The sequence below is a fragment of the Cornus florida genome, unplaced genomic scaffold (genome assembly GCF_030987335.1).
Source record: "Cornus florida cultivar Cherokee Brave unplaced genomic scaffold, ASM3098733v1 CherokeeBrave_3.0.0_Hap2_Chr02, whole genome shotgun sequence".
NCBI classification, from domain to species: Eukaryota; Viridiplantae; Streptophyta; class Magnoliopsida; order Cornales; family Cornaceae; genus Cornus; species Cornus florida.
The window spans coordinates 35,214,992-35,287,080 of NW_026775572.1; the positions used below are offsets into that span (position 1 = coordinate 35,214,992).

Consider the following 72,089-nt stretch of genomic DNA (forward strand, 5'->3'; position numbering starts at 1 on the left):
GAGATTGTGGGGCTGAATTTTCCATATCATTCCACAAAAAGTTTTGATGATCTCCCCAACCCGAGTCATAACCATTTAAGCATGGATCATTACCCGGTTCAAAGAAATTTACATTTGCTTGTTCTTGATAAAAATTAGAAAATTGTCCCGTTGTAGGACAATCCTTGTATCATGTGTATGACTAGAACAAAATGCACATAACTCGTGTGGTATGTAAAAATGAGTTGAATGATAATTACCCTCCATTTAATACTAATTCAACCATTAGTTTAGATACATAAAAATAATAATAATAATAATAATAATAAAATAATTCACATAAAATATATACAAATAAAGCATAAAGTGCAAATAAATTCAACTTTGAAAACTCACAAAGGGTCCAAAATTTCTAGAATTTTTTAGAATTTTCCTTTCAAGCAAAATAACCCCTTATACTTACACAAATGCACTCAAATACTCCAAAACAAGTTAAAAACAGAATATATATGTACAAAATCCTAAACTAAAAATCAAACCAAATTTAATCTTTAAATCTTAGTCACAAAGCCGTTTGCATTCCCCAACAACAGCGCCAAAACTATGATGCGACCAAGCGTGTACACAAAATAATGTACAACACTTTAGGTTTAGAAATAATGTCAAGTAGACATCATATTTTATAATTTATAAAACCACTAAACACTTATACTATGAAGTATGAAGCGAGTGAGGATTGTCCCCAGAGATCTAAACAATTATAGGTTTTTGGAATTAAATTTTACTTTAGTGCTTATGTGATTGCTAAAAAGGTTAGAACTAATTTTAAGCTGAATGATTGCAATAAAATAATAGAATTTAAAATATTGGAAAGAGACTTAGGGTATAGGATTCACCACTAAGCACATTCCCTAACTCACTAACTTTTAACTAATTGAGGAAATAAAATGTGTAATCTAAATGTGGCTAACAATTGCAATGAAAAGTATGAAGTATCAATTTAAAGCTTGAATCGTTTACCTAATAACAATTAACTAAGTGTAAATCAATTCACCAATTCAAAGCATGGTCCATCAATTCAATTAGCAATTTCAACTCACATTAATCCAGAGGATAATGTAAATTATGGCAACAAGCATGGAAATCAAACACAAATATGGATTGTCTACTTACCTAAGAACGAAAGTGCAATTAAACTAATTAAGCCTGAAATTCACTAAATTCAACAAGAACTTAACCTAATTAAACTAACTGTGTAGTGCAATCCATCTAGTAGAAGCAAATTCCATCAAATCAAAACACAAATACAACTAATTAACACCATGCATAGCCATCACTATAATCAATTAACAAAGAATTCAAGTGTAGAACCTGATTACCAATCAAACACACATAAGACAACATGATATTGACATAGATAATCAAATGAAATAATTATATTATATTATTCAAGACTATACATCAATTATACAATTAAATTCCCAAAAAGTAAAAAGAGTGAGAAATTAGGTTACATGCTTAGCGTTTATCCAACCCTAAGTAAAAGAATCAGCCACTTATGGTTGATGGATTTGAAGACAGAACAATCTCCACCATCTACTTCATCATCTCTGAGCTTCTTCTTCCAAACCCTAGCCCATTCTTCTATTTCTTCTCTTTTGCGTGTTTTTCAGAGAGTGTAATATTACGATACAGAATATAAAACTTTTCCTTATAAAATAATAAAAACTAACTATTAAAATAATGAAAAACTAACCCTAAAAATAATGGTTCACTGGGTGTTAAGTAACAAGCCTATTAGAGTCAAATATGTTACAAAATAAGCCCAAAAGAATTAATCCCGTAACCCTTAAAATAACTCAATCCCATAACTGGTCTGCTGCTAGGAACTTGGCATCCGGACGCAGTGTGTAATATCCCTAATTTTACAAAGGATAGTCCTGGAATTTCATTAATTATTTAATTGAAATTTTTAATGGTTAATTGTTTAATTGCTTAATTTGTTTGAATTACTTGTTGTTATTTGAAGGATGTGTCAGTTTACTTGATTACTTGTTGTTATTTGAAGGATGTGTCAATTTACTTGATTATTTGTGTGATTGTTTTTATTTGCATTGCATTGTTTAAGTTAATTAATTAATTAATTGTTCTGTTTTAATTAGTTGTCTCAATTTTTTTTAATTTAATTATTTTAATTGAATTAATTTTGTGGGATTTAATGCTTTAATTGTTTTAAATTAATTGTGTTAAATGACTGGATTTAGTTACATGGATTTAGTTTTTAATGTGACTGTTATATAGCTTTTCATAGGCAGCCGTTATTGTTTATCACCTAGGTTTACCTATGGGCCGAGTTATATATGGATTAGGGTTTAATATCTAAACCTATATATATGTATATTACATTGGTTTAGGATTAGAAACAAAACCCTTTTCACCCTATTCACTTATACCGTGAAACAGAGAGAAACATAGAGGTATTATAGAAAGTGAGAGAACGAGGAGTGAAACTTGAGAGCGTACTGAGATAGGAGGAGGAAGGAGAGGTTGTTCGTAGGAGAAATCAAGGGCAACAGAGGTGGAACTGTAGTAACATTAACGGAGCATTCAGAAACTGTGGTTTAGAGTTTCAAATCTGAAACTCAAAGGCAAGTTCTATCTTTCTCTTTCCCTTTAATCTATGTTCTGTGCATGCCTAGCTAGACTCCAGGAGTTTAATTAATACTAAAATGAAATAATTGTGCATGCAAAGTCGGAATTAAACAGAGAGTTTCATGTCTGTATATGTTTATACGTGATTTATTTATTTTAGATCTTTATGCATGAACTATGGTATAAGCTTAAATCTTTGCATGGAAAAAACATCTAAAATAACTTAGAATGGACGTATGGGGCTTAGGTTGAAGCTTAGAGGCCTTAACAATGGAGTTTTAGGGTTTACAGAGGCTGAATATACGAAAAACAGATGAAGAAGACGAGTCAGCACGAACTTAGCCGACTGAGTTAGCAATCCAGCCGGCTTAGTTGGACAGCAACGTGGATTTTAGTTTTTAATGCCCAGATTTGTTTTAAAAGCTATTTTAATTAAATCTAATGGGTTAAATGGACTATGGAAGGTTCTAGAGTGTATAATACACCTCTTAGGCCTAAGGAATTGGACAATATGGATTTGAGAATAATTTTTATAAATTATTGAGGGGTTGTTTAAATGGATCTAGTGGCTAAGGATGAGGAATTTGCTTGTTATAGACTTATGAATACTATTGGAAAGTATGTTGATGCTAATAGGTTAAAGCATGTATTAATACAAGGTTAAATGATTAACCTGTAAGTGGAAAATTGGATAATGAATTAAAGTTCTTTACTGTGGTTCTAAAACGGTTTGGATGCTTTGCATAATTTAAAATTGTTAATCATGTCTCCCTATGTTATAAGCATATAATTATTTATCTGCAAAGAAATAAGTATGCTTAGATGGAAGTTATTTAATGTTTTAAATTTACTTTACATTGCATCAGTTATGGTACTGTTTGGAGGAGTTATATGCGTAGTCCTACTTTATAAATTTGAAGGACTGGAATAAGATTTCTAAGTCTTATATTGGATGTATAATTTGATAATACACATGTTTGACTATATGTATGCTTATTCTGGAATATGATTGATGAGTATTTATTCTTATTTTATCAATTATACGGACTTGTGTTATCTAGAGGATTGTATACACCGGTATGGGACAGTGGCATACTAGGTATGGACTAGTTCAAACACTGTGTTCTACCTAACATGGATTGAGTCATGTATTAACCCTAAATGTTAAGTCCATCTCATATTTGTATCATGTCAATAAAATAATTGAATGACCTACTTGGTTTCAGGATGGATTGACTATACATATATTAAACCACTACACAGATGGTTGATATTTTGTGTTAGGAGTACGGATTTTATATATTTATGATATGGTGCCATGGTATGAGCTTGAGTCTCAAGACCATGGTTAGGGCGCGTATATCGCCTAGGATGGATAACTGGATAGTAATTGCTGTTCCCTGGTAGGTCTAGGTACACATGACTATATTATGTGCGATTTGCATGGTATCTCTACTCAGGCTGAGACAAACTTACTGGACTAGCGAGCGTCCTATAGTGTATACTATATATACATATATGGACTACTCTAGATATTTTTGAGTCTATTTAGGATGTATCTGCGTATCGGATTACTGTATGGATCGTAGTAAAATAGGACTTGCATGTGGGCCTGACCCACTCTCTTATTTTTCAGGTGTTCGTCAGTTCCAGAGTTAGAGCTTGGACGTGCGGCTCAGATACAAATATTCATTCCTCCAACTACGTAGGAATCTTTTCTATGTTTAACTTTAGATTCTTTCTCAGGATTTTATTTACTTTCAGTTTGGGATTTTTATTAGGGGTTCACTAGAGATGGATTCCCGAGTTGTTAAATTATTGGAGGGTTCTATTTTAAAGAAGTTTTGGATTGTTGGATCTTAAGTATTCAAATTTTTAAGGATTATGTTTTAGTATTCTTTTCAGCTTTTTAACTTTTATTTCTTAAATTCCTTTTGTATTCTGTGTTCGTTATTATATATTAATTGTTTGATATCCCTCGGGTTTGGCCTGGGCCTGATCAACCCGTGTCTCGGATCTGAGGGGTATCACACAGTGCATAAAAGACTCGCGTCTAGATACGAGGAATGGCGTCTAGAAGCGGCATTTGGCTGCATCCTTGCTTTCTTTTAGAATTTATCCCGATGCTCTGGCTTGACTCAAAAAATGTGGTACTGGACCGATTTAAACCCCGTTTGAACTTTATTGCCCTAAAATACACATAAACATAAATTAGGACAAAACATAAAATTAAGATAAATGCAAAGATTAAAATACTCTAACTTAGGTGCTGAAATATGCAACATTTAAGCAATTATCAGTATTATTGTTCATGATTTGTGTAAAATACTTAATTGATTTACCACTTGGCATTGACTTGAGTGGTATTTACTTCAGCTGGATGGTCTATTTATTTTTTTGCTTTTCTATTTCTTTCTTTTCAGAATTATCAAAGTTGAAAAAGTGGTTCAAATTTTTTTATTTTTATACTTTACCATCCTTTTAGTGCAAGGTGAAAATTGAGAGAGGGGAAAATGGGAAGAGCAAAAGGCAAAAGAGTTATTCTAAATTTAACCCTATATAATTGAATATATAAACTAAATATGTTAGAGTGCAAAAGGGTCAAAGATTGGGCTGCAGAGGATGGAAGTTGGGAGCAGTTCAATGAATGAAACACATGGCAATCGGGTATAAATACTATACAGCACAAAATTTTACCTCTAAATAATTGAATATAAACTAAAAAAGTTATCACTGCTTTGTAGGTCATAAACTAAAAAGTTTACCACTACTTTGTAGGTCTATAAACTAAAAAGGGACTTAAGGGCTGTGCAATGATTTTTTTTTTGCTTTTGTGTTGCTGTGAAGATGCTTCTTGTGGTGTAGTGAAGATGGGACTTAAGGGCTATCCAGTGGTTTTTTTGGCTAATGTTAAACCTTTGAAGATGTATTTTGTGTTCCTATGTAGATGGGACTTAAGGGGCTGTGTAGTGGTTTTATTATGCTAATGTTTAAACTGTGAAAATGTATTTGTGTTTCCTGTGGACATGGGACTTAAGGGGCTGTGCAGTGGTTTTATTTTAGTAATGCTTAAACTGTGAAGATGTATTTTTGTGTTCTTGTAAAGATGGGATTTAAAGGGCTGTGCAGTGGTTTTTATTTTGTAATGTTAAACCTCTGAAGATGGTTTGATTATGAATTTTGTATGCCATGAACAACTTTAGCATTTGTATTTAATGGCTAGATATGCTCAGGTTTGGCATTTGTATGAATTTTTGTTAATGCATGTGAGTTGGTTTCCATTATACAGGTTTGGTTAATGTATATGAGTTGGTTTCCATTATGCAGATTTGGTCAATGGATGGTTTGATTCTTCTTTGAATGAATGATTTATAAGTTTCATTTGTGTCTAAGTAAGTAACCGAAAAAAAAAAACTGATAGAATACAAAACAGGTTTTGTCTAAGGTAGATACACATGATTTCATTTGTGTCTAAGCAAGCAACACATGCTGCCTTTTTTTCCCATTCATTCAACAACTTTAACAAAAGTCCTAAAGCATCTAACAAGCATTTCACAGGGAACAAGACTCATACAATAACTTTTAAAATGATAACAACATCAAAAAGACAAACAACAAAATACATAACAGCAGCCAAAAGGTTGTAATTGCATTTGTTTATTTTCTTCTCCATTTCTTTTTGCATTAAATTGATTTCCTTTATTTTTTGGTCTAGTTGCTTCTGCATTGCTAATACCATGTTCAGCAACTCCCCACCTCTGTCATCAACTATGTCGTTAACACCGAAACTAGGATTTTTAATTGCAGATCTAACTTTTCTATGTTGCCTAACTTCTGATATAAGATCATAAATGAAATGCTTGTAGTAATCAAAAACTTCATCATCCTCCTACATATGAAAATTACATATTGGTGATGGATAATTTAGGCAACCATAAAACCTTCTGCCAGGGTTCCTATTAGTATACGAGGTCTTAATGGGTGTTTTAAAACCACAATAATAATACATCCTTTTTCTTATTATACCCACTTGAGTTTCGATTTGCAAAATTTGAAGCGGATGCCATTGGAAACCTGCAATAGAGAGTGGAAAAGAAGAAGATATGGTGTAGTTCAGGTGAGGGTGAGAATAGGGAGAGAGAGATAAAGAAAGAGAGATAAAATATGGGTATTTATAGTGAGTAATACATGGAACGCCACACAACTCCGTAGGAGGAAGAAGGAAGGGAGGCGATAGAGAGAGAAAGGTTAGGGTTTAAATAAATATATGCACGTGTGTGTGGTGAGGGAGTAAAGGAATACAAGAAGGGCAATTTCGGAATAAAGACTAACCGGCGTCAAATTTCGATTAAAATTCTCCGGAGAGGTGGTTCAATTGCATATCTAAGTATAGATTTACATAAACAAATCTAACAAAAATAGTGTAATTCGCACGAATTTAAAACCACTTGATGTGTTCAGAATTCCCCTTTCTAAAATATTGCAAATACTTTGCGTAAAAAGTTTCATCACTCCTTTTGTTTCCAACTTTGGGGCGGGAGACAAGAAATCGCTTCACATCAGTTTTAATGTGAACTCTGATTCATTGATCTCTCTCACTTTGTTCGATCTCTGCAATTCAACAGGGTAAAGTTTCCATTCATATTTTCCCCTTTGTTTTAATCAATTAGTCCAATACACATCTTTTTCTTTGCTTTCCTAGATCTGTTCAGTTTTTCAGTTCTTTTTTTTTTTTTCTTCTCTTTTGATACTTTTTATGTTCACCCAATACGTATCATATCGTAAGTTGTTCATTTTTGCTGTTCTGGTTGTTCAATACACGCATAAATATACAGAAAAGTGTTCATATGTGTGTGTACATTATGCATATTGTTTTGGTGGGTTATTCTTGTTCTATTTAAATGTTCATAGATGTGTGTGCATGATGCATATTTTTTGATGGGTTGTTCTTGTTCTGTTTTTAGCACCATTTTTGAATCGATTTTGATGGCTCGGTCTTGTGAATGATATGAACAGGGTATACAGAGTGATATTATTTATATGCAATGGATATATTGGGGTTCATGGTGTTCTGCACTGCATAGATACAAGTACTGTGGAGTAGATAATTCTTAGTTATTCACTGGAGGTCACTAACAGGTTCTTTGTTTTGTGTCTACATATACTGGATGCTTTCCCAGACCCAATATGGTAAAATATTCTTTGATGACCATTTTTATCTTGTCATGATATATACGTTTCATTTTAGGATTTTTTTCCTTGCTTGTTTACTAATAGGCGATGCTATTTATTTTTCAGATTACACTTACGGATTCATGTTCTTGGTCCTATCTGCATTGCTTGGCTATGTGAGTCAGAGTTTCTTTATGTTTTGTTCTTTAGTTCATTTTGAATTAGGTTAATCTTACTGTACTATTCTATTTGATTATGACATCTTTCCCTATGTTTGTTGCTTGTTTTAAATTTTTTATTTATTTTACTTTCTGGTTTTTGTTGTCTTGTTTCGTCTTTCACTTGATTTAGCCAAAGCATTATATGTTGAAATTTGATTATACACCTAATGTACTGAAATTTTTAGATATCAAGAATCTCATGGAAGTTGTCTTTGCTATTGCAAAATTTTGCTACTACGTATACTTAAGATCTATTTAGACCCTATTTTGTTATGTTTTGGGACAATTTTTATTTCAAATTATAGGCAGTCATGTCTTTCCTCACTGCCCCAATCAGCTTCTTTGTTGCCCTTTTCTTTTCTATGCGGAGCCTCTGATTCGAGTTGAAGTGTCAAACCTTTTCTCTTCTAGTTAAGATCCCTACTACCAAATTTTTTAATATAGTTAACAGGATTAGTTCTTGCAAAGTCCCTTATATTGCTTTTAAGGTTCTTATTTTAAATATTTCCTATTTTCAGGTTGCATTATCTCATTGTTATAAGTTCATAGATAACAGTGGTTAGCATTCTTTGAATTGCACTATTTTTTTTGGTTTTATTTCATCTTGGTGAGTTTAAATTGCATCATTTAATTTAGACACAGTACTTGATGACTTGAATCTTATACCTGTTAGGCTGTTGATCTAACTTAGCAGAACCTTCCTGCCTTAATTATACTTTTTTGGTGGGGTTTTTAGTATATTCACTATCGATCACAGTTTTCTATGCAAAGTTAGGAAATTATCCCTGGTTTGAAAATTTTGATACCTATAGAAATTCTGAACAAGCCTTGTAATTGTTCTATAAGGAATCACTTGCATCATCGTTGAAGAAGTGATTATGAAAATCTTCCAGATCTACAGTGAAATTAATTGCAATCTCTTTTAATTGATCTTTTGCAGTATCCATTTGTTTTTCTTTAGAATCTGATGTTGCTTGTGGTTGTGGAATTGTGATAGTTGGAAGTTGGTGCTTTTTGAAACCGTATTAGTGACCTGAATCTTGCAGTAGCAGCGGTATTCAACTCTGTGCATATAAGAAGCATGACATAAATAATTTTGTTGCTGAGTTATGTTATGCGTTTGGCAAGTAATCACTTCACCGAGCTAAGTTCCGTGTTTGAAAGGTGTCCCTGTTGATGACATGGCAAATTTTGCTTGCAACTTTATTGGAATTGCTTGAATTTTAGTGTAGTTTAGAATTTTTCAAGTTATAGTTTGTCCATGACAAGTTTTTGTTCCTGGAGTTTATGTTACAAGCGTATTTGTTTCAAATATATTCACCTCATTTGGATTTGGCTCCACCAAGATGGGTTCATTTGGCACATGGATTTCTTCTCTTCTTATATCAGGTCCGCTAACGTTTCTGCAAGCAGTTTCATGTTCTTCTGATCAGCTATGGTATTGTTGCATTTCATGTGTTTGTACTTTAGTGTGCATGTTTGCTTAACGTGACACCTTGTAAGGTTTTATGGATTATATATTTTGGGGTTTTGTGGTCTTGTCTATTTGATTTTATCAGGCATTGTTTAAGGTGATAGTTCTACAACTCTGTTGTTTGCTTTTTTAGGTCTATATTGTGGTATTTCCATATTTGGTGTTGAATGCTAACAGAATTAGGATGCATAGTTACATCATTTGACCACATGTGGATTTGTGTTCTTGAAGGCTTAAACCTAGAAACACAAATATATATTTTGCTACTTCAGCTATTTATTTTGGTATAGCATAGAAAATTGAAACCACAAGGTCACGTAACAAGTCTTTTACGTGATTTCTATCCAGTAGGTGGCATTTTTCAACCCTTCTCCTGGTATCTAGAGTTAAGATCTGGATCTTGAATATTTATTTGTTTATAGGTATGTGTGTGTGGTAGAGGGTGCTTGTCCCACATTGGATCTGGATGGGAAGGACCTTGGGATTATAAGGGTGAGAATGCAACACCACCCAACTTGAGCTTTTGGGTCGAATGGCAAATGCCCGGCCTATTACAATTGGTATCAAAGCAGGCCCATTGTCACGCCAAGTGCCCACCTGGGTGGTGTCCCGATGCGCATCATTATTGTGTCCTCCCGCCTTTAGGGGGGGATATGTAGGTAGGGTGGTCTGACAACAATGAAGGCGTTGCAAGTTTGGTGAGGGAGACTGTTGAAGAGTGTTCTTGTCTCATGTTGGATCCGAATGGGGAGGATTTTGGGCTTATAAGGGCGGGTATGCAACACCACTCAACAACTTCAGCTTTTGGGTCAGATGTTAAGCGCCCGTGCGTGTGTATACATATATAGTTCAAAATAGCTGGTGGGTCTACCTGAATCCCACAGTACACGTGTAGCCGTGGTGGCATATTTTACCCTGGCACATGGTGCTGAGATGGCAGCCTCTGTGGCATTTTCACCTCTTGTTTATAACTTTATAATGGGATTTTAATCTTAGTAATTTTTGTTTTGACCTTCAAATGCATGCCAGACTTTTGATGCTGTTGACGGGAAGCAAGCAAGACGAACAAATTCATCTAGTCCATTGGGGGAGCTTTTTGATCACGGTAATTTTTCTTTCTCATGTGGTTCTCTTTCATTTTTATGTGACTGCTGAATATATTAATTAAATACGTATATGTTTCTTGGCATTGACAAATACTGCAGGATGTGATGCTCTTGCATGTGCGGTATGTACTTCAATAGTTCTATTGTTTATTTGTCTTTTTTGTGGCCATAGAAGGTGTATATCCTTCATATTTTTTTAGTGACATTTATCAGTTTGAGGCCATGGCCTTTGGGAGCACTGCCATGTGTGGAAGAAATACTTTCTGGTTTTGGGTGATCTCAGCTGTTCCATTTTTTGGTGCAACATGGGAACAGTAAGTGGTTTAAGTAATACGTATTCTTTTCATTTTAAGTCATTCTTAAAATTATCATTTGGAAAATTAATATGGGGAATAGTAGGTAATAATGGGTGGGGGAGGTGGTGAAGAATGGCATTGATTATTATTTTTCCTTTCTCTGATGCCAATTAAATAGTGTTTAGGTAAACTAGAGCCTTTTTTCATGCATAAAGGAATTCCTAGTAAGATGGAACTTGCCTATTTGTTGGTTCTTAACTGTTCCTTGGTATATGGAGACTGTGATTATGGTAGGAGGAACAGCTTGAAGAATGGACGATGTCTTTTATTTTATTTTTTCTTTCCTTTTTATTTTATTTTATTTTATTTTAATTTTAATTTTTATCTTTTGAGATTGCTATACCATATGATACCTCAATGATCTTTCCTTGATTCTGCAGCTACGTGGCAGTGTTAGACTCTGAAAAATCTAAGATAAATTTCTTTAATAGGGATCTTTAAATTTTGTTTATTCTTTATAAGTTATTTTGTAATTCTCTATATGTATTCTGTATGGAATCATATTGGTGGATCTACTCTTAATCTCATTAAGTTTTCTGGGTGCAAATCACTTTGTTGTTGATTCCTATGGATTAGATTTAAAATTGATAATTAGGGTTGCTAATTTGTTGCACGCTCCCTTTGTGCGGTTATTTCACCAATACCCTTATACTTCCAGCGGTAAATGGACCTACAGAGGGCCTCATGCTGATATACATGACACATTTCTTCACTGCTATAGTTGGTAAGTTACACACACATGTTATATCTGATGATGCATTTTTTCGTCTGCTTTGCCATTCATACACCCTTTGACATTCATTATGTACACAAGTATGTAACTATTTAATAAATTCCATATGCCTCATGATGTATTTTTCCCCCTGTTTTGCTATATTTCACTTTAATATTAATCAAGTCCAATTCTCTTATAGGTGCTGAGTGGTGGGCTCAAAATTTTGGAAAGTCTCTGCCCTTTTTTAGCTGGGTTCCATTTGTACATGGTAAGACTAATAGATAGAATGGGATTTCCAGGAACTGTTCATGTTGGGAACAAATATTTATATCAACTTTATTTGCAACTTTTCTCTTGCTGCCTGTGTTTATCATACGTGATTTTTTCTCCGTAATTTTTGTGCTCATTTTTGTATGAGGGATGGAAAATTGGAAGGCAAGGTAAGAGGGATGGAAAGGGTATGTTTGGAAAAAGGAAGGGGTTTTCCTCCCCTTCTGTTTGTTTGAGCAGAATGAATATAAGGAGGTTGTCTTACAGGAAGAATAGGAGAGGAAAAAGTGGGCAGGAGATTCTCCCTTTTCTCTTTCTTACCCTTTTTTTTTCCACCAAATCATGGAAGGTATTTCCCCCCTTCTTCTTCTCCTTCCTCTCTTTCTTTCCTTCCACCTTCTCTCCTACCAAAAGAACCATTGGTTCTCTTATAGCAGGTAGTTTTGTCTTTTAGGTTTGCTTGTGTTCTACTTTTATAATTTTTTTTATTCTACTTGTTTCATTGCCTTAGTTTTTCAACTTCCACAAAAGATTATGTTTGACAGTGTTTTTAGACTTGTATATGATTTTATTTATTTATATTATTTTATTTTATTGTTGGTCACTGAGATGGTTTTAAGTATTCCCTCTCCTTATATGTCTGCACTGGCACCAATTTTATTTATTGTTTATTTAAGATTTTTCGTTGTAAATCTCATCTGGTTTTGTTGGAATACCTAGATACCTATTCCCTGGACTGCATATATTTGTATTATGTGTTACCTTGCTAGCATACTTGTACTACAGAATAAGACCAGCTATACTTCACCTTCTAAGATTGACTATATTTGTCCAGGAAAAGGGGTGGAATTTCCTTTTTTGGCTCAATTTCATCTAAATCGTGATGCATACTTCTTGATCACCATTGCATTTTGCTACTTGCCTTGCTCAGTGTTTTGAAAGAACCCCCTTTTGTTATTATTACTATTACTTTTTGTTTTTTATTTTTATGACACGATTAAAAATTTGGCTCAATTTTGTCTGTCTTGTTTTTTTTTTTTTTTTTTCTTCTCTAGAAATCCCAACATTCAGAGCTGCGTTGTTTTTAATGATAGCTTTTGCTGTTATACCAACCATCTGATTCAAGTAAGTGGTTTTTCTTATTAGTGACAGAAGTTTATTTTACCCTTCTGTTTGTATGTATTGATATACATGACACTTTTCTATTTATTATGACCTTATGTCTGCGTATTCTCTGGTAGATTGAATAATGTCAATATGAATCATGTGAATGGATTATTTGTTCTGTTGGAATTAGACTGAAGTAGTAGGTTTTTTTTTTTTTCCTAATTGGTACTCACACACACATTCCTCCACTGAGGCTTGAACCTTTGACCTCTCTTTGAAAAGTAGGGGCTTGGTACCGCTAGGCCACTGGCTTCTTGGTGACTGAAGTTGTTGATCCCACATTCTTGACATACAATAGAACTACAACATCATTATTGTCACTGCCTACCGGGTTGTTGGTGTGGTTGTGGACTTGTTCTTGATTAAATGTCTATATCATTCAACTTTCCCCAAATATTTAGCAAGATGATCTAGAATACATTAACCAAGATTAATCTCTCACAACTCTGGAATTGTATTAGGATGATTACTTTGGTCTGAATCTTAGGAGAAAGATTGCTGATGCCAGAGCTCACATTTATGGCTTCTAATTATTTTTTTATTTCTCTAACATTTAACTTGAAATTGCTTTGTATGATTCATTTGTGCAGTATTTACAACGTTTATAAGGTAGTTCAGGCTAGGAAAGGGAGCATGCTTCTTGCATTGGCAATGGTAAACATGTTTCTTGTTGTTTACTTTGTTTCTTATTGCTGGAGTTGCTTAACATATGTCTTGTTGTCTATGTCAGCTTTATCCATTTGCTGTCCTCTTGGAAGGAATCCTTGTTTGGTATATAGTTGTCTGCCCTATTCTTTTTTCTTTTTACACGTTTAGCTTTTGAGGATTATTTTTGTTTTCATACCGGATCTTAATCTCTGTGCAGGGATTATTTGTCTCCATATGATATAATGGGGAACTATCCACATCTAGTTGTATTGGGAACAGGACTTGCATTTGGGTTCCTTGTGGTAAGATATCTGTTGTTTAATCTGTTGGATGTTAGAAATTTGAGTTGCATGGAGCAAGGTTACATGTGTTTAGTTAGCATTTATCACAGACCTGTAGAAATAGTATTTGGCCTTCGCTCTATTGCTTACATTGCCCTGGTCATTTGCGTTTTGCCGATTTAGCGCCTAAGAATTCACAGTCATTTGTCTACCTCTCATATTTACAATGGTCACCGTATGAGATGTAATTTATTCTGTAGATCCTTAAAGAACTAGGATTTCACTTGTTCATGCAGTGGTGTATTATTAGTGAAGGTGATGTTTCTTGCTGAATGCTTTCTTTTGGTGCATTACACAGTTCTGGTCCTTCTGGAAACCTGTATGCCTGCCTTGGTGTAAGCTTTAGCAGTCAACATCTTGCATTGGGTGAAAGCTGCATTATGATGAAAACAAAACTATGAATTAAGCGTGTTAGGCTTTCTTATTGTTTTGTGCTGAGTTTTGGGCGTTGAGAAAACAATTGAGAACAACACATTTATATAGCGGAAATGAGGATGCTACGATGGATGATTGGAATGACTGGAAAAGATAAGATAAATAATTAAAGTGTTTGGGAAAATCTAGGAATAACACCTATTAATCATAAAATTTGAGAAGTAGACTTAGGTGGTATGGCGATATACAATGTAGACTAGAAGATGGCTTGGTTAGAAGAGGAAGAGTTGTTTGCCTAGAAGGTAAGAAGGTAAGCAACAAAGAGGCCGACCAAAATTTACATCAAATGAAGTCATGAAAAATGATTTAAAAAAATTAAATGTAAGAGAGACATGGTGTAGAATAGGAATAAATGGAAATAGAGAATTTATGTGGCTGACCCTATCCATATGGGATAAGGGCAAGGAGGATGATGATGATGATGAATACTTGATATAACATATTTTGGAAATAAGTCGTGCATTTGGTTTATATTGTACTTCATTGGCCTACTAACTTTTCAACGGAAACCACTCTCGCATTTTGGAAACGAGTTCTGCAAGATTCTTCAGTAAACACAAGCTGGTTTCTTCCTCTAATTTTAATTATTTAGCATTTGTTCAGGGTCGCGTAATATGAAGCCGGTCCCGAATCTGTAGTAGAAGTACATTTCATCATGGTATGTTGGAAATTTGTGCCAAGTAACAAATTGTCTGATATTAACCTCTTCAGATGTTGTCAATGTGGGGAGACTATTTATGATTGTCTGATATTAACCTTTATTATGATTGACCATGCACGACAACACTCTGATTCTCCCATTTATGGACTGAAACACATAATAATTGGGCAATGAGTTGGCAGTGGTGTATTTTCTTATTTGCATCATGACATTGCTTCTTTTACACGGTAGAACTTTCACCACACATCATTTCTCTCTCATAAGATAGTACTCTTATTGAAGCATAGCTTCACGCATCCATCACCTATCATTACCTTCCTCTTTTCTTAGAGTAGATAGATCAGAATAAAACTTCTCCCTTCTGTCTGCCTTCTTAACATTGCCCTTTTTGTTTGGGTCATATCTACGTAAATTTCCTCCACGTTTACCTCCTCATCTCCTCTCTCTCTCTTTGTTTTTTAGTTTTTGTTTTTGTTTTTTATTTTTATTTTGATGCTTGTATGAGATAAATTTGCAATGATTTTCATTGGCGTAGCCACCTGTGATTGTGAGGGCCTTATGTTTGACCAATTTTTTCATACCTTGCTAGTGAGATATCATTAATTGCAGACTTTCAATGGAAGTTGTGTGTTTCATTAGCAATCTTGCATTTCCTGGAAGATGCCATCAGTTGTTTTTTCCTTTCCATTCGCTCGGATTTCTTCCGCTTCATCGATTTTTTCGGATCCTCCTGGTCAGTTGGTAAAGTCTCTTGGAGGTCAAGGATTAGTCTTCTGGGTTGGAACACAAAGCCAGCCGTTCTCCGATAAAACACATCAAGGATTTCAAGTGAATCCATCAACATTCTGAGATACACACACTATGGTTTTTATTAGACCTAAATGCTTAAACGCCTATTAGACCCCATATGTTTCTAATTGTAAAGGTTGCTGTATCAACTATTGCCCATAGTGAAAAGTATTGACCTTAATTTTTATACCTATATAAATTATCTTGCTTCCTGTATTTATTATAGCTTTTCTGATCACCTTTATATTTTTCTTTTTGCCATGTGTTCTGTTGGTAATTATGCTTTGTTTGTTAGGGTTCATGTTTCTTTCATTTGTATTATCATTTAGATAGCTATAACAGTGCAAAATTTGATCATTCTTCTGAATCTTCGTTCTCTTAGTCATAGTATTTTTTTGAAGTAAAGCCTGTTTTGACAGGGAAGGATGATTCTGGCTCACTTGTGTGATGAACCCAAGGGCTTAAAGACTAATATGTGTATGGTATGTTGCACTCCTGAAACAGATGTTGTAGTCCCAAATTCATTTCCACTCATGGTTTATGTTTTCCTTCTTTTCTTCTTGTTGGTGGCTTTAGTGGATGTTGCCTGTCAATCTCTAATTTAATGAAGCAGAAGTCCTTTGAATCAGTACATTTTGTACAGAGAAATGTTTAGGAAGCTGAAATGTCTTTACAGTTCAACCGAATTTCTGGAATCATAGGTATTGTTACTCGAAAAATCATCTAAGGAGGTTTCTGATCGGTCAAATAGATAAATATAGAGCGGTATTATATAAACCTAGAACTTCTGATAATAACAACATATGTGGACTTTATTCTCTTTAGGAGCATACTGATTACCATCTTTTAATGAATTTCAAAAAGTAGCCTTATCAAGTTTGTGCAAGTGAATCTCCCAACACCCCCCCCCCCCCCCCCCCAACCCACATTTTATTAACACATCTTTTACAACAGCTGCAATTTCTCTAGCACATTAAAAGGTTAATGTAATAGTTGAATTTTCTTAGGTTGATCAGTTTTTGGGTGATTAATCTGCACCTGATTTTGTTGACCAAAATCCATCATGTTTGCTGGATGATCTGACCTGAATTGTTTATTTATGGTATCTGGATCTATATTTGTGATATCTGTTTTTTTGCAATACAAGCTCATTAGTAAGCCAAATTTGTTTCAGTGGAAATTTCAGAAAAAATGGCCCATTTTGTTAGATCAGTGGGTATATCATAGTGATTTTGATATTCTATGATATAAGTTCAGAGTATGCTTGCTCATAGGGCTAATATGCTATGCTTATAAAATTTATTAAATTGCTTGCTTGGTGTAGATTCAGAACAGTTTTAACTTTTCTCCCGCTTTTTTCTGTACTTGGTGAGATTTATCGCATTGTTCTATTGAACTTTTCAACATATAAGTGATAAGAGAATAACATGTTTTTAACACGTACCTTCCATTTTGCAGTCTCTGTTGTGTCTCCCTTTTGACATTGCAAATGCTCTTACTGCCAGACTGAATGATGGGTATGTTATATTTCTATTTATCTGGCACAGGTTAATGGATGCCAAATACTTCCCATTCGTTTCAATAGGGAATTGGGTTATCTTTGGCATTTACATCTATTCTGATTTACTCACGAAAATCTTTACTTTTGTGGCAGAATTCCTGTAGTTGATGAGAGGTCGGTTCTCCTTGCTTACTGTGTATACACAGGTACTGGGACTTTGCCTTTTTTGTTCATGTATATTTCCAGTTTCTAGAAATTCCTCTCTTCATTTACCTATTGAAGAAATCCTCGTCACAGTAATCCACTTGTCTTGACTTTGTCCATCCCTTTGTTTTTTTTTTTAATTGGAAGTTTATTGAATATGAAAACTTGTAAGTGCTTGATGTTGTGTTCAGTGCTTTGAGCTTTGTTAGAATTCTGTTTTTGGAATTCAGTTCCTTTACTAACACAAAACGATATTTAGTCTTCAATTGTATAATTGACGTTATTGGTCATGTTCTGTGGCCTACAATTCTTTTTTTGCTGAGTGGGACTATATCTGCACTTTGCAACATCGGTCATTCACAAAATAACTACAGCCTTGGGAATCAACTGTTTCAGGTGAGAAATGTTCTGTTTGACCTACATAGTATATTAATAAATTCGTCGGTATAATGTGTATCTTGTGCCAAACAGACAATGCCTTCTGTTTCTTTTGAGAGGGAGGGTTAGAGTTTCTTGAATTTTTGAGTTTTTTTCTTATAGATTCATGTTTAACATAATCAAATATGTTTTTATCAATTGATTTATATTCGCGGTTGTCCAAATTTAAGGCTGTTTCTAACCTGTTTTGTGTCTGTGGTTAGTGTAATTTTTAGTTTGTACTGGACCTAATTTTCTAATCTGGCAGAACCTTGTCCTTTTAGTTCTCTGCCAAATATTGTTATGTGCTGATGAGCTGCATCTAAGCTGTATTTTCCAAAACAAAAGTAACTTGAGTTTTCATCTTTAAACTGTACGATGGAGTGGTTGATTGTGGTCAAGTAATTTTATGTTGCAGTTTAAATTTTTAGAATTGTCGTTTTGGAAAATTATGTTGGTTTCTAAAAACTCTTTAAATTTGAATGTCAGGATAACTAGGAAAGAAGCTTGAGATGTGCTAACGTTGTATTCCGGGTATGTTTTTTTTTCCGTTTTTTGTGTTGTACATATTGAAGGTTTTACCTCCTTTATTTTTTCTTATCATGTTTAAGGTCTCAAGTTTGTTGTGTTTGGGAGCATGAAATCGCCGCCTTGGAAGTGGAGAAAAATCAGTAAATTAAACTAATTTTTTCCATTTTCAATTTCAAGGTGTTGTTTCCATGCTCACCTACATATAAAGTTTTATTCTAATTAATTGTTCCATTCACAATAATTTCTCTCTTTTTTGATATTCTCCAGTTGGCAAGGCAGGAATCGTGCTATAACATTTTGGTCTCTTGGCTACATATATATATATATCTATATATAGTCAAAACATGAATTTAAAAGTTAATACCTGGATCTAGTGCACAAGAGCCAGTTCAAATTTTCATTGTTATCCATTTGCTGTCCTCTTGGGAGGAATCCTTGTGTGGTATATAGTTGTCTGCCCTATTCTTTTTTCTTTTTCCACGTTTAGCTTTTGAGGATTATTTTTGTTTTCATACCGGATCTTAATCTCCGTGCAGGGATTATTTGTCTCCATATGATGTAATGGGGAACTATCCACATCTAGTTGTATTGGGAACAGGACTTTCATTTGGGTTCCTTGTGGTAAGATATCTGTTGTTTAATCTGTTGGATGTTAGAAATTTGAGTTGCATGGAGCAAGGTTACATGTGTTTAGTTAACATTTATCACAGACCTGTAGAAATAGTATTTGGCTTACATTGCCCTGGTCATTTGTGTTTTGCTGATTTAGTGCCTAAGAATTCATAGTTATTTGTCTACCTCTCATATTTACAATGGTCACCGTATGAGATGTAATTTATTCTGTAGATCCTTAAAGAACTAGGATTTCACTTATTCATGCAGTGGTGTATTATTGGCGAAGATGATGTTTCTTGCTGAATGCTTTCTGTTGGTGCATTACATAGTTCTGGAAACCTGTGTGCCTGCCTTGGTGTAAGCTTTAGCGATCAACATTTGCATTGGGTGAAAGCTGCATTATGATGAAAACAAACTAGGAATTAAGCGTGTTAGTCTTTCTTATTGTTTGGTGCTGAGTTTTGGGTGTTGAGAAAACAAATGAGAACAACACATTTATATAGCGGAAATGAGGATGTTATGATGGATGATAGGAATGACTAGAAGAGACGAGATAAATAATGAACGTGTGTGGAAAAATCTAGGAATAACGCCTGTTAATCATAAAATTTGAGAAAGTAGACTTAGGTGGTATGGTGATATTTAATGTAGACCAGAAGATGCCTTGGTTAGAAGAGGAAGAGTTGTTTGCCTAGAAGGTGAGCAACAAAGGGGCCGACCAAAATTTACATCAGATGAAGTAATTAAAAATGATTTTAAAAAATTAAATGTAAGAGAGACATGGTGTAGAATAGGAATAAATGGAAAAAGAGAATTTATGTGGCTGACCCCATCCATATGGGATAAGGGATGACAATGATGATGATGAATACTTGATATAACATATTTTTGAAATATTTGGTTTATATTATACTTCATTGACCTACTACCTTTTCAACGGAAACCACCCTTGCATTTTGGAAATGAGTTTTGCAAGATTCTTCAGTGAACACAAGCTGGTTTATTCCTCTAATTTTAATTATTTAGCATTTGTTCAGGGTCACGTAATATGAAGCCGGTCCCGAATCTGTAGTAGAAGTACATTCATCATGATATGTTGGAAATTTGTGCCAAGTAAAAAATTGTCTGATATTAACCTCTTCAGATGTTGTCAATCTGGTGAGACTATTTATAATATGCCTCCTTTATTATGATTGACCATGCACGACAACACTCTGATTCTTTTTGCCATGTGTTCTGTGGTAATTATGCTTTGTTTGTTAGGGTTCTTGTTTCTTTTACTTGTATTATCATTTAGATAGCTATAACAGGGCAAAATTTGATTATTCTTCTGAATCTTCGTTCTCTTAGTCGTCATATTTTTCTGAAGTAAAGCCTTTTTTTACAGGGAAGGATGATTCTGGCTCACTTGTGTGATGAACCCAAGGGCTTAAAGACTAATATGTGTATTGTATGTTGCACTCCTGAAACAGATGTTTTAGTCCCAAATTCATTTCCACTCATGGTTTATGTTTTCCATTTTTTCTTCTTGTTGGAGGCTTTAGTGGATGTTGCCTGTCAATCTCTAATTTAACGTAGCAGAAGTCTTTTGAATTGTTTCAATCAGTACATTTTGTACAGAGAAATGTTTAGGAAGCTGAAACGTCTTTACAGTTCAACCGAATTTTCTGAAATCATAGGTACTGTTACTGGAAAAATCATCTAAGAAGGTTTCTGATCGGCCAAATGGATAAATATAGAGCAGTATTATATAAACCTAGAACTTCTGAATAACAAGTTACGTGGACTTTATTCTCTTTAGGAGCATACTGACTGCCATCTTTTAATGAACTTCAAAAGTAGCCTTATCAAGTAGTGCAAGTGAATTGGATAACAAACAAGCACATTTTATTAACAAATGGAAAACACAATAGGGACTAAAAATATCACAGAATAAAAAAAAAAAAATTGGAATTTATTAATTAGTAGTGGTAGTAATTATTTTCCTATGATTCTCATTTGTTACCACGATCAAGCATGCATCAAAGATAAACTATCCACATGATTTGTGATACCAATACTAACAGGCCAACAAAAAGGTACCTTCCCCAATAAAATAGGCGGGGAAGCCTTGTAGTTGATGTGATCCCAATAAACAAAATAATAAGGTCTTGGTGTTGACCAAAAGTTCAGCTCCTTTGACAACATTAAGGTGAAAAGTATACCACACTCTTGTGGAGCCACAACAGTCTTCTGAACCCACTTCTTGTGACAATTCTCCTCTAATACCCATATTTCTGTGGTACTGGCATCACTATCCATATAGTTCAATAAAGCCAAACGCCCTTCAATTTTTGTCAAATTATACTTGGTACAGACAGCAGCATGAGGAGGAAGTGGAAAATCTGGGACCATTTTGGTCAAATTATACTTGGGACAGACATCAGGAGGAGGAAGTGGCAACCATCGGAACTTTTCGCTACCAACATCAAAAACCACCAGAATTTCTTCGTCACTTGCAGTCGAAGGCTTGGAGCAGATCCAATGTATCGCGCCATTGACACAAACACCTTCTTCTTTAAAGGCAAAACGTGGGTAAATCGTCACATCATCCACACGAATACACTGGCTTCTCGACACACAAGGTGGTGGAGTGATTTTTCTCCATGACCCAATATCATCATCATCGTCATGAGAATTGAAAACTAGTTTGGGTTCCTTTGAACCAACCTTTATTGTGAACACTTCACATTGCAGGTCAGATAACCTCCTGGTGCGCATATAACGCGTACCCATTATGTGCAACACTTTGTACTCGTTGTTGGAAGGATCATATCCAAAAGAATAACCAGAATAATATTCATATCCATCTTCATCAAGTTTACAGTTAGTGTAATCACTTGCAGGCGGCGGTAGGGTTATGGATCTGCGAATGCTAGGGTTGATGACATAGACATTATGGCCGTTGTAGAAACATACTAATCCGTTAAGGCATTCGGAAACATAGCACTCGCAAGGCGAACTGCTTTCATTCTTCTTACAGCCGGGCATCGATAGAAGATGGACCGGTGCCCCTCCTTCAACACTCGCAGAATAAAAGTAATGGTCCGAGTCCGAATCCGAGATAGACAAAAGGAATTGGGGGGGACGAGTACGTGATTGAGATTGGGTGAAGTGCACATCCACAAAGGAAGGGCTGTGGATGATGGCGTGCCAGCTTTTGCAAACGGATCGGAATCTCAAGAGGGACTTCAGGGGGAGTCTTGAGATTATCTCTAAAATCATATCTTCTGGAAGTGGTCCTCCTGTTGTACAAGGATTTGGGTTTTTTGAGGGGGTTTTCTTCTTTTTGGGTGAATAAAAATCATTTAGTGAAGATACAAATTTTGAGGAGGCATCATCACTTCTTTGGTTCTTGTTAGTCATTCTTGTTTGCTTCTTTTCTATTGCTCAGTTTCAGAATATGGTTCTCTCTTTGTGTTGCAAGTTACCAACTTATATATATAGAATTGCGTTTCACCTGATGTTTCCCAAATTAGAGTATGTTTAGGATTTCGAAAGCTACTAGGATTACTAAATCAACAACCACCACAAAAGGGCAAAAAGTTATATATATATATATATATATATATATATATATATATATTTTAAGTTTCCTAAATCAACACCCTTCTCCCTTATTTTAAGTTTCCTAAATCAACAACCGCCACACAAAAGGAAAAAAAGTTATATATATATATATATATATATATATATATATATATATTAAGTTTCCTTATTTTAAGTTTCCTAAATCAACATACTTCTCCCTTATTTAAAGTTTCCTAAATCAACAACCACCACAAAAAGAAAAAATGTTATATATATACACACACATTAAGAAAAGGCACACGCCATAAATGTTTTGTTACTCATAGAATTTTATTTTCATATATATTTTTTAATTATTAATTTGAAACTTTTAACAATAAACCTTACCAAAAAAGTTATATATATATATATATATATATATATTTCCAAACTTGGTATTTTTGGGCCAATAAAAAGTGTTCTTATTGAATTCATCATAAAACACAATACAAGTCTTAATGCGTTAATCCAGAAGTAAAAAAGAGTACTTTTACCAGAAGAACACTGAATGGTGGAGCCGTAACCTTTGAAATTGGCGGAACGGAGGGCATCGACGACGGCGTCTTCCGCTAAGTGAGTGGTCCTAAAGCACGGAAATGCCAGAGGAATTGTTGGCCTTTTATTTTAAGTTTCCTAAATCAACAATAACATATTAAATGCTCATATTTAAGATTAGAAGTTTTTAAGAGGACAAGTAACTGATGCTTAATAAATTATTTAAAGAAATTAAACAAAAATGACACTTTACAATCTTAGCTTAATATATTATTTTAAAAAAATTAATAAAAAGAGACACTGTACAACCTCGTGTAAATCATAAAGATCAAAATCAACAACATCATTGGAATTGAGATTCAATGAACACATTGTGTATTTCCTTAGATGTCATAGACTCGTAGAGTAAGTGGTAAGTTAAATGTAAAGAGAATTTTAGAAATAAAATTTTAGTACATAGTGATACATGACTAAACTCATTGAAATAAAAACAAAAGAATATGTGGGAAAAAATTATGTTTACCAATAGTAAGGTAAAAACTGCAAAGAGTCACTTATATGTTGCAATGCAAATTGTTTAGTATTTGTTGTTGAACTTGAAACATGCTTCCTTTGCCTTGCATGAAAAATTAGATAAAATAGTAAAATTTGAAATTCATGTAAATGATTATACATAGAGTAATCTTACTTATTGAATGTTCAATTTCTTTGTTGAATTGATTCTCACTTTTTTTCACATGCCTTTGGCCTTCATTTTGTTTTTTGGCCTTGAATTCATAAATGATTTAATTCTCTCACAATCGAGGGAGGATCTATGTAATTTCTCGTGATTATCCGAATTATTGAAAACTACACAACCATTTATTATCATTTCAGATTCAACAGGCTTTGTTGCTAGTTTTTTTTTTCTTGCATCATCAATTTTGTTTTGACTACTTTCACAAACCATTCATAACCAAGTTGTGAATTTCCTAATGTATGTCACTTTTTTTTAGCAATGCTTGGAGCCTCACGACAACCAAAACGCCATTGGCACATGACAATCAACGCATTTTTTCACCTATTTCATCCACCACCGAGCCAGACTTTGTGTAACAACCCTCACTCTACCCAAATACAATATTGTTTACTTTTGGTTACCCCAAACCAGAGACTTCTCAGGAAATCACCCATACATATAATAATTCACCTTCCCAAGGCGATGTAGAATCATTGTATGACCCAAATCTGTAGATCCAAATCACTAATCGGGTTCAAACCTGACCCAAGGGCATAAAGGGTAAAATGGTCATTATGTACCTCCATATATTCTAGGAGTCATATTGATGGCACACCAATCATTTCTAACCAAATCGGATCATGACATAGTGATAACCTCGACTACGGGCTCACTCTAGGTCCCTAGGGTTGGTAAGGGTAAATGGTCATTTCATGTAAAAATTATTGAATGAGACTAACACCATTAGAAAAATGACTAAAAAACGTGTGAATTGGACTCAAGAACGACCCTATTTGGGTCTAAAAAGAAGAAGTTATGAGTATTCAAAGTTCGGACGCAATTTCAGAAAAATAAAAAATGGGGGGGGGGGGGGGGGGGGATTGATTGCCTACCCCCGACAAAACCCCAATTTTGTTTTGGAGGGGGGTTGTGATACCTCTAATTTCGAAACACGAGTTGATCAATAATACACTGAAGAAACAATTAAAGTATTTAAACAAGTACAGATTATAAAATGAAATAAAGAATAAATAATACGCTGAAGAAAAACTAATAAATAATAAATTCATTAATAATTCTCCAATGATTACAACTCGGAAATCCTGTAACTTAAACACCCCTTAACCAAAAATCACTATCCAAAATTCATCATTAAATACTAATGTCAAACGAAGTAATAATATCCTACTTTGAAATAAATAGAAAGAATGGATATGTACTCAAGCTGTAAATCTTCAACCTTGAGACTTGAAACTCTAGTAACCTGAAAGATAAAAATAAAGTGGGTCAAATCCACGAGCAAGTTCTCTCCACCAAACCTCTGAAAAACAATAAACAAATCATCTATACCAAAACCAACTCTAATAAAGTTTTAACTTTAATGTACGATGAGACACACACACACACACACACACACACACACATAAATACTTATATATAATACAATAATCATATCCATTAATAGGTTCATTAAATTGCTAAAATCATTAACCAATGATTAATTAATAATCATTCCTAAACCAATCCATCAATATATATTTCTTTTAAAAAGAAACTTATCTAACTTTAATTCCATCCTAGATAGTAATTTAATTTTTTACAATAAATTACAATTAAAGAAATAATATATTTAATTCAAAACCCAATAATGATTCTTAATTATTTAAATCACACAGCCAATATCTAAGCTTCGACACATCGTCCATGTCTCCACCAATATTATTTTATTAATATATATAAAATAATACACTAACCTGTAAGTACTAGATTATTTTAATTTAAGAATATTTAATCCTAATCTAACCTATACATACAATAACCATAGATGAAATTGTAATTATCTAACACATAACAACTTAATTATGAAATGACAATTCAACCATGTCATTATAAATATATTTATTTATATATTAACAATTCAATCATACTTCCCATATATGAAATTTATTCATAAATATAAGGCAATATATTTAAGACTTTGACAATTCAACCATACCTTCAATTCAACCATATACCAAACCTTAAAACTAATTTAATCATAAACCAAATCATACATAGGCATTCCATGTATATAATAAACATACCACTTAATTTAACAACCAGCCTATTAAGACATACCAAATATAAGAATAATAATTAATTATCTTAAATAATATATACATATGCACATATATTATTTGATATATATATATATATATATATATATATATATATATATGTATATATATCAATACATATATACATATATCCTTCCACACTAATCATACATTAACTAATTTATATATATGCATATATAAAATATATATATATATATATATATACACACTTCCTTCCATCCCCAATTATTGATTAAATATATATACGCACATTAAATACCATAGTGATATTCTATGCCTCTCAAAACACCACGAACACATCCTCCAATAGTTGTTTTCAACCTTAACAGCTTAAAAATCAATTTTGGGAATTCACTGGACCTCACAGGAACTTCCATGGACCTCAAACATCCCTGCACGCACCGCCACGCTCCTCCACAATCGCCTAGACCCATTGCACGCACCTCTACGCGCTATCACAAGAAGCCACTTGTCTTCACGCTCTCACATGCGTTCTCATGTGCTGCCCACGTGCCTGATTGCTCCTCTGAGTGACGTGGTGTCCTCTGGTTAGTTAGTTCTCCTTGTTCTGGTGAGCCGCGTCCCACTGTATTACTTTTTTATTGACTAGATTAGGTCAACGGTTTAGATCTATTGCGCACTTATTCTCCATGGACATCTACCACACCAGATTAATCTACTTAGATTAAATCAATCCAATGGCCTAGATCAGAGTGTGCACCTTTTACCCATGTACATGACCACACCAGAATATCTGAAAATCATCAGGACCATCTTAAGGTCCTGATTTTAGGCGCATAGAAGTGCTGCACTTCGCGACTCACTAAATCACAGCCTCTTATTTGTTGCGCCGATACGTAACAGTGGCATATATTTAATTTTAAAAATTATAAAAATAATTCCAAATACATTCCAGAATATTCCTAAAAATACAAAAATAAATTCTAAAAATAATCTGAAAAATCCAGAAAAAACCCAAAAGCTTAATTTATTATTTTTGGGCATATATGAACATGTATAATTATATTGAGATTTATTTAATTTAATTAATCATGCTAAACAAGATCAAAGCAGCCTATAGAAAATAAAATTTAATTAATATAACCACACATGCAAAAATTAAATTATCATAACAATACATACATATATTCACATGTTTAAATCTATAATTTTGTAAAGAATAAACATGCTCATATAATTCGATTAATAAATTATTTTTAATTTGATAATCAAGGTGATAGGCTTATGAGTTTTAAGAGGAGAAGTAGAAAAGAAATCGCCTGTCTCTTCCAAATCTGACGTCCTATTTCTCTGATTCGGCCTCCCCTTTGTCAGCCCTTCTTCTTCTTCTCTCTCTATCTTTCTTATTTTTTTAACGTGAAAACCTTTAAACCCTAAAGTCTTATGCGAATATTTATGCACATTAAAAATCTAAATTATTTTCTAATTATGACTACCAAATAAAATAATAAAAATAATAATCTTTAAAAAATAAATATATATACACATATATATTATATAATATATATAAATAATCATTCGTTAAATAAATCATATAAACCTATATATATCATAAATAAATCATATAAACCTATATATATCAATATATATATGCAAAGATAGTTATTTATTTAAATATCTTCATAACCATAGGTCTTTATTAATTAATTCAATAAGGCTTCATTTAAGCCCAAGACTACATACATTGATCCCACTCTTCCTAAGCCCAAACCAATTAACTTAAATAAATAAAATAATTAAATTAAACCAATTAAATACAAATAATTCACAATAAAATTACACAAGCTTAAATATACACAAATCAAATAAACAATTCACTCATTGCATTCTACAAATCAAACACCATATCAATTCAACAAATAAAATTACGAAATATAATTTAATTAAAACAAGACAATTAATCTACGCACTTAATTAAATAAAACAAATCATTTAAAAATAAAATAAAATAAATTAATCTCAATTAATAAATCCTCTAAAATATTGGGGTATTATAGGGCCGATCCCCTTTGGTGAGGGATCGATCCCCCACTGATTTTTTTTGAAAGAGAGTGGGGTTGGACCCCCTTTTCCCCCTTTTTGAATGGTTCCTATTCCCGAGCTATAATTTGGTCATTTTCACCATTGAACACCTGTCCCAACTTATGAAAATAATGTGTTAAAACATCACCATGCATTAATATACATAGAAATTAACAACATAATACGATGATCCACATAAGATCATTTCGAATGCATCCATCATTGCCAACATACTAATGTATGTCATTATCGTTGTTTACATATCCCAAAACATATATAAAGGTAGTCCAAAAGAATACGGTTACATGGTCAAGGCCTTTGTGGCCACGAATACAATGCCTTCTATAGTTTCAACGAATAATAGTCTCTTTACAAAATAGTTGTCATAAACTAAGCATTGATACAAAAACTACAAAAGATGAGTACTTCGCCTATGCCTACATTTGTAGAGGTGCGTCGTCCACTATGATACCTCTCGATTCTAGAGCCACGGGTGATCAAATCCGAGCACAGATCCAAGGGATACCAAACAATCAATATGTAAACAAGCAAGAATACAAAAAGAATTAAGTATAAATTAATAAGCTGAAAAGAATTCTAAATACGAAAATCCTCCAAATACAAAATATTATTTATTTAATTTAATTTTCCAATCCATATATCTCGGGAATCCATCTGGTAATAATTCCCAAATGAAAACAATTTACATATTGATACTCAAATCTAAAATAGAAAGGAAATCCTATGTATTCGAATGAGTGAGTGTCTGTATCTGCATCAACACGATCAAGCTCTAAACCTGGTACCGACGAATACCTGAAAAATAAGAGTGGGTCAAGTCCACATGCAAGTTCCATCCAACTACAATCTGTATATAAACCCGATACGCAGATACATCCTAGATAGCTTGGCAATATCTAAAATAATCCATATAGATATAGATACACACTATAGGATACTCACTAACCTATAGTCATTACACCTAAGTAGAAGATAACATGCAAAACGCACGTAGCGTAGTCATGCATACCTAGACCTACCAGGGAACGTCATTAGGTCCAGTTATCCATCCATGCGATATACTCTCCCTAACCGTGATCAGGAGACTCAAGCTCATATCACGGTACCATAATGATATATATAAATCTTTCCTAGTACAGAAAAGTAAAGCAAACATCCGTGATGTCGTTTAACTATTTTAGTTGACTGGACATACATCCATGTAGGATTTAACTATTTTAGTTAATCCATTCCATATGTATTAAGAGGTAGGACTTAACTTTTTTATCTAATCCATTCCCGATATGCCACCGTCCCATACCGGTGCATATTATGCATATGATCCACAAATGATGCACACTTAAATGAACATCAAGTATATCCAGAAACCAACACAATAGAAATCAGGTATATATAAGATCCTATCATACATCCAGTGTATGATAATAATCATAGAACTTCCGCTTAAATTGCTAAAGTATTAGTAAACAACTTAAACCATCCATATCCATCCAATTGACAAAACAGAAAATATAACCGTTCACCAATTTACATCCATAGCATGTTATAATGATAATCAAAATTATAACTGAGCACATTATACTAGAATGCCAAAAATACCTCTATACTAGTCCAGTTTGTTTGCTAAAATAAAACTAGTAATCAAAACCTGCACCATCCTTGACGGCATGTTAATTAATGCTTAAATTACATGACATCCCTTTAATCCTTACTATAAATCCTGTGTCTGATATAACGACACTCAAAAATCTATACTGAGTACATCTTATGAAACCCTAAAAGTATTCCCATACTAGTCTATTTAGTTCGCTAAAACAAAGCTAGCAACTAAAATTCCTATAACTCCTGACAGCATGCAATTTAGTATCTAAAGTTCACGATGTCCGCAACCATATCCTAAACCAATCTTGCTGGTCTTCATAACATTATATATATAATTTATATAACATCCAAAAGTAATTTCAATAATAGTTTGGTTAAGTTGCTAAAATAACCTAGCAATTTAAACCTTCCTCATTCCTTGACAACATGTAGATTATATGTATAAGTTACATGATGCCCCTTAGAATTGACACCCTACCATAAACCAACTATTTAAAGGTTTTAATAGGTTAGTTTTTAAACATTTAAAACCCCCTTTACATTCCAGTATTTGCATTTAGCCCCTAAACTCAGAAAATTACAAAAAACACCCCGTAGGGGTTTTTTCCAAGAGCCGGCTCTTAGCCTTCTAGAGCTGGCTCTCTTCTCTCTTCATGGGAGCCAGCTCCCTCACCTTAGGGAGCCATCTCTCTCCCTGAGAGCCTTCTCTGCTTCATCTTTACTTCGTCCGTTCACCCTCTTCGCTTCTGGCGAAGTTTCCAGTCACTGTCCCCACTAATTTTAAACTTCCTAGGGTCTAAAATAAATCCAAACAGTCTTAGAAACTCTTTACATTCCCTTATGAATTGATTGACAAAATCTTAAAATTATAATCAACACAGTTTGTGCAAGAAACCAATTTCAGTTATTTAAACATAAAACAAATTACAGTTCGATAAAACATACATCAACCATCAGTTTTAAAAGTTGAATTAATCCCTGGAGACTATAAAGAATGCATAGCACACAAGTTTACAGGAAGGAGATAGAATGAAACTTGCTTTTAGGTTTCGGTTTGAAACCTTTCAACCTCCGTCTGCAAATTCTGGCAACCCCATGACCTTCTCTTCCTCCTCTGGTCACTGCTCTCTACCTCTGTTACTTCTTGGCTCAATCCACGAGCAATTTCCTTGATTAATCTCTCAAGGCCCTCTCTGTTTATTCTCAAAACTATTCCTGAGCCTCTGTTTTTCCCCTCTCCAGATACTACGTGAATAGGGTTTTCAACCCTAGCAGACCATACTATTTTATATATAGGCCTCTATAAAACCCTAATCAATAGCCTAAGTTGGCTAATCCTAAATGCATAACATAAAACCCTAAACTTAATTCTAACGCAACCATATAAAATTATATACCATATAAATCCTGCAAGCTAATTAAATAAAGCACATAATTAAAAATACCAATTTAAAGTAAAACAGTTAAACACAATTTATAATTAAATCACAATTAAACTATTAAAGTAACACAATTTACAATTAACAATTAATTTAAATACACACAAATAACTAATAAATCAATTAAGCAAATACACATAAAACAAATTCACCATTAATCAAGTCACATAATTAAATAAAGATGCACATAAAATCAAATTTAAAATCCCATTTTATCCTTTTGAAAACTAGGGGTAATACATCTACTACATCCTTGACATGACTTGAAAAATATTAAAAGAAGAGGTGAGCATGGAGGCTCAGTAGAAGTTGCCTAACTCGTCAACTTTAGACTCACTTGAGCCACAAAATACATAACAAGAATAAAAAGGAACTGAGGTCATGCGTCAAGGTTTCTATAGTATTTAAGTCATATAATCATTCTCATCACGACAAATATACAACTTATCATAAGTATGCATGTACACACAAATTTTGTACTCTGCAATAAAGACAAAATATGGGCAAAATAATAATTTACTAAATCAGAAATATTTGGAGTACAATCCTTTGTGATATCTTTTACAAAAAGAATGGTCCTCTGATTCAATCTCCTTTTTGTTGTTGGTTAGATCCAAGGGTTGCATGAGTTTGTTCTTGAATCACCGTGGAATTTGATGAAGAACGGCACGTCGTTAGATGTGCTTGTTGTTGATCACCGTGGGATTTGATGAAGAATGGCACATTGTTGGACGTGCTTGATATTCTTCGCTTTCGAATTTGGATTCTGAATTTGTGTTTCTGTTTATAGGCTTCTTGGATCCATATGATGATTGACATCTAGGCCTCTATTTATAGGCTTCTTGGATCCATAGGATGATGACACGTGTCATCTCCTGATAAGGATAAAATAATAACTGGACCGAGCCGGTTATATTATGATAATTATCCTTAAAAATAATTATTTCAAATATATTTTATTACGAATAATTATTCTTTTTTTATTTAACCATTTGGACTGGGCTAATTAAATAATTTAAGTGGACCAAGTTTTGGCCAATTAAATAACTTAATTAAACATTAGACCCATATTTAATGGGTCCATTTGGCAAAACCAAAGTCCACTAAAATTTTAGTGTCTACAAATTGCCCCCACTTCGAGTCCCAAGCTTAACAAGACTTGTCTCCTTTTTCAAGTGGGACTTGAAGTATCTAACTTTCCTTCTTCTTCTTCTTTTTTTTTTTTTTTTTTTTTGCCTTTCCAATCCCACTTCGGATTGGAATTTTACTTTCCAATTTATACAAATCCCTTGCCTATATATAACACCCAAGTCTTAGGGTTTGGCATCAATTTCAATCAGCTCTGGACACATAGGTATGACTGTTCTTTCTTTTCTTCTTCTTCTTTTTTTTTTTTCCTCTTCCACACTTCCTGGAGGAATATTGTTTTTTTTTTTTTTTTTTTTTTCTCCTCCTCCACCACGCTTCCTGGAGATTTTTTTTTTTTTTTTTGAAGGGCTTGATTGGATAAAGCAACTTGACTTTGTCAATCGTAGAAGAAATTGACATCCTCCTTTTAGACAACACCGATCGAGCTTCAAAATCTATTCGTTGTTCCATTATGGTGGTATTCAAGTATTTCGCAAAGCATAAGATAACTATCTTAGAGAGCGAAAATAGTCAACAAGTCCAAGGAACGACATTAAGTGTATATGACTCACTTTTTGGTCGTAATGCCATTCAAGTGCCTGATTTTGGCAATAAACATTGTTCATCTCATTGGACATGTACGGCCACATGCGAAATCACTAACTTTGATCTTGATCAGATTAATAAATAATCTATTATTTCTGAAGCCTTGATACTAAATTCTCCACTTCATGAGAGAGTTGTCGAGGCAACCCAGTTTTTACTCTTGGGTCTTAATGTTCAGGTGAAGGAAATATCATGGAGTATTCCCTATAAACTTTCTGCTGAATTGCAATACACCGAACTATATTGGGAGTGGTTAGAAGATGTCTTGGCGTGTTTCCACAACTTTCTATCAAAACAACAACTATATGGTGCTCTATTCGCCTCCCTATTTTCCTATGATCGCCATGAAGATGTATTCAAAGCATTCCTTGAATGTTGGTGCCCAGCCATTAATACTCTTCATTGTTCTATTGGCGAGCTGTCAATTTCCCTTCGAGATTTATATATGGTAGTCGGTCTCCCTCATCAAGGAACAATCTATGATGAAGTTATTCCTTGCGCAGACGAACTCTCGAGAGCTGGCAATGACAGGGCCGCTTGATATATGCCAAAATAATGTAGTGAATGTGCGGTTCAAGAAAAGCCTTTTAGGTCAAGTTTAAATTTATAAAAACCATTACCAACACTACTACTAAAGTAGCAAGAGTGAGTAGGGATTGTCCCAAAGGATTGTGAGGGTTGAACAAGGTTGTGGAATCGTTATTAGGGCTAGTAGGTCGAGTGATCAAACAATTGGTTGGTTAGTTGATTAGACTAGAGAGCAACTAAATTAAACTAAGTGATAACAAAAGAATGCAACTAAGAGTAAGTAAGAGAGAGAAGAGTCTTGGGGTTTAGAGATCACCACCACGCAATGCATTTCTATACCATTGACAAGTGACTAATGAGGGTAAATGGTGTGTGTGTGTGTGTTTGGTTGATTCAACAAGTAAGGATGACTAGTTAAGCATGTATTGTCTAAACATCATGTGAAAGGCATAATATATCTAAGCAATGAAACATATATTGTCTAAACAACATGTGAAAGACACAATAGACCAAAACAAGTCATTAATCCTTTCATTAAGCTCACAATCCAAATACAACACAAGGTTAGAGACATATGCTACTTGCATTCAAAAGCATGGATCATCGAACAACAAGCATATATTATCCTCCCATTTAACACTACACTATAACTACACTACATCTACACTACTAGCATGAAAATAAACTAGGGAGAGGTACAATCCATCAAGGAATAAGTATGAACCATCAAGAAAATCACAAGAGCATTCCATTAAGTACTATGTTTTGACAATCTCTAAATCTATAGCATCAATACACATAGATATGCATCAATAACACAAAATCTAGAGACAAACACATGAACATCTACTCTAACATATATAGACATATAGAATGAAATGATCAATTGAAAGCATTTAACCACATAAATCATTGAACAATCAAGATCTATATATATCAAGGTGTCAAAACATTAATTACAACACTGATCCCTCAATAATACACAAGATTAAGATATAGAAAGCATGCTTGGGGCTAACTTTAGCCCCAAGAGGATGTCTAGCCACTTATGGTGATGTTGCTCCAACCCTCAAGGGCTAACTCCATGGAAGAAATCTGCTCCTTGTTGATGAAAATGGTGTCTCTAGCCTCCTTCTCCTTTTCTTCCTCCCTAAGACTTGCCTTCTCTTAGAATAATCCCTAGAATTGTATATATCTCAAAAAGAGCATCATATTCCTTTTATAGGTAGGTCAAGTGACACACAAAATGAGCTGGGGTCGTGCACACAATATTCCTCAATGACTGGATAGAGGACAGATTGCAGAAGATGGCTTTTTAACTTTTTCGCACTGGAGGAAGTTCGATCGATCGAACCTAGGACTTGGATCGATCGAACTTGGTTGAGATCCATTGAACTTAGGCTGCATCGATCCAACTGGTTGGGATTTTTGGGAAAAGTCAAATTCGAGATATTTTGGGAGGTATTTTTGGGAAAAAGACAAAAGTGGTTTGTGGGTGGTACAGCTGTGGATAAGATCAATCATTTGAATAAGGACAAGTGTTCGATCGATCGAAGGGTGGTGTTGGATCGATCGAACTTTGAACTTTCTGCTTTGGGTTAAGGTTTGGATCTATCTTGAAGTACTGAGATCGATCAGTGTTCGATCGATCGAACCTTGAAGTTGGATCGATCGAACTTTGCTGCTTCCCCCGTTTGGCTTCATTTGCTTCTTTCTTTCTCCACTTTGCTCCTTACTTTGTTTAATTCCAGAATTGCTTCAGTTAAGCTTTTATTTGGCTAAGTTAGCTTATTTTTGAGATAAGTGCCTAAAAATAGAAATAATACAAAATCAATATAAAACGGTAAAGTAAGATAGATAAAAGGACTAGAATGCCTAAGCTTAAGGGGTTTAAATACGCACTTTTCAGCGCTCATCAGGCAACAACAAAAACTCTCTCCCATTGAGTTGTCAACATCTATTTTTGGCCTTCCATAGACTTTCCAAGAAGTATAAAGGAGATCAGAATGTGAAGATATCTGACTGGATTAATTTATGGTTTAAAGGTGCATCAAGGCATGCCAAACCTTCAAAGAGATCAACAAAAAATAAAGTTCAACGTCTTATGAGGACTGAAAACCCATCTGGTGTGATCCCCCCTATCTGGTCGATGTCCACCAAAGAAAAGGAAGTATTTATCAACCTTGGTGTAGATGAAGTATCGAGAGACATTACTTATCTAGCAGTTTTTTTAGCATGTTGGCTCTGCAAATTTGCCTTGCCTGCACACCCTAGCAATATGATTCATCCTGGGACTTTCAAGGTTGCAAGTATGTTAGTAGATGGTTGCAACATTTGTCTTTCCATCCCAGTTTTGTCCAGTATTTATAGAGGCTTAAACGAAATTGTTTCCTCACCAAATTCTGGAAGCTGCTCTGCGATATTTCCTATACACTATATATTCGGATGGTTGAGTGAATATTTCAGAACTAATTTCACCGTTCCTAATATCAACTATTGGCCTAGAATGACATTATATGCACGCGAAGGAGGAGCAATACTTTGACGAGTTTGAAGCACAAAATTTATTCAGATAATGTAAATGAATAAATTTAACTCGTATGGCTAAAAGATCTGCAAAATAGCGACTCATTGTGGATAATGGCAATATGATAAAGGCTGACTCTGACACCCTAATCAGTCTTCGATCTTGTTATTTGACATTGCGCCAAAATGACCGTCTCATCATTGAGCCATATAGTCCACACAGATTTAGCCGGCAATTTGGGTACCACCAAGATATTCCTGGAAAATTAAAGAATGAATTTCGTTGTTGCACCTTAGAAGAGTTTTTAAAGCATTGGAACTCATCCATTCATTACTCTTCTGGTTGTGATGCGTTACTTCCTTCAACCTCCAGCCACCAAAAGTCCTCAGTGACCAAACCATATGCCAAATAGTGGTCTAGCGTATATATTGATCCATTCAAAAATAAAAGACCGACCTCACTGTCGACCAAGCGTACAATTTCTCCAAATGAACTACCAAGCAAAGTCAGAAAAGTCATCATTAATAGACCCAAGTCGAATCCTCTTTGCAGACAAGAAGCCATTGAAACTCACAATGTTAACAACATTAATGCGGACCTGCCAACGGAGCAATTTTTGTCACCGGTAGAATCTCGGCACCATTCTCAATTGTTAGTTGCGATACCCTTCGGATCCGAGACACGAGTTGATCAGGCCCATGCCCAAACTCGAGAGAATATCAAAAAATTAATATTTAAAACGAACACAGATTGCAAAGCGAATTAAGAAATAATAGTTTAAGCTAAAAGAAATGTAAAATATAAATTCTTTAAAATTAAATACTTAAAAACCTGGATAATAATAATCTAACTCCAAAACCTCTAAGGGTAAACCTCGGGAATCCATCCAGTGGACCCCTAATAAGAAAACCAAACTAAAATAAAACTAGAAGAAATCCATAATTAAATCATAGAGAGAGATCCTACGTCGTCGGAAGAATGAGTAACCGTTTTTGCTCAGCATGAACAAGCTCAACCCTGAATTGAAATACACTTGAAAAATAGGAGTGGGTCAGGCCCACAAACAAGTTCTAACCTAATACAATCCAAGCAGAGACTCGATACGCATATACACTCTAATTAACTCAACAATAACTATATAAGTCGTGTATATAGATATATCCACACTATGGACTCTAGTTGGATTATGATACGGGTCTCAACCTGAGTAGAAGGCAACATGCAAAATGCACCTGAGTGGGCATGACTACCTAAACCTAACAGGGTACACCTCAACCAGCATAGCCAGCTACACATCCTACTGCATATACGCTTCCTAACCGTCGACTCTGAGACTCAAGCTCATATCACGGTACCATAATAATATATTTAAAAATCGTTCATAACCATCCATAATAAATCTAGTAAGTCGTTCAGGTTATTTAACTGCACAGACTTAACATAGATACAAGTAATCCAGCTAGTCATTCAGCTTGTGCAGCTTCTTTGACTTGGCATAAATATAAGTAGGATTTAATTATAATCCATTCCCTTATTCCAATTCAGGTTGGATTTAGTATTTTATAGCTAAACCATTCCTGGTATGTCACCATCCCATACCGGTGCATACAATCCATCCGTCCAAAAGTTGATAATACAGATCACGAATGTAAATACCAACAAATTCACAATAAGCAGAGTCAAAATATTAAATTGATCATGCTTACTTTACTCCATTACGCAATTATCCAAGAATTTCTAATACAGTCAACATATGTATAAGTAGTTCATCCATTATAAGCATATAATCATTATGCTTACTCCAGTAACTGATAACTCTTATCATGAGATATATCAATCAATTCTATATTGAACAAATAATAAATAGATAAGCTATCATGCTTATATCGAATTACCAATGCAGAATTCTCCAACACCTGAGATTACACAAAATTCGTTCTCCCGTTCCTTATTCCATGACAAGTATAATATTAATTATCATGCTTGTCTACTATTTATTAGTACAGAATTAAACAAATTCCCATTCACAAAGAATAATTAACCCAAGGTTTAGAAACATTAAAATCCTCCACAATTGAAATAACAACAGTTTTATCCATTATTAACTACTGTTCAAGTTATTAGCATCTATGGTTCATTATGCATTAAACCCACCATCTTAAGTTCAACAAGGCTTAAAACATCTCTAAACACTCCAATACAGCTTCCAACAGAATCTGAAAACGTGAAAATCCAAGCCCCGTAGCCAAAACCGTAGCCAAAAAACAAAAAAAATGCATACCCGAGGGAAGAGCTGCTCTTCTCATCTTGGAGCCAGCTCTCCTACCCATGGAGGCACTCCAAGACCCCTTAGAGCTGGCTCCATGATTCCATGGAGCCTACTCTTTGTCTGGAAGAGCCTGCTCTCTGAAATCTTGAGCCGTCTCTTCTTTGTTCTTCATCTCTTTCACGTCCGGCGATTTTTCGACGAACTGTTCTTCATTCTTAGAGTTCCTAAGTGTTTAAATTAGATTCTAGTATATTTAATAGCCAATTAAATTCTTTATACAAACACAGTTATCCATCGGGACACAACTACGCAACGAAACTTAGAACGAAGTAATTGTTTATTCCTGAACACTCTCTGTTTTAAGCATTCAACCCTATGATTCCATTCAATTCTGTTGTATTCTCATGTGTTCCAGATTAATTAAAAAACTAAATACATCAATTTACATGCATTTAGTTAAAGGATAAACAAGAAAACCCCAAAACAAGCAGTACAAAACCATACAACTATAATCAGTTATAAAACAACGAAGACACGAAGACACAGATTAATTTTAATTATTTTTATCTTCCTGGAGTTGTATTAGACATGCAAAGTACACGAGCCTAAGGAAAAGAGATAGGATTAGAACTTGCCTTTGAGATTTTGGTTCAAAAATCCTAACGTAGTCTTCTAAGTTTTCCGGTGACTCCCACTGTATGTTCCCGCCTCCACTGTCGTGAATAGGGTTCTAAAATCGCAGAACTTCATGACGTATATTTATAGGTTTACACCAAACCCTAGTTTAATTCAAACCCTACACTAAATCCTTAGTTGGCCATAGAAAACCTAATTAATGAATTATGTCGGCTACATACGTGACTTCTTAAAAGAACCCTAATCTAAATCATTAAATGAAAACAAATAATTAAATTAAAATAATGATTCAAAGAAATAAAAATTATGTCATTTAAACAACTTACCAATTTAAAATTAGGTCAAATAGCTCAACTAATTCACATAAGTCAAATAATTCAAGTAATTCAAATAATTTAAATAATTCAAATAATTTAAGTAATTCAAATAGTCAAGCAATAAAACAATTTAAATAATTAAAATGCAACAAATTAAATAATTAAAAATACCAGGACCATCCTTGGACTATCCTTTTTAAAATTAGGAGTATTACATTCTTCCCCCTAACAAAAGAAATTCCGTCCTTGGAATTCGCTCTTACCTTCTTCCCATAATTTAGGAAACTACGAGCGAATGACATCCTCCCGTTCCCAAGTAGACTCACCCTCATTGTGATGACTCCCCTGAACATGCACCAAAGGGAGAACCTTGTTGCGAAGGATTTGATCTCGACGGTCGACAAGACAACACGGTGCCTCCAAAGAAGTTGCATCAAGCTACAACTTAAAATTTTCCAACATCGATATGCGGATACCGATCCGCATCGCGCAGAAATTCCCGCAGCATGGAACATGGAACTAATTGTGAACGTGATCCAAAGTATCCGGAAGTGCCAACCTATAAGCAATAGCTCCAATACGATCCATGATCATGAATGGATCGACAAACCGCAGTGACAACTTCCCTTTCTTCCCAAAGCGCATAACACCTTTCATAGGTGACACTTTGAGTAGAATCTGATCCCCAACCCTAAATTCCAAAGCACGAGTACGTCGATCAACATAACTCTTTTGCCTACTCGGAGCAGTACGCATGCGATCCCTAATAAGAGCAATCTTCTCAGAAGTATTCTTAATGAACTCAGGACCCAAGAGCCTTCTCTCTCCAACTTCCATCTAACAAATAGGCGATCGACATGGTCGGCCGTATAATGCCTCAAATGGTGCCATACCAATAGTCTTCTGAAAACTATTATTGTACGCAAACTCCACAAGTGGCAAATAATCTTCCCAGTGGCCTTTGAAGTCAAGAACACGTGACAGAAGCATATCTTCCATGATGTGATTCACCCTCTCAGTCTATCCATCAATCTGAGGATGATAAGCAGTGCTAAGATGAAATTCTGTACCCAAAGCCTGCTAAAAACTCGCCCCAAAATCCAGACACAAAGCCTGAATCCCTGTCTGATATAATAGACAATGGGATACCATGTAGCTTCACAATCTCTGAAATGTAAAGCCTCGCCAACTGCTCGGAAGTGTAGTTAGTGCAAATAGGTAAGAAATGAGCTGATTTGGTCAACCTATCCACGATGACCCAAATAGAATTATGTCCCTTAAAAGCATTGGGCAATCCCTCTACAAAATCTCTAGAAATGCTCTCTCATTTCCACTCCGTTATCGGTAGTGGCTGTAGAGCTCCTGGCGGCCTCTGATGATCAATCTTAACCATCTGACAAGTACTACACTAAGAAACAAAAAAAGCAATTATCCCTCCTCATACATGCCCACCAAAACTGTTGCTTCATATCCTGATACATTTTATCCCCTCTTGGATGAACATAAACAGAGTGATGAGTCTCAACCATCATATCCCTTCTCAACTCATCAGCAGAAGATACCACTAAGCGTCCCTTGTACCTTAAGCCATCACATTCGCTTTCCCTGGATGATATTGTATAGAAAAATGATAGTCCTTTATAAACTCCAACCATCTGCGCTGTCTCATATTCAGTTCCCGCTGAGTGAACAAATACTGCAGACTCTTGTGATCACTAAATAATCTGAAGAACTCCCCAAACGGATAATGCCTCCAAATGCGTAAGGCAAAGACCACAGCTGCTAATTCCAAATCATGCGTTGGATAATTAAGCTTATGAGGCTTAAGTTCCCGAAATCCATAAGAAATTGGTCTCTCTTCCTATATCAAAACACATCTAAGACCCTATAAAGAAGCATCTGTATATACCAGATATTCTATCCCACTCTGTGGGGTAGACAAAACCGGTGCAGAAGTCAACTTAGTCTTCAGCTCATCAAAAAGCTTTGTGACAATGTTCATCCCATACAAACCGCACACCCTTCTTAGTCAGGTGCATGAATGGTCCAGCTATCTTAGAGAACCCCTGGATGAACCTTCGATAATATCCCGCCAAGCTGAGAAAACTCCAAATCTCGGTAGGTGAAATAGGTTGTCCCCACTCAACCACCACTGAAACCTTGGTTAGATCCACTGCTATTCCCTTTTCTGACACCTCGTGACCCAGAAACTTCACTTCCCGCTGCTAAAACTCACACTTCTTAAACTTGGCATACAACTGGTGCTCACGAAGCGTCTGCAAGACTATGCAAAGATACCTCGCATGATCGTCCTCAAACTTATAATAGATCAAGATATCATCAATAAAAACAATGACAAATTGATCTAAATAAGTCCTGAAAACTCGGTTCATTAAATCCATGAAAATTGCTGGTACATTAATCGTCCCAAACGACATGACACAAAACTTATAAGAGTCATAACTCGTAAGAAACGCTGTCTTAGGAATATCCTGCTCTCTCACCCTCAGCTGATGATACCCAGAACGTAGATCAATCTCGGAGAAATATGTAGCTCCCCTTAACTGAACTAACAAATCATCAATCCTACGCAAAGGGTACGTGTTACGAATAATAACCTTGTTCAACCCCCTGTAATCGATATACAAGCAAAGTGAACCATCATTCTTCTTCACAAACAAAACCGGTGCTCCCTAGAGTGAAGTATTCCTATGAATAAAACCTTGGCTGAGTAATTGCTGAATCTAATTCCTCAGCTCACTCATCTCCACTGGTGCCATCCTATATGGTACCCTAGCAATAGGTGTAGCGCCCTGGAGCTAAGTCAATTACAAAATCGATGTCGTGACTAGGTAATAACCCTAGAATCTCCTGAAATATATCTGGAAAGTCTTGTATAATTGGCATACAATCCAAAGATACAGTAATCCTTTCCTCCGTTTCTTCCTCCGTATGGTACAAGTAAGTGTTAATGACCCCGTTAAAACATGGCATATCAACCACGTAGATATCCAGACTAGGTATGGTGAAAACAACAAACTTATCACAACCATTAACTTGGGCATGGTAGTGTGATAACCAATCCATCCCAAGTAACACTGTACAAGTGTACATGTCTAAAACCAGTAGATTGGCTAAGAATTTGAGCCTGTAAATATCTAGTGTCACCAACTAAACTACCCAAACCAAAATGCTAAATTTTTCGTAGAGCAATACACAGGAAGCATCCAAAATACTCCAAAATCTACCCACTTTTAGATTATTGTTCTATCCTAGAAAGTTCGCCTTTAAAACCAAACCTACCATATTGATTACACAAATTCTTTTATAAACTCCTTGGTAATCGTTTCGTTTTAATACAACGAACCTATAAGCAAAGCTTTATGTGCTTACTTAAATACAAATCACTCTACTGTGATATTCTTTTATCATCACATCATACACAATCCAACATAGTTTAAATAAACCAAATGTGTATAAATCACAAAATACTACCATAAAACACAATAAAGATAGCCAAAACCGCTAGTTCACTTTATTAAATACTTTTCCAAACCATAAACTGTCAAACGAATACTCGTAAGATATTCTTTAACAAAATACTTAGTGTACGTGATTAAATCCGTACAATACTTTTATTAATACCTCCTTTACTACTAGTAATTAAAATTAATCCTAAAAGAACCATCGTCCTTGAGATTTGGTACCGTCCTGCTTGGTTGGCTCGATATCTCCTCGTTTAGCGCACTACTTGATAGTGTGGCCAATCTCCCCACAAGTATAGCAAGTACCCCTAAAAGTACCAAACGGTATCCTCTGCTGGTTAGCCTCTGACTGATCCTATCCTGTCTGTGGTCCCCCATTTTGCTGTCTCTGAGCGAACCCAGGACATTGTCTGGCTGTATGCCATAATCTCCGCAGGCATAACAATGTCCCTTAAACACATTCTGCACCACTGGCACTTCTTCTAGTGTCTGCGGAACGTGTAGCTGATTCTGAAGTGCAGTTGTTATGCCTTCCGCTACAGCTTGAACAATAGTGTAAACTAACTGTAGAGAAAACTCTGGTTTCCTTCCTTGATTGTAGCCCCAATCCTGAGACTCCTGAGTTAGCTGAACTTCCTCATGCTCTATCTGTAGCCAACCATCTTCCTTTTGCTCCTCCTGAAACCTAGGTAGTTGTTGCTCCTCCCCCATTACCTGATGCTATAAGAGATCTTGCTTCCTACGTGCCGCTTCCCTTCGCTGCCTACGGTTCCGTCTGGTTCTAGCGTTAACCATTCTGTTAACATAGAAGATAGACATCAGTACGATTTACTAGGACCGTAAAAATACAACGAATCCTAAACTTAAGCTCTAATCAAGAGAAAATGCTACGCGAAAGTCTAAATACGAAACATCCTAGAGACACTTGAACCTGGAGTGCTCTGATACCAACTGTGATACCCCTCAGATTCGAGACGCGGGTTGATCAGGCCCATGCCCAAACCCAAGGGAATATCAAACAATTAATATTTTAAAACGAGCATAGATTACAAAGTGAATTAAGAAATAATAGTTTAAGCTGAAAGAAATCTAAAATATAAAATCCTTTAAAATTAAATACTTAAAAACCCAGATAATAATAATCCAACTCCAAAACCTCCAAGGTACAACTCGGGAATCCATCTAGTGGACCCCTAATAAGAAAACCAAACTGAAATAAAACTAGAAGAAATCCATAATTAAATCAAAGAGAGAGATCCTACATCGTCGGAAGAATGAGTGACCGTCTCTGCTCAGCACGAACAAGCTCAAGCCTGGAACTGATGTACACCTGAAAAATAAGAGTGGGTCAGGCCCACGAACAAGTTTTAACCTACTGCAATCCAAACAGAGACTCGATACGCATATACACTCTAACCAACTCAACAATAACTATATAAGTCGTATATATAGATATATCCACACTATGGACTCTCACTGGACTATGATACGGGTCTCAACCTGAGTAGAAGGCAACGTGCAAAACGCACTTTAGTGGGTATGACTAGCTAAACCTAATAGGGTACACCACAACCAGCATAGCCAGCTACGCATCCTACTGCATATACGCTCCCTAACCATCGACTCTGAGACTCAAGCTCATGTCACGGTACCATAATAATATATTTAAAATCCGTTCATAACCATCCATAATAAATCTAGTAAGTTGTTCAGCTTATTCAACTGCACAGACTTAACATAGATACAAGTAATCCAGCTAGTCATTCAGCTTGTGCAGCTTCTTTGACTTGGCATAAATATAAGTAGGATTTAACTATAATCCATTCCCTTATTCCAATTCAGGTTGGATTTAGTATTTTGTAACTAAACCATTCCTGGTATGTCACCGTCCCATATCGGTGCATACAATCCATCCGTCCAGAAGTTGATAATACAGATCACGAATGTAAATACCAACAAATTCACAATAAGCAGAGTCAAAATATTAAATTGATTATGTTTACTTTACCCCATTACGCAGTTATCCAAGAATTTCTAATACAGTCAACATATGTATAAGTAGTTCATCCATTATAAGCATATAATCATTCTGCAATCTAACATGCTTACTCCAGTAACTGATAACTCTTATCATGAGATATATCAATCAATTCTATATTGAACAAATAATAAATAGATAAGCTATCATGCTTATATCGAATTACCAATGCAGAATTCTCCAACACCTGAGATTACACAAAATCCGTTTCCCCATTCCTTATTCCATGACAAGTATAATATTAATTATATTAATTATCATACTTGTCTACTATTTATCAGTACAGAATTAAACAAATTCCCATTCACAAAGAATAATTAACCCGAGGTTTAGAAACATTAAAATCCTCCACAATTGAAATAAGAACAGTTTTATACATTATTAACTACTGTTCAAGCTATGAACATCTATGGTTCATTATGAATTAAACCCACTCTATGAAGTTCAACAAGGCTTAGAAAATCTCTAAACACTCCAATACAGCTTCCAATAGAATCTGAAAACATGAAAATCCAAGCCCTGTAGCCAAAACCGTCGCCAAAAAACAAAAAAAATGCACACCCGAGGGAAGAGCCGGCTCTTCTAAAAGAAAAGCCTGCTCTTCTCATCTTGGAGCCAGCTCTCCTAGCCATGGAGGCGGCTCCAAGACCCCCTAGAGCCAGCTCCATGATTCCATGGAGTTTGCTCTTTGTCCGGAAGAGCCTGCTCTCTGAAATCTTGAGCCGTCTCTTCTCTGTTCTTCATCTCTTTCACGTCCCGGCGATTTTCCGACGAACTGTTCTTCATTCTTAGAGTTCCTAAGTGTTTAAATTAGATTCTAGTATGTTTAATGGCCAATTAAATTCTTTATACAAACACAATTATCCATCAGGACACAACTACACAACGAAACTTAGAACGAAGTAATTGTTTATTCCTGAACACTCTCTATTTTAAGCATTCAACCCTATGATCCCGTTCAATTCTGTTGTATTATCATGTGTTCTAGATTAATTAAAAAACTAAATACATCAATTTACATGCATTTAGTTAAAGCATAAACAAGAAAACCCCAAAACAAGCAGTACAAAACCATACAACTATAATCAGTTATAAAACAACGAAGACACGAAGACACATATTAATTTTAATTATTTTTATCTTCCTAGAGTTGTATTAGACATGCAAAGTACACGAGCCTAAGGAAAAGAGATAAGATTAGAACTTGCCTTTGAGATTTTGGTTCAAAAATCCCAACGCCGTCTTTTAAGTTTTTTGGCGACTCCCACTGTAATCCTCCTCTGTTCCCGCCTTCTCTGTCGTGAATAGGGTTCTAAAACCCTAGGCAGAACTTCATCACGTATATTTATAGGTTTACACCAAACCCTAGTTTAATTCAAACCCTACACTAAATCCTTAATTGGCCCATAGAAAACCTAATTAATGAATTATGTCGGCTACATGTGTGACTTCTTAAAAGAACCCTAATCTAAATCATTAAATGAAAAAAAATAATTAAATTAAATAGTGATTCAAAGAAATAAAAATTATGTCATTTAAACAACTTACCAATTTAAAATTAAGTCAAATAGCTTAACTAATTCACATAAGTTAAATAATTCAAGTAATTCAAGTAATTCAAATAATTTAAATAATTTAAATAATTCAAGTAATTCAAATAGTCAAGCAACAAAAACAATTTAAATAATTAAAATGCAACAAATTCAATAATTAAAAATACCAGGACCATCCTTGGACTATCCTTTTAAAATTAGGAGTATTACATTAGTCCATTCAGATAAAGAAACTGACAACGAAGACCGTAACTGGAAACATGTAAGTGTAAATAACTTCCCATATGATCGGGTTGTTATTCCTCGTAATTTAGACCGCTTGTTTGAGGGAGTTAATAGCAGTTCGGAACCCATCCAAGTAAAGAATTTTCTTCTTTTTTTCACCTTCATTTATTTATTTATTATTATTATTATTTTTTCCAGACAAAAGGCAATGAAGGCTTTCTTGGATAAGCTGTTGTTATGGTTACTAATCCTATATGCAGTGGGGAATCCATTTATGGATCATATGCATTTGATTTAGCAGCTAAAAGAAACTGTGCAATTACTCAAGATGAGAACGACCCTCTCTTACAAGAGGTGGAGTCCCTTGAAAGGCAGTCACAACCCCAAGCCTCTTTGACTGAGAAGGACGTCAAAAGCCAACAAATGATTATGAATGTTGAAAAGATTCCTGCAACTGTTACTGCATTATCGACTATGAAACATCACCTTCGGGATGCCTAGACATCTCACCGAATCACACCTTCTGCAACTACCTTTGACCCGAGGAGTGCCGTTTCTGAGATTAAGCATAGTGTACCCCGTTTTCGAAGATTCCATCTCTTAAACCAAAGTTTGACAAGATCTTTCTTGAAATTTCTAAATACTGTGTGGATTTTCCAGAGTTCCGCCAAAGAATTAATGCTTACATTCAGAATGGTGAAGAATATAACAAAGTTAGATTCAAGCATGATCATGCCTTATCTGAAGAAGTACGCTCTCGTCGTTTAGCCGATGTTGGTTATCACCTTAAAAAGCTAGATTGTACAAACGTGAAACAAGTTCAATCAGCTCAAGAAGCTCTGCATAATTGTGAGAGAGAAATCGAAATTTTGCATGCTTGTATGGAAAGACATAAAGCTATCATTGAAGAAACTAATAACCGAATTCTCCAAAGAAAAACTAACATTGCAAAATTCAAGGAGGAACAAAATTCAATCGAAGAGACCTCCGTTGTCACTGATGATGATATAAAAGCCTTAAAGTTCCTGGAGAAACTGTTATAGAATACTTAAATTGAAATTGAGAATCTCCCTTTGTTGCCTTGATAAGAATGCCTTTTTTTTTTTCACATACTTTGTAATAAAAGATCAATTTATTATGACAAAGCAATGAATTTGATAAGTTTATTTTGCCATTCACAGTTTATACTCTTACGAGCCAGGAGTGAGTGTTTTTTTTCATCGAACTGAACTTAGAATAAAATTCTAAGCTGCCTGCATACCCTCAAAAAAGGGATCAAGTCATCACGTAGTTCAATAGAGACATATTTTTTATTATTTTTATTATAGGGGCCGTACACAGTTTTAGCTCATGCGGGCCAAGAGCATAGTGCAATTTAAGCTCGTACAATCAGGAGCATGGTCTTCATGGGTAGTAGCGCTTAAGGAACTTGCCATTAATAGGCCCCACTCTTACCCCGTCTTCATCAATAATGAGATATGCGCCGTTAGTATAAACTTCACGAACAACATATCGTCTATCCCATTTGGATACAAATTTATTTCCCTTGCGATTCATGATAATTGGTCTTCGAATAGCTAATACTAAGTTTCAAACTTGGAATGACCGAGGTCAAACTTTCTTATTGAAGGCTTTAGAAAGTCGAGCTTGATAAAACTCACCGCTTCTACACCATAGACCAGAGAATACGGAGTTGCTTGAGTAAGTGTACGATGCGTAGTGCGGTATGCTCACAATGCTTCTTCCATTCGCTCATGCCAATCTCTCTTTATCTGGTTGACTACTTTCTTCAATAACTCACAAAGAGTTTTATTGAATGTTTCCGCGAGACCATTGGCAGGGGCATTGTACATGGAGGACTTACGTTGTTTGAAACCAAACTTCTCATAAAGGTCAGTTACCCAACTATTTTTGAAATTCATCCAATTATCAGTGATATTGTATCGAGAAACACCATATCGATAGATAATGTTAGACTTGATGAAATCAACTACTGTTTCCTTTTTCACATGTTTATAGGGTGCAACTTCTGCCCATTTGGCATGGAAAAATAATCAGTGGCAGCCAAGATATATAAGTGGCCCTTTGAAGACTTGTCTAAAGGACCAACTACATCTAATCCCCATGCATCAAATGGCCATGATGTCACAGTAGGGTGCAACGGCTCCGGTGGTTGATGTATGAAGTTAGCATAGAATTGACATGCTTGACACCTTTTTGTATATTCCAAGCAATCTTTGACCATGGTGGGGTAATAATAACCCATTCTTTTGACACGAAAGTGAAGTTTTGGTCCAGACTGATGGGCTCCATAAATCCCAGAATGTGCTTCCTTCATTGAATGGGTGGCTTCATCATTTGCGAGGCAGCGAAGGAAAAGGCCTTCATATGAATGCCTATACAACGTATCATTATAATAGATGAATTGAGGTGCTCATCTTCGTATTTCAGTCTTGTGGCGTTGATCTTCGAGAAACTTTTCATGTTCCAGATAATCAATGATAGGGAGTCTCCAGTCTTCTTCCTCTTGTGTCCAACAAGAAACCAAATTACTTTCTTCAAATTTATCTTCCAAGACTTGGGGCAAGAGCCATCGTTGACATACAGGAACATCAACCAAGTCCTCAGCAGTTAACGCCAATGTTGTAGGTAAATCTGCCAAAGCATCAACTATCCGATTTTCTTTCCTCGGAATGTGTTCTAGCATGACGCTATCAAATCATTCCAACAAATGAGAGGCAAAACGATGGTACGGCACTAGATCATCTTTCTTAACTTCATATTCTTTAAGAAGTTGGTTGATCACCAACTTAAAGTCTCCATATATTTCAAGATTTGTGATCTTCATCTCATTTGCCATTTGAAGGCCGATGATCAGGGCTTGATATTCAGCTACATTATTTGAGCAGTTTTCAGCGAGTGCAAAAGAGTATGGAATAATATGTCTTTTTGGAGAGACAAACACTATTCTTGCTCCAGCCCCGTCTGCTCATGCTGCCCCATCGAAAAACATCATCCATAAAGGGAGGATGTCCACAAGGAAGACTTCTTCATCAGGAAAATCTTCAGAAATTTCCCAATCGGCTGGAATAGGATGGTCAACTAAGAAATCTGCCAGGACTTGTCCTTTTACTGCTTTTCGTGGCACATAAATAATTTCAAATTTGTTGAACAAAATTGACCACCTCGCCAAGCGTCCGGAAAGGATCGGTTTAGACATGACATATTTGAGAAGATCAACCCTTGCAACAAGATGTATCATATGAGCCAAGAAATAATGCCTCAATTTCTTAAAGGCGAAGACAAGTGCAAGGCATATTTTTTCAATTGGAGGATAATTTCACTCCGTCGGGGTGAGTCTGTGACTTAAGTAATACAATGCATTTTCCTTATGTTCTTAATTATTCTGAGCAAGTAAGGCACCCAACGATTCTTCTTGTGCAGCAATGTAAAGTATGAGCGGCTTACCAGGTACAGGTGCTCCCAATACCGGAGAATTAAGAAGGTACTTTTTGATGCTATCAAAAATATTTTGGCAAGATTGGTCCCAGATGAATAGGGCGTCTTTCTTCATGAGTCGGTTAAAAAGCAGACAACAGCCAGCCAAATTTGAGATGAATCTACGAATAAAAGCAAGTTGACCTTGTAAACTTCGAAGCTTGTGTAAATTTTTTGGTGGCGGAATCTTTTGAATGGCCTCCACTTTATTAGGATCAATCTTAATACCTCGATGACGTACAACGTATCCTAGGAATTTCCCTGAAGTCACACCAAATGCACATTTAAGAGGATTCATTTTGAGTTAAAATTTTTAGAGGCAATTAAAAACTGTACGTAGATCCCGTAATGATCCCTTCATTCTTTCGTCTTAACCACCAAGTCATCAACATAACATTCAACAATCTTGTGGAGTATATCATCGAAGATTTTTTGCATGGCACGCTGGTATGTTGCTCCCGCATTTTGAGTCTAAAAGGCATAACTTTGTAGCAATATATGCCTTTAGGAGTGTGAAAGGTAGTTAGTTGCTCATCTTTCGGAGTCATTCTTATCTGATTGTACCCGGAGTAATAATCCATGAACGAGAGAGCTTCATGCTCTATGGTTGTATCTACAGTGAGTTCAGGGATGGGAATAGGAAAATCATCTTTTGGGCATACCTCATTCAAATCACGAAAGTCCACACAAATTCGAATCTGTCCATTTTTCTTCGTTACTAAAACAATGCTTGAAATCCATGTTGGATATTTGACCTCATAAATGAACCATACTTCAATCAATTGTTGAGTTCTTCCTCTATCCTCGGAACTAGCTCTGGACGGAAGAAATGTTGAGACTGCTTAATCGGACGTGTCCCATGTTTGACAACGAGATTGTGGACTGTAATTTTAGGATCAAGACTGGGCATCTCTTTGTATGTCCAAGTGAAGACATCCTTGTACTCAGACAATAATTGAATGTAATCATTTTCTTCTGAGGGGCTTAGGAATGCACTAATGAAAACTGGCCTAGGTTGATCATCAGTCCCTAAGTTAATTTCTTTGAGTTGATCAACGGTAGCCTGCCCCCCCGTCTTCTAGTGTTAGTGGAGCTTTCTCGATGTCATCTGGTTGTTCAAAGTCAGGTTCCTCTTCAACAGTGATGTGGTAAGAAGTAACACAAGATGATTCGTTAATGTCTTCTGTTTTATCCACTTTTTTTGGTTAATTAGTGAATGCAACGGTTCACCTTCGAGCTTTTAATGTAACATCATTGGTGACATCTATTTCTGTCGTACGTTTCATTCGTGAGGGCACTAGGCTCCGAACTTCATTAGTGTTCACCATGTCGATGTTAGTTTTCTTTGACTTTCCACTCTTACTGCTTCTTAGTGGTGCATCATTAATAATACCAATCTGATTAAATACTAACTTTCGAGATTGAGGTTGTGAAGATTTTTTTCCTTAATCATGAAAGCTCATTCTGTTAAAAGCAGAGGTACGAGGCAAACCGTTGACATGAGAACTTGAGACATTTGACTTTTAGCTTGACAACCTGTTGAATATAGATGCTCGATCACATGGAGCTCCTATACGGTTGAAGACTGATTTTTAATGCATAGTCTGTTGGTCTTGTTTATTTTTGACTTCTTCAAACCCAATGTAAAAAGTGTTTGATTTCTTATCCTTTTTTGTGATGTGAATTCGAAGTGGCTCAGAAGGTAGGAAACCGATACCAAACTTGGGTGGAATGATTTTATGCCCTTGATCTTTTAACTTCTTCTGTGTCTCATTGAGGCTATGCATTTTCTCACCGGTGACCTCTAAATTTAGTTTTCCAAGGTTTGCAGGATTTGTAAAATCATACCCCAACTTAGCCATGAGTTGGTATGCTTTAGGATCGAATCTTTCATCAGTCATTTGTTTTGGAAGTGATCCATGATTGACCAGAGATTGAGAAGGCCACATGAACCCTTTTAACGGAGGCTTGAAAGGCGAAGACTTTTGAATCTTGGTGAAAGGAAGAGTTAACTCTCTTTTCATCTTTTGCACATCTTCTTTTTCTTTGGTTTATGACATCTTCAATTTAAATTCCTTGGTTTCAATTATCTCGATAACAGGTGACTACCCTTCTTATCATTGACATTTTGGAACATACTTTAAAATAGGTTTCGTCCGATGTGCTTTTATCGAGACCCCTCTTGTTTTAGCTACCTTTACAATGTCTGTCACTAAAACATCTAATGGATCACTTAACGCTTCTTTTGTTTTTGTAGATTGAACCTCTTGAACCTCTTGTGTAGATGGATGGCTTGGGATGGACACTTCTGAAGGTGTATCACGATCGATATAGAACTTGGAATCGGCAAAATGAGATTTTGCTTTTGTAAATGGTTTATGGTCTGCCACAACCGTTTGTATGCCATTCTTATAGAATTTGAAGCATTGATGAAGAGTCGATGGAATGACACCATTACTATGTATCCAAGGCCTTCCCAATAACAAATTGTAGGACGTCTTTGCATCAATAACATGGAATAAGGTTTCAGCTTGGAGCTCACTAGTAATTAGTTTTACCCGAATCATGCCAATAGCTCGCTGTCCTCCTTGGTTAAAACCTTGAATAATCACACGGCTATGAGATAACTCATCAACTGTGATACCGAGATTTTTCATTGTAAATTTTAGCATGAGATTCACCGCTGATCCACCATCAACAAGAATTCGAGTAACTCTTTGTTCTTTTATGTAACCTGAGACGAAAAGAGGACAATTATGCGGCTTTGAACCCAATTGAAGATCTTCGTTAATGAAAATAATTGGTGCATAACATGAATCCAGCGTACCTCTAACTACTTCATCATCAATGATGGCTACATCCTTTGCATGATTCTCCACAGTATGGGCTTCATCTTGATCCTTGCTATTCTCACCATCAGGGCTCGTTTTAGTTAAAATTATGTAAGCTATCACAACTTTGTCATCTAGATATCCTTCTGGATAGAACTCTTGCAAAGTAATGGGCTTCTGGATACATTTACTTATAGAGGCATGTTTGGTTGACTCTGTCTTCTTGACCCATTTTTTGTTATAGCTAGACTGCTTATGGCGATATTAAGGTTTCTTCTTCCTTTGCCCCCTGTCAGAATAATTAGTCTGAAAAATGTCAGCTTGTTGCTTCCGTGGTTTCTTTCTTGTCACCAGAGTCCATCTTTCTTCATCATCCTAAGGAAAGACCCTTCCAAAGGTTAAAACGTCAAGTACACTCCCTTTGCCAAGAGAGATGATGATTGGTTCTAATGAGCCAAACTGGATGGTTGTGCAATATACCCCAGAAGTTGAAGGTTGAGAACGAGCATTCCCCACAACAGAGGTTGTCACAGTAGCAGTATTATGATTTGAAGTTACAACTTCATCCATGTCTAACAAGATTTTTCCTTGTTTTTCCAGATTCATCACCACCTCCTTAAAGATAAAACACTTCTCAATTGGATGACTAACAATACGATGGTATTTGCAGTATTTTGGATCGTTGACACGTCCCATCTCTTGAGGGCGTTTGCATTCAGGGAGTTCTATAACTTTACTTTCGAGTAAACATTCCAAGATGCCAGGGATATCGGAATCGGGGAAGGGGTATTCCTTCTTCTTTAACTCTTTTAGCGTAGGACGCTGTTTTTCCCTCTCTTGAAACTGGCGTGGCTTTTTATTATCCTTCTTATCATCTTTAATAGATATCTTGATTGGGGTGGTTGAAATAGCTAGGGAATCTTTAGTAGTGGTCTTTGACGACTTATCACCCTTCTTCCAGTCTTTCTTATCCTTGCGTGGTTCTATGGCCACGGGACTTTTGCCTTCATGGGATTTCATACTGATCTCCATGTCATGGGCACGTGTAGCCAATTTTTCAAATGTGTGAGGTTTTATACCTTGCAGAATGTAAAGAAGGCCCCAATGCATTCCCTGCATACACATCTCCACAGGAGAGATTTCTAACAATCGGTCCTTGCAGTCAAGACTGAGTGCTCTCCACCGATTAATGTAGTTAATTACAGGCTCATCCTTCCATTATTTTGTGTTAGTCAACTCGAAGTCGGAAGTGCAGTGCTGAACCAAGACACAAACACACACACACGTGACAATATTTTGAGCGCTCGAACAAGGGCTTTGAGTGCTCGTAATTAGCCCTGAGAGTTCTGTCCAAAGTTAGAGCGCTCAAACCCCCTTTCGAGCACTCGTTCTGCTGTAGGTTGCACCTGAAATGCTGACTTGAAATGCCATTTTGAGGACTTTTTAGGCCTTTTTGAGAAAAACACAAAGAATAAACTACCCTCAAAATCATGTTTTCTAGCCAACTATACCAAAATAAAACTTTATTTTTCATGTAAAAACCCTAAAATTCCCTTATGATAAGTTTAGGCTCAAAACGGCAAAAATGCAACTACCAAGCATGCATTTGACCCCAAATGCAATTCTAGGCAAAAACGAATATGTACGCAAATGTAATAAGTGATTTTGAGCATGCGGGAATGGTCCGTGGCTCCCAAAAATGACCGATGAAAAATCCGACCCCCCGACGGCCAAAAAGGCGAAAATGAATTTGAAATCCATGATTTATATATAGTAACAACTTTTAAAAACACAAATAGATCCATGGAGCCAATAGATAGAATTTAATTAAACAGAATAATTAAATTCTCTAGATTTCAAATCTATTCCAAATAACCTCAATTTAATCTATGTTAAACAACATAGCATGCTCATTACATATATCAAGTCAAAAGTACAAAATGAGCAAGATACCTTCATATATAATTTAATTAATTCAATTTTAATTAAATCTCTAAATTTCAAAAGTTATTCAAATGATCCCAAATTAATATATAACAAGCACCAAATCATGGTCATACCATATCTCAAATCGAAAATGGGATACAAGCAAAACATAATTTACTAGAATTTAAATCAAATTAAATCCATTTAATCTCTAGATTTGAAAACTCATCTAAATCATCTCAAATTAACATATGTCAAAGATCAACTCATGGCCATGCCATTTACCAAGTCTAAAATGAGTTATATGCAAGATATAGTAAATCACTAATTTCTCAAATTAACAAAAGACATGCATACAACTTATATAAGCATCAATAGCATGCAAGAAACAAAAATATAACCCTATAACATCCCTTACCTCACTAGAGAAGTGTCTTTCTAGAATCCAAGGCAAATCAACATAAAATGGTAAACCCTTCTAGGGTTATGTAGAGGAGGATGAGGGGAACAAAAAGTGTTTTAAGCTTCAAGGTCTAAGGTGAGTGGAAGGGCCTCAAAAATCAAGGTCAAAGCTTAAGCATCAAGCTCCTCTAATGGTGGCTAGGGTTTTTGGTGAAGGAGGAAATGAAATAAGGTGAAAAATGGGTGAGTGGAGGAAATATAAATCCTCCACTCACTATGTGTTCCTACACCATGGTCAACACACACAACTATGGTCAATTGCACAAAAACCCCTCCTTAAAACTATAATCCCAAAGTGTCCCAAAAGTAATTTGCAAGACTTAATCCCAAGCCTATACTTGTCACTCATCCAAGGCTCCATTCTAGGCTTAATCTCAAGCCTACACTTGTCAACCATCCAAGCCAACAAGTGCACCAATCCAAAGCCAAGAAGTGGTTGAATCTCCACGCTCCACATGTCATCATCCAAGGCATCAAAATGTCTCCACACAAATATCAACAAGTGGACCAATGAGAGTGTGACACTTGTCACACTCTCTGAAAATTGCAGAAAGGTCCTTTTTAAAAATATCTTCCAAATTAAATTACAAAATGGTCCATAAGACGAAAAATAATTACTTTACAGTAATTACACAAAAACCTCAAAAGTTTAGAATATTACAAAAAGGTTATGCATCTATACCCTTTAGAAGAAAAGTAAACACTTAGCATGCTTTTCTACAAAAGTAAAAATATATATAGTATGGAATTTAAATATCGTGGATGCATACAAAACCAGAATCTAATCCGAACACGAAAAGTGAGGTTATGCCAACAAAGTGACAACTGAGAAAAAGACGAAAGGTGAATAGTGTAACAAAAGTGAAAATGTGAAAATGACTCAGTTCTCAAAGGAAGTCATTAATCCACGGAAAAGAGCCTCGGAAACCATCCACGAGCACTCAAGATGACACTAAGAGATGAGAAACCGAACTCAGAAAGGAAAAGATCAACAGAAAAAAAAAAAAATATCCGTAAAAATTCGAGAAAAAGAAAAGGAAGAAAAATGACCAGGTCATTACAACCTTTCCACCTTAAAGGGATTTCGTCCCTGAAATCCAACCCCAACAAGATAAAAGGCAAAACCAGGATAACCACGGAGTACAACTCCGATTATCTTACACAACATGCTACAAAAGTAAACCTAAAACTAAAAGACAACGTACAACCCCACGTCATTCGCACCCATGTGCTTATGACTGGACAACCCCTCAAAAGGAAAGTGACCATATGGCCACACCACAAGTCGAAACTCACACACAGAACTCAAGGCCAAATAAAGGAAAGGAAGGCCATAACCGTAAGCATCCCTCCTAGCGAACGATCATACGAATCCAAAAATAACCACCAAAAGACCTCCAAGATAACCACGTATCAGATCAGGGTACCGAACAAAGACGACGTGGCAGTACGAATAGTGACCAAAACCTGCCCACAACGTACTCAAATGTGTGGTAGCAATGACAGTGCCTAGTGCCCACCCACACTTACTCGTCAGTACGGTAGCATTGACGGCAACTAGCACCTGCCCACAACACAACTTATACGGTAGCATGACAGTATAAGGCACCAATTCGTAACTTGCCCCCACTAGGTCTACCCATGAAACCTTTCGATACAAATGACGTCAATGTCAAAAATGATCATTACCAAAAGCACTACGAAAACCAACATTTTGTAAGAGTTGAGAAATGGTCCAAAGATGTTCAGCCGGCCCATCCTGGCCAATCCCAAAACTCTAACAACAATGCCATAGGTACCATATACTTAAGGCCTTAAATCCTTAATACAATAAGACCAACAACTTCAACGTCTCAAAACACTACTACCAACAATATCTGTCAAGAATCCAAAGCCTGAAAAGCAAATTGAAACCTCCAGAAATCAAAACGAACCTCACCACAAGATATTTCATCGAAAGTCCTACATTTCTCCCTGAAACAGATCAACTACAAGACCAATCACCATGATCAAACATCAGATCCACATCCCTATCACGGATAACTAAATCCTCAAAAAACAAGTCCACCAAGTGGCACATACATCAAAATCCTGACAACCAAGGTCACAAAATGAGTCTCTCAAAATCGTGCTTGACAATACCAAGCTAAATCAAAATTCCTCAATTTCAATCGATAAACAATCACTGGAACAACAATTCCTCAAAACCACGCCTAGTTATACTAGGACGAGAAAACTCCATAAACAAGCCATATCTAACAACGATCCTTCAAAATTCTTCTTCAGAGTCAACCACATCAGGGTCTCCAAAACTAAAGCAAGTCTCCAAAAAGACGTTCTCAAAAGAGCATCAAACTCACCTCACGAATCAAACAAATCCTTAATGATATGGACACAAGTCCCTGAAAAATAATCTCACACCAATCCACTCACTCTGAGCACCACAACCCGTCAATAACCACGGCAAAATCTCCCTAAGGGAAGACATAAAAGAAAGGGAACCACCAGTCCTAAGAAGGACAACACCATGACTCAGTCTCTGAAACGAAAGACGACAAGGTCAAAGACTTCACCCCTGACATGGAAGTAAGTCGACCAAAATTAACCAAATCCTCACCAAGGACTCAAGACAACAATGGTGATCCTCAAGGACCAACCAAACCCAAAACCGTGCACAAGGCGACGAAGAGAAGAGACTCACTCCTTGTGAGGTCCCTAACACAAACCAGAAAATAGAAGAAACCTTATCCTCCCATAAGTGTCGATATGATAACCACAAAAATGGAGCATCCTTCCCACCTTAAGGAAGTGGATAGCTTAAAACAAAATAAATGTGACAACTCCTCTACAAGGAATTTCACTACGAACCCTTACAAAAACCCACATACACACTACGTGCAACCAAGGAAAGAACGAATGGGAAACCAAACCTGGAAGTCATGCATATAACAAAGGAAATGCAACTACCAAGAAGTAAATCTACTCACATAGATAAAAATCAAAGGTACATGCAGAACGTCTCCACGTAAGCACAAAAGCATGTCACTAAAGCGCAATAACAACATGGCATCTCTAAGTATATAAATAAGGCATGCTAATGCCACACAACAAGAAGGCAAATGTGGATAGACCTCCACCTACTCATGCATCACAATAACATAAATCATACTACTAACATAGTAGTAAACGAAACTGCAGAAGACAAAATGATGCAATAATGAACCCTGTAGACATCGTGTCCTAGAGTGTCTAGGTAAAAGGAAAGACAATTCCTAGCCATAAACTGACTCCAAAACTAATGTGATAACAACCTGTCTCAAAACAAATGTGAGCCCTTACCACAATGATAAGGCTCTAACAATCCATCTCCGAATCTAAAGGTGACACTACAAGTGCACTAATAATTCAATGCTCTCTCTACCCGAAACATCAATCAATCGACTTGATCCCAAAAGCGTCATTACGCAAGAACTCCTCAAAGAAAAAGGCAACTATAGCCATACCAACAATAACCAAATCAATCACCACGACTGATCCCCAAAACAACCATCATCATCATCGATCAAAAGGACAATGCTTATCAAAATGAAAACCAACCCTGATTCCATCTGAACTACACTTGTAGCTAGCCAGTACGGTAGCATGACAGTGCCATGCACCCGCCCACACGTACCCGTCCACGAAAATCGCAATCCCAGAGGAATCATCCCCGAATAATCAAGGATCCTAAGAGGTCTATAACCTCATCATGGCCCAAAACCAACAAACCATGCACTACACCAATGCCAAATGACTCATCTCTTGAGAGCCTAAACAAAAGGTGTCTCACCACCTACCTCAAAACCAAAACTAGGTCGATAACAACCTAAACTACCATAAAACTGGAGCTACAATCACCATCAACCTCAACTCGTGCCTTAATAACCAATCCCGTGTCATACCAAATATGCAACACAACTATGCATATACAATTCTAATCTAGCACATATCACGTGTCATGCTCGTTACATTAGAATAAAATCATGCTTTAACAAATGGTATACTACATATACCATATAAGCATATAAGCATATAAACATGTTATCAAACCAAAACATGTTATCATGAAGCATATAAACATAAAGAGCATGGAAACATAAGCATGATATGCACCCAAAACCCGTCGTCCAAGGTATTCAAACCTAGGAGCTCTAATACCACCTGTGGCGACCTTGGATTTTTTAACCCAGTGTGTCCTGTGATGACCCAAAATGGATCCAAAATGCAGAAGCAAAAGATATAACAATGGTTTCTAGAGATATAACACTCCTCTAAGACACCAATGTGACCCTCAATGAGGTCACAAAACACAAAGGAAGTAAATACGGAAACGACATTTCAAAAATGGATAAGAATGAACCTAGGGCCAAAATGGTCATTCCACAGTACAATGGGTGCCACCGTGCACACCATTGGAAAGACAACAAAAAAATAATAGAGATAGACTCAAGAATCACTTGATTCAGAGTCCGGACGGCAAAGATATCAAGTTCTGAAGTCGAAAGAAGGGAATCCCTATCCTGGTTTGAACCAAAAACAGACACTATCTTACTAAAACTTGAATATCTTGAGATACAATAAGAATCTAAAGCTCTAATTAGTACCATTGGAAATCTTATTTCAACACGGTCAATTTAGACTCAAGAACAGACCAATTTGGAGTTAAAACAAAGAAGATATGATAATTTGAAGTCGGAAGTGCAGTGCTGAACCAAGACACAAACACACACACACGTGAACAGTACTTTAAGCGCTCGAGCAAGGACTTTGAGCGCTCGTAATTAGCCTCGAGAGTTCTGTCCAAAGTTAGAGCGCTCGAACCCCCTTTCGAGCGCTCGTTCTGCTGTAGGCTTCACCTAAAATGCTGACTTGAAATACAATTTTGAGGACTTTCTAGGCCTTTTTGAGAAAAACACAAAGAAGAAACTACCCTCAAAATCACGTTTCTAGCCAACTATACCAAAAGAAAACTTTATTTTTCATGTAAAACACTAAAATGCCCTTATGCTAAGTTTAGGCTCAAAACGGCAAAAATGCAACTTTGCACCAAGCATGCATTTGACCCCAAATGCAATTCTAAGCTAAAACGAATATGTACACAAATGTAATTAGTGATTTTGAGCACGCGGCAATGGTCCGCGGCTCTCAAAAATGATCGATGCAAAATCCGACCCCCCGACGGCCAAAAAGGCGAAAATAAATTTGAAATGGAAATTTTGAAAACCAAAATTAACAAATGATTGGAAATTACCATTTAGCCCTTGGCCACACTTCATTCATGATTAATAAAATCCTACGAAAGAGTAAGAATGGAATTCCCACACCCGATGCAAATATGGTGAAACAATAACTCTACATTTCTTAATATTTTCATAGTATTTCATGAAGTCAAAATTGACATAGGATACAAAATACATGTCATTGGCCTCCGGCCTCATCTCATACATTTCAAATACATTGTAAAGAGTGTACTCATGTACACATTACATATATGGAATCAATTACACACATTTTGACATATAATGCTACAAAAGGTATCTCATGCTAAAATTTGTATGAAATGGAAACTTAGGAACTACAAGCCATCCAAGGAATGATGAGCATCACGAACCAACTCTTCATACCTGAAAAATATCCCCACAACGTGGGTGAGTAACATAAAGCTACTCGTAAGAGATGAGCATGCATCGACCTACGTTTTACAATTTTATCACCTTAAGGTGAAACATGTCAAAGGTTTATGCCACCTAACGTCTATGTCAAGGGTGAGACTCAGGGAGCATCCTAAGCTACCCTAGATCATTTCTAGCATAAATATCATCATTCATGCAATTTCAACAACATAAGAGCATGCTTACACAAAGCAACAAGACATAGATTCTAAAAGCCACGAACTTGAAATCTAAAACGCGAAAACAACCAATGTGGATCATGCCACCTAACGTCTATATCCCAAATGAATCTATAGGATCATTCCTAAGTCACATTTGAACAATAAAGCACAAATCACAATATCTATGCAATTTAACCAACATAGAAGCATGTTATACAAAACAACTAGATATAGATTCTTAAAGTTACCAACTTGAAATCTACAAGTACGAAAGCAACTAAATATAACAATTTAGTACAATTAGAATTCTAATACCACACATCAAGACATAGATTCTCAAGGTTATCAACTTGAAATCTAAAAGTGTGTAAACAACTAAATATAACAATTTAGCATGGATGTACTTAACAACATCAATTTGCCAATAGCCAAAACCACAAGTCACAATTAAACATAATTGTCAACTTGGAATTGAATGCGAAAACAAATAGTGAAAGACTTGGACATCACGTCTCGGATTTCTGTCGAGAACAAAATGGTTATTCCGGGCACTAACCCGCTGCGAAGACCACCCTAGTGCGCACTATCAAATAGGGAAAACTCATACCTCCCGTACTAGAGTCAAACTCTAGCCATATCACATGTAACAACAATGTCCCAAGACTCCAAAATAATCCAAATAAGTTCACAACTTATACATAATTTATATAATGTACGAAAACCACCTTCCATGCACAAGTAGGTTGAAACCACCCAATCCATGCCTTAGAGTTTAAATTCTAAAATGGCATATATAATGTCAATTACAAAGTGTGCAATTCATTACACAAGGCAACAATATATTCCATGAAGAAAACATATTCTCATGAATATAAATATAACAACAATGTTATCCAATGCTCAAAACACAACTATGTGAATAACAACAAGTCCAAATCCATGATTTATACATAGTAACAACTTTTAAAAACACAAATAGATCCATGAAGCCAATAGATAGAATTTAATTAAACAAAATAATTAAATTCTCTAGATATCAAATCTATTCCAAATAACCTCAATTTAATCTATGTTAAACAACATAGCATGCTCATTACATATATCAAGTCAAAAGTACAAAATGAGCAAGATACCTTCATATAGAATTTAATTAATTCAATTTTAATTAAATATCTAGATTTCAAAAGTTATTCAAATGATCCCAAATTAATATATAACAAGCATCAAATCATGGTCATACCATATCTCAAATCTAAAATGGGATACAAGCAAAACACAATTTACTAGAATTTAAATCAAATTAAATCCATTTAATCTCTAGATTTGTAAACTCATCTAAATCATCTCAAATTAACATATGTCAAAGATCAACTCATGGCCATGCCATTTACCAAGTCTAAAATGAGTTATATGCAAGATATGATAAATCACTAATTTCTCAAATTAACAAAAGACATGCATACAACTTATATAAGCATCAATAGCATGCAAGAAACAAAAATATAACCCTATAACATCCCTTACCTCACTAGAGAAGTGTCTCTCTAGAATCCAAGGCCAATCAACACAAAATGGTAAACCCATCTAGGGTTATGTAGAGGAGGATGAGGGGAACAAAAAGTGTTCCAAGCTTCAAGGTCTAAGGTGAATGGAAGGGCCTCAAAAATCAAGGTCAAAGCTTGAGCATCAAGCTCCTCTAATGGTGGCTAGGGTTTTTGGTGAAGGAGGAAATGAAATAAGGTGAAAAATGGGTGAGTGGAGGAAATAGAAATCCTTCACTCACTATGTGTTCCTACACCATGGTCAACACACACAACTATGGTCAATTGCACAAAAACCCCTCCTTAAAACTATAATCCCAAAGTGTCCCAAAAGTAATTTGCAAGACTTAATCCCAAGCCTACACTTGTCACTCATCCAAGGCTCCATCCTAGGCTTAATCTTAAGCCTACACTTGTCAACCATCCAAGCCAACAAGTGTACCAATCCAAAGCCAAGAAGTGGTTGAATCTCCACCCTCCACATGTCATCATCCAAAGCATCAAAATGTCTCCACACAAATATCAACAAGTGGACCAATGAGAGTGTGACACTTGTCACACTTTCTGAAAATTGTAAAAAGGTCATTTTTAAAAATATCTTCCAAATTAAATTGCGAAATGGTCCCTAAGACGAAAAATAATTACTTTACAGTAATTACACAAAAACCTCAAAAGTTTAGAATATTACAAAAACGTTATGCATCTATACCCTTTACAAGAAAAGTAAACACTTAGCATGCTTTTCTACAAAAGTGAAAAATACACATATCATGGAATTTAAATATCATGGATGCATGCAAAACCGGAATCAAATCCGAACACGAAAAGTGAGGTAATGCCAACAAAGTGACAACCGAGAAAAAGACGAAAGGTGAATAGTGTCACAAAAGTGAAAATGTGAAAATGACTCGGTTCTCAAAGGAAGTCGTTAATCCACGGAAAAGAGCCTCGAAAACCATCCACGAGCACTCAATATGACACTAAGAGACGAGAAACCGAACCCAGAAAGGAAAAGATCAACGGAAAAAAAAAAATCCGTAAAAATTCGAGAAAAAGAAAGGGAAGAAAAATGATCGGGTCATTGCAAGAGACTTGCCTTTGAGTCTCAATTTGAAACTCTAAACTGTCGTCTCTGAATTTTTCGATGAGATTCTCGACTGTTGTTTCCCCTCTGTTGCTCTTGGTTTCACCTACGAATAATCTCTCCACCATTCTTCTTGGTCCAACCTTGGTATAGACCAAAACCTAGCCCTCATCTCTTTATCTTTCCCTGTTTCTCTCAGTACCTCTCTGTATCTCTGTTCTACAGAATTTACGTTTATTTTTCTAAAACCCTAAACTATATTACTACGTATATTTATAGGTGTAAACAATAACCCTGGTTCATGTGCAATTAGAGATTAAACCCTAAGTTCAATCCTAGTCGGCCCATGAAACTATACGTGAATTGTAATCCCAAGGTATAACTGTAACCTAAAAGAATACTAACTTAATTTTAACACCACCAGCATTACAGAAAAATATTAATACAATTAGGAATTAAAATAAACCAATTAAAATAATTTCATTAAAAATAATAATAAAAGAAAACAATTTAAACCAAGTAATTCACATAATCACAATCTAAGTCAAATAATGCAAATAAGTCAATTAATTCACACAACCAATTAAAAAAATTAATTTAAACAAATAAGTCCAATAATTAAATAAAAATGAAATATAAATTAATATTAAAAATTAAATTCCCATTTTACCCATTTGAAAACTAAGGGTATTACATCACGGGCCAATCTAAGTGACCATTTTTTATGCTTTGTTGTGTAGAGGGGCCCAAAAACCCATTTCCGAGGACCCCTTGCCATCCACGTCACAGATCTGTGACTGCTCATATTCTTCACACAGTTCGATCGATCGAATATATTTCTCAGATAGATCGATCGAACTTAGTTACTTAATTTCTCAAATCGATCATGTGAGATCGATCTCACATTTTTTTTATCGATCGAACTTCACAGATTTCATATACACATTCCATGCATCTTATCTTGTGTCCATGCTACCTCATTTATACCCAATGCCTGTGATTTTCCACATTAGATGCATTTTACACTTATACTGATTAGTATGTTCACATCCTGTCACTTCCATAGATTCATATCATTTATCTATTTTGTCTATCTTACTTGACATACATGATTCTATAACTGTGCTTTAAATTCTTTACTCCAACACTGACTTCTTTTTAAATTTCTTTTTGCAGACCATGGTTAGAGTCAAGACCATAGCTCGCGGACACTATCACAGTGGAGACAGACGCAGACCAGGCGACGAGGTCGGTCTATCTCAGAGGAGAGTCTGACAACGGACAGAGGAGCTAGTAGAGCCCTCACATGAGCCCACTCTACCTCAGTCTCCCATATCTGATAGCAGATTATGTTCATCCGCTGAGGCATCTTCTTTTTCTCCACAGACTGATGCTGAGACTGCACATATTCCATCTCCACCAGCTCAGCCAGCTTTTGATCTAAACCAGCCATTACGCAGATACTCACGCCTTAAGGTGGCGCATGAGTCAGTCTTCGACACAGAATTTTATTCCCGGTCGGTGCTTAACCGATCGATATATGATGATATCTTTTGCAGGGGCATCTCAGCTATCCTCGCCCCTGTCACTTACCCGGTATACCCGAGGCTCGTCTGGATGTTCTACCAGAACCTTCGGCCTACCCTGTGAAACTCGGAGGAGCTGTGGACCATCATTGATGGCTACCCAATCCAGATTCTCGTCGATACCTTATCCAGATCCTACTAGTGTCCACATCTCTGCCCACCAGATCTTCAGGAGGCTTATCATACTCTCTACAGGCCTACCTATGCCGATATGGCCATCTTTCTTACCGGTAACTATGCAGCTGGCGAGACCTTCGCTACCCGCACCTATTTGCCAGATGATATGTGATTCTTTGACTCAATCTTATACCGAAACGTCTTCATGGCCGGCCACAAGATTCAACGAAGAGACGACTACTTGACAGCCCTATATGCTTTCTATTCAGGGCATTGGCTATCTATTCCTTCCCTCATCTGGTGTGTGATAAGAAAGCTTTATAATGATTACATTAGCAGGGAGCGGCACAAGCGACCCAAGTTACTCCCCTTCGGCCACCTCATCACCCAGATTTTACGCGATCTGCGCTTTCCCTTCCAGCCACGGGAGTGTACTGAGAGAAGATCCTGTTCCTTCAAAAAGAAAGACTGGGATAAGAGCTACAACACTATTATCAAGAGACTACAGAATGACGCGGTAGTGGTGGCAGAGGAGTTAGAGGCTGAGTAGGTAGCTGCAGCGGTAGCAGCAGACCCGGTAGCGGACGATGTACCAGTCGGTCCGGTTACTGTGCACATTGATATCGACCAGGAGTAGCCTGCCGAGGACACAAAGTAGCACTCTCCAGGGTCGCCCATACACTTCCACGAGCAGACTTAGGATCATTATTCTCCAGATCCATCACCTAAGGCTCTAGACCACATCCTCAGCTTTCGAGAGCGTCTACAGACTCTGGAGACTCAGTGGCATCTATCTGAGCAGAGACTGTCTCCATTAGAGCTGACATTGCTTCCCTTCGCACGAATGTCATGACCGCATTCCGAGACCTATCTAGAGACACCTGTGGAGTGCATCCTGCCCGTCCTACCTCTTCCTCCTGATCTCTTTATCCCTTTCCTCCCGTCATCTCATATTTCTATGATCTCTGCATATTTTTGATACTGTTATATTATTTTTGTAGCCGTGTCTGTCGACTTTGATACTGGATGTACTGTACTTTATTTTCTTTTCTTTTATATATATGTTTTTTTCTGTATGGATGTCATATTTTCATATTCTTATAGTTATCTGTTTGACTCCATCAGGTGTATCCAAGTGACTTTAGTGAGAGACAGTACTGACCAAAATTTTTAGTAACACCCTTATACCTCTCTCTATTTTCCGTTGCTATCTCATTTACACTTGCATGTCTACTGTACACTATGATTATCCCTTTTGTTATCTGAAGAGTTTTATCCAAGTGCCAAAATTTTAGGACCACAATTAATCCCAAGTTTGGGGGGGCTATGCCACCTACTTTGGATACTTCTGTTCTGGCTATTCTTTGTTATAGTTGCACTGGTATACTCTTTCCTTATATTCTCTTTACACATTGAGGACACTGTACCATTTAAGTTTGGGGGTAATGGTGCTTTGTAGTGTTTGCTTTTAAATTCAAAATGTTAAGCATGACTTGTGTATTTGAGGGATTTTCTATGATTGGTCCATGATTAGCTATGATTTTAATCTTTTGAGAACTATATTGCTTAAAGTTTAAAAACTGCTTGACTTGAGAGTCCAATACTCCTTGTATGCCTTGTGGATGTTATTTAGGAGTAAATTTTTTTAAAAAATTTATATTTTACTTACACTCGTGGTCCACATCATCCTGCTTTTTATGATTGTTTTGAGATTCACTCTAGGATTCTACACTGGCACATGCGCACACTAGCATTCATTTTTGGGGTACATGCTTTGTTTATTATTGAATTGGTTATATCCCAATTAGGCTAATAGTGCATTGAAAGCTTTTATTCTTGATAAAGGTGGATAACAAACCCTTTTTCACTAAGTAGCCGGGATTCTAGCCTCATCAAGTACTGAATTTCTCGCGCCGAAAGGTGGAGGGTCCAAACTCTAGGTTAATAATTGAATGAGAAATAATAATAATAATAATAATAATAATAATAATAATAATAATAATAATAATAATAATAATAATAAAAGTTGCAAAAGTAATAAAAAAAGTGAGCACTTCTCCCAAAAGGTGAGAAGTGAGAAATAATTAGATGGTGGCTATTTTGATTTGTAGCCTAGTTGATTTGAGCTTGTAAGTCCGTAGGGGTGTTTGAACGCCAAATGCCCTAAAGCCGTCTGGTTTGGGAGTCATTGACCTAACGCTCAACCTTATGAATCGCTAGAAAGCTTAATAGATCACTACATTGCACAATGCCTCCATCCTTGATCCTATTAAAAAAAAAAAAATTTGAGTGAAAAGAATAAGCACACCTAGTTCAATAAAGCTTTAATAAAAGGTTCACACTTTATTTTGATGATCGGGGTTAGATTTGTATGCTAGTTTGAGGGTAAGGATGTGCTCATTTCTTTAGTTGGCTTAGATTGCGACACGCTTGATGCCGGTCCACTCAAAAAGGATTCTTGAGTTGTTTTTATTTGCATGGTCATTTTCTTGATGTGTAGAGGACCATACTTATTTGCTTGATGTTGAAATTCTGGGAGATTGCTTAAAAATGTTTGAAACATTGCATACTTGAAGTTGTTTTCTCCCAATGCTTGTTTGCAATATTGGTGCCTCTTTTGTGAGAATGAGCTTAATGTTTGTGGGTATCATTTCTGAAAACTCTCACAAGACTTCACTCATCCACTAGGGGTAACCTAGGGGTTTAAAAGGCTTGTTGCATATGCTAAATGCAATCGTGTTCCCTATGAAAATCACGTAATGTTTTTATTGCTGTCTAGTTCATAGTTGTATAGTTGTTCATTTCATTTCTTTACCTTGTAGTTCATTGCTAAGGACTAGCAATATTTAAGTTTGGGGGTGTGATGAGCGCTGAAAAGTGCACACTTAAACCCCTCAAGCTTAGGTGTTCTAGGACCTTTATCTATCTTATTTTCTCGCCTTAGATTGATTTCGTGTTATTTTCATTTTCAGGTACTTATTCCCAAAATAAGCTAACTCAGCCAAATAAAAGCATAAATGAAGCAATTCTTGGATAAATCAAAGAAAGGAGCAAAGTAGAGTAAAAGAAAGCACAAGGGTGGAATTTCAGCAACTTCGATCGATCTCAAGAAAAGTTCAATCGATCAAACTCCAATTGATCTCAGCTCTTCAAGATAGATCCTGGCCATGATGTTATTTCCAGAGATCCCAAAACTTTGATCGATCCAACATCATTCTTTGATCGATCGGACTTTCCTGTCCTTATCCAAATGATTGATCTTATCCAAACTGTACCGCCCTACCAACCACTTTTGTCATTTTCTTAAAAATATCTTCAAAATATCTCAGATTTGTTTTTATCCAAAAAGGCGCCACCATTGAGGATCGATCCAGTCTAAGTTCGATAGATCTCAGCCATGTTCGATTAATCCAAGTACAAGGTTCGATCGATCGAACTTCCTCCAGTGCAAAAAAGTTAAATTTCCAACTCACAAAAAGTTATCCTTTATCCAATCATTGGGGAATATTTGCTATACGACCCCAGCTCATTTTGGGTGTTATTTGACCTACCTATATAAGGATAAGGATTATTTTTTATATCATATTATATCATACCTTATAGAACTCTTAGTGAGGAAGAAAAGAAGATGATGAGGCTAGAGACACCATTGGAGACTCTTCATCAACCAAGGAGCAGATTTCTTCCATGGAGCTTGCCCTTGAGGGTTGGGAGACATCATCCATGAGTGGCTAGACATCCTCTTGGGGCTAGAGTTAGCCCTAAGCATGCTTTCTACATCTTGATTTATGTATTTTTGAGGGGATTTATATTATGATACATGTTTTGACACTTTTATATATATATATATATCTTGTTTATTCAATGATTTGTATGGTTTAATGCTTTCAATTGATCATTTAATTATATCCATATGTCTATGTATGCTAGAATAGATGTTCATGTGTCTATCTCTATTTCTTGTGTTGTTGATGCATGTCTATTTGTATTAATACTATAGATCTACAGATTGTCAAGACACAGTGCTTAATGATATGTTCTTGTGGTTTATTTGATGGTTCATACTCATTTCTTGATAATTGTACCTCTTCCTTAGTTTAATTAGTTTAATTTCATGTCATTAGCTTAATTGTAGTGTAGTAGTAGTCTAGTTGTTAAATGGGAGGATAATCCATGCTTGTTGTTTAATATTCCATACTTATGAATGCAAGTGATATATTTCTCTAATTTTGTGTTGTCTTTAGATTGTGAAATTAAAGAGGAACTAATGGCTTAGTTTGATATGTTGTGCTATTCATTAAGTTGTCTAGACAATATATGCTTAATTGGTCATCCATGCGTGTTGAAATAACCATACACGCACCATTATTACAATACATGCCTTTCCCCTCATTAATCATTGATTAAGGGTGTAGAAGAGTTATGCTTAGTGCTGATCTCTAAACCCCAAGATTTTTCTCTCTCTTATTTTACCTCTATTTCATTATTGTTTACTTTAGTTTAATTGCATCTTAGCTTAATTCAACCACGAACCAATCCTTTGATCACTCGACCTATTAACCCTAATTTTGATTACACAACCTTTTACGACCCTCACAATCCCTTGGGACGATCCCTACTCACTCTTGCTACGTTAGTAGTAGTGTTGGTAGTGGTTTTTATAAATTTAAATTTGACCTAAAAGGTTTTTCTTGAACTGCACATTCACTACATTATTTTGACGTATACAAGCGGCCACCGTCAATTAGTGACAAATGCAAGCTCCAAAATTTGTCATACAATTAGTGTGTGTGTGTGTGAGGTAGTGCACGACCGCATAGTGAGTGGAGAAATACATTAAAACTAGTTTAGGTATTTTATTTTTATTTTATTTCATCTCTTTCATCTCAAACCCTAACCTAGCCACCATTGAAACAAAGCTTGGCTTAGAGCTTAAAGCTTCATTTTGGTCCCCTTCCACTCACCTTTGACCTAAAAGCTTGGAATACAAAAGCTTTACTTCACCTTCCTCTACAAAACCCTTAAAGGAATTCTTTAAATTCCATTGTTTCCCTTGGATTCAAGAGGAACAATCCTCTTGTGAGGTAGGAGATGATTTATGTTTGTAATCCATGTATTTTTAATGTTTTTGTATCTTAGACCAATTTGTATGCATGTCTTTAACATAATTAAAAAGTTGGTTGGTAGTAATACCTTGCATGAAATTAAGTTAAAGCATGATATTATTAAAGGCCATGATGATCTATAACTTATATTAATTTGAAGTCATTTAGAGTTGTTTTGAAATTTAGAGAACTTAATTAATTTTTTATTTACATGTTCCTTTAATTTAAATCAAGTTTTGAATTGATATATGTAATAACCAAGATATGTTCTTTAGCATATATTAAATTGGAAGCATTTGGAGTTCTTTTAAAATCTAGAGATTTAATTATTTTATATTAATTAAATTCTATTTAATAGTTCCACTTATTTGATTATGTTTTTTTTTTTTTTTTTTCCTGAATGAAGGATTTTATATAAAATAGATAATATGGTACATGAGAAAATGAAAGCATGCCCTCACCAAAAAACAGTGAAAAAATCACACTTCCTTACAAGGGAAAACTAGAAAAAACTCTAAAAAATAAAATGTGTTAAAGAATGTCCTGAAGGCATACCCCTTATTTGATTATGTTTTTAACATGATAGTCATGACTTATTCTTTAACATATATTAATTTAAGAATATTTAGATGAGTTTTGAAATCTAGAAATTTTAATTAAATGAATTAATTAAAATCTATTTAATTATGCTTTTAAGTTGATATATGTAATAACCATGCTATAAGTTTTAACATATATTAGTTAGGGATTATTTGGAAGTTGATTTAAATTCTAGAGAAATTAATTAATTAGTTTAATTAATTTTTATTTAAGTGTTCTACTCATTTAAATAAATATTTGACTTAATATATGTAATGACTATGATATAAACTTTGACATATATTAATTAGGGATTATTTTGATGGGAATTGAAATCTAGAGAAATTAATTACTTTATTTAATTAGTTTATATTTTGTTGTATTAATAGTTTATTCATGTATTTTGTAACGAGGACTTGAAACTTGCTTCATAATTAGATAAATGTACTTCATAAGTTGACTTGTATTGTAACTTAGAGATTTACATTGTGACTTGTAGATATGTAGTGTTTATGTATAAATTATGTTATGTGTGTGTCACTTAGGCTTTAGGAGCATAGTGATCACCATTCAGTTCATAAACATGCATTTGATTTTAACCTATATATGCACGGCATACATAATGAGTTTGAAGGATGGACGCCATCTGAATATTGAAAAAAGTCGACATCGTGTCCGGTGGGTTTTGCAATACACTTGGCTAGTAGGGTGTGCAAGTGCACCAATTTGTTTTCGCCTTCGGGATTCGATTATGATATTTGTCTTTCGTCACATTACATCATGGAGTACATATGTGAGTTGCATCATAGTGGAGTTTATGTGTAAACTATTTGGTAACTCTTGATGTATTATATACTGTACGTTGATTTGCTTTCAAT

At 35.6% G+C, this 72,089-nt stretch overlaps 1 protein-coding gene and 1 pseudogene across 1 annotated transcript; one reads left to right on the forward strand and one right to left on the reverse strand.

The window, feature by feature from the left end:
• Positions 1–7,929: 7,929 nt before the first annotated feature.
• Positions 7,930–20,912, forward strand: LOC132294676 (choline/ethanolaminephosphotransferase 1-like; annotated as a pseudogene).
• A 303-nt stretch (positions 20,913–21,215) lies between these two features.
• LOC132294675 (putative F-box protein At5g52610) lies at positions 21,216–22,706 on the reverse strand. Its single transcript, XM_059792618.1, has one exon. The coding sequence runs from the start codon at positions 22,657–22,659 to the stop codon at positions 21,265–21,267; it is 1,395 nt and encodes a 464-aa protein (XP_059648601.1). The 5' UTR covers positions 22,660–22,706; the 3' UTR covers positions 21,216–21,264.
• Positions 22,707–72,089: the final 49,383 nt, after the last annotated feature.

What these genes read in the sequence shown, in the direction of transcription:
- LOC132294675 (XM_059792618.1), bottom strand. Translation starts at nt 22,659, where the DNA reads ATGACTAACAAGAACCAAAGAAGTGATGATGCCTCCTCAAAATTTGTA.